The sequence below is a fragment of the Barbus barbus genome, assembly GCF_936440315.1.
Source record: "Barbus barbus genome assembly, chromosome: 35".
NCBI lineage: Eukaryota > Metazoa > Chordata > Actinopteri > Cypriniformes > Cyprinidae > Barbus > Barbus barbus.
The window spans coordinates 23,258,356-23,308,985 of record NC_136763.1 but is presented as its reverse complement, the minus strand read 5'-3'; the positions used below and the strand labels follow the sequence as shown (position 1 = coordinate 23,308,985).

General features: G+C 39.2%; 4 protein-coding genes across 5 annotated transcripts; 2 read left to right on the top strand and 2 right to left on the bottom strand.

Annotated features, from left to right (window-relative positions):
• Positions 1-8,555: 8,555 nt before the first annotated feature.
• On the top strand, positions 8,556-31,948 carry LOC306855293 (adenomatous polyposis coli protein 2-like; the record flags this gene model as incomplete). Its single annotated transcript, XM_079393871.1, has 14 exons — positions 8,556-8,699; positions 11,217-11,307; positions 13,301-13,565; positions 14,250-14,358; positions 14,810-14,923; positions 15,311-15,406; positions 21,565-21,654; positions 22,252-22,633; positions 22,942-23,040; positions 23,157-23,296; positions 23,612-23,689; positions 23,852-23,968; positions 24,115-24,329; positions 24,416-31,948. The coding sequence occupies 14 exons, from the start codon at positions 8,556-8,558 to the stop codon at positions 29,997-29,999; spliced, it is 7,524 nt and encodes a 2,507-aa protein (XP_079249997.1). The 3' UTR covers positions 30,000-31,948.
• Positions 30,916-34,724, bottom strand: LOC306855294 (UPF0449 protein C19orf25 homolog). The gene is made up of 2 exons (XM_079393872.1): positions 34,452-34,724; positions 30,916-32,778 (listed from the first exon to the last, which is right to left on the bottom strand). Exons 1-2 carry the CDS (start codon positions 34,576-34,578, stop codon positions 32,594-32,596), a joined length of 312 nt encoding a protein of 103 aa, XP_079249998.1. The 5' UTR covers positions 34,579-34,724; the 3' UTR covers positions 30,916-32,593.
• Positions 34,725-35,502: 778 nt separating this feature from the next.
• Positions 35,503-38,901, bottom strand: LOC306854704 (receptor expression-enhancing protein 6-like). Of its 2 annotated transcripts, XM_079392920.1 has the most exons (7): positions 38,662-38,901; positions 38,161-38,254; positions 37,899-38,037; positions 36,539-36,707; positions 36,108-36,184; positions 35,972-35,995; positions 35,503-35,886 (listed from the first exon to the last, which is right to left on the bottom strand). In XM_079392920.1, exons 1-6 carry the CDS (start codon positions 38,786-38,788, stop codon positions 35,975-35,977), a joined length of 627 nt encoding a protein of 208 aa, XP_079249046.1. In that variant the 5' UTR covers positions 38,789-38,901; the 3' UTR covers positions 35,503-35,886; positions 35,972-35,974. The 2 variants fall into 2 exon arrangements, with proteins under 2 accessions (XP_079249046.1, XP_079249045.1); XM_079392919.1 differs by having other exon boundaries at positions 35,972-36,184; positions 38,662-38,899.
• Positions 38,902-42,700: 3,799 nt separating this feature from the next.
• On the top strand, positions 42,701-48,377 carry LOC306855019 (tetraspanin-33-like). The gene is made up of 8 exons (XM_079393394.1): positions 42,701-43,052; positions 43,870-43,927; positions 44,137-44,261; positions 44,359-44,433; positions 44,535-44,630; positions 44,804-44,932; positions 46,692-46,853; positions 47,879-48,377. The coding sequence occupies exons 1-8, from the start codon at positions 42,981-42,983 to the stop codon at positions 47,984-47,986; spliced, it is 825 nt and encodes a 274-aa protein (XP_079249520.1). The 5' UTR covers positions 42,701-42,980; the 3' UTR covers positions 47,987-48,377.
• Positions 48,378-50,630: the final 2,253 nt, after the last annotated feature.

Genomic DNA, 50,630 nt, shown 5'->3' with positions numbered 1-50,630 from the left:
CTTTCAAATGATTTCATGGCCACAGACGTTAGAGCCACAGGTCTGTAGTCATTAAGTCTAGTAATTTTGGGTTTCTTTGGGACGGGGATGATGGTGGAGCATTTGAAGCATGAGGGGACTTCGCACAGCTCCAGTGATCTGTTGAAGATCTGTGTGAAGATGGGGGCCAGCTGATCAGCACAGGTTTTTAGGCAGGCTGGTGACACACCGTCTGGCCTGGTGCTTCCCTCTTTTGTTCTATCTGAAGACCTGGCGCGTGTCATCTTCACTGATCTGAATTGTAGGTGTGGGGGAGAGGGGGGTTGCTGGAGGTGTTAATGGTTGTGTGGAGAGGTGTTCAAGGCGGGTGTGGGGTGTTTTTTCAAACCTGCAGTAGAACTCATTCAGGTCGTCTGCCAGTTGTTGATTCTCCAGAGTGCTGGGGGATGGTGACTTGTAACTGGTGATATTCTTCATTCCTTTCCACACTGAAGCAGGATCACTGGAAGAGAATTTGTTCCTTAGCTTGCCAGAATAATTCCTCTTTGCCACTCTGATCTCCTTTTCCAGTGTGTATTTGGCCTGCTTATATAAGACTTTATCCCCCTTTCTGTAAGCATCTTCTTTGGCCTGACGGAGCTGTCTGAGTTTTGCAGTGAACCATCGTATGTCGTTGTTTAGGGTGTGTTAAGCTGTGTTGGGCAGCATTAGGCTGTCTGTAAAGCGTTTTTAGGCAACTGAAACTGCCAGGTGCTCTCTTTTGAAAACGGCCGGCTGTAGGCATTTGAAAGCTTGTTATTTAAGATGTGTTGTATAGTGCTAAATGTGTTAAGCTGTGTTTTTGATTATTGTATGTGACTGTTTTAGGGTTGGGTTAAGCTATGCTGAGTCATGTTCAGGTATGTTAAACTAAGACTGTTTTAAACTTGCCATAAGTGTTTGTTTGTTTTTCGGGGGTTCAGCAGTTGGAACAGTTTTTTTAACCGTTAGACAAAAATGGCTTATATTGTATGGAATATGTAATGTGAAATATGGGCCTCATATCTGAAGAAGAAAAACAGCTTAGTTTCATTCAGAGGCCCAAACTGAGCATATTTCCAAATTGGTACTGTTGCTATTTAGATGGCCAACAGTAACATTAAGTATGTAATGTATCAATGAGGTCTTTATAATAGTAAATCAGACTTCTTATATAAAGTGAATGTGAATATCAGTTGCTGCAGTCCAGTAAATGTTCATATAAAAGTTATTTGTATGTTTACTTTATAAAAAAAATAAAAAAATTATAGCAGAAAGACATGTGATCCATGACCTGAAGGGGAACGTTTTTTAGAATTATACTAAAAGCTCTTTTACTTGTAAACAAGAATCAGATGACAGACGGCACGTAGTAGATTGTGTTCAAGAAGTTCTGATCATGTTGACAATTTCAAATAGTCCATGTGACATCCGTCGTTCAACCGTAATTTTATGAAGCTACAAGAATACTTTTTGTGCACAAGGAAAACTCTTTAAAAACTTTAGGCTATGTTAGGGTCAGTTAAGATGTTGTGGACTGTTCTAAGGTTGTTTTAATATGTGTTAGGATCAGGGCCTCTTTAACCATTGGGCTAGGCAGGGCTGAAGCCCCGGGGCCCGAGCAAGGAGGGGGCCTCTGATTGGCTGTGGGGTAGATTGACTGGTGCGCTGATCGCCAAAACCACCACGCCCCCCCACTAATTAGCGCCGTAAATTCCATGCATTACCATTTGAGATTGAAGCGTAAAGTCTGAATTTGGTTTACCAATCAAATGCATTTATTCTATATTTGACTTTTGAACGATATGTGCACGTATCTATCAGGTGATCGCTGCCCAGTATGTCTCCATTCACCTTCACTCTTCACTTCGTTCTGGAATAATCTGGAAATGGTCGCGCAAAGAGCAATATTCGATAAGTAAAAACGTCAGCAATTCTGAGAGAGAGGGGCTCAAAAAATGAAAAACTCCAAATATAAAGAACAGGGGAAAAACACGTTAGTCAGTAAAATCCCCAGCTATCGGGTTATTTTACTAAAGCTGATGATGGTGTGGAAGTTATTGGAACAGCGAGTGGACCGCACACATGGAGCAGATTATTAACTGGATGTATATTGGTTTTGTGTTTGAACAAACTCTATATAGGCTATTCATTTAAGGGTTTGGACTTGGGAGATAATCCGGTAGAAATATATCAATCGTTTTGCACGTCAAGATGTAGGCTAACCTTATCATATAAATGCGTTTTAAGCAGGTTTTAAAACAAATGGTTGAAACTGTTAATGAACATTAAACAGTAGGGCAGAATTCATTATGGTAAATGCGTGCATTAAGACGGTTTCAGCCCAATTTCGCCCGGCACGCATCTGCTCGTATTGCGACTGATTAAACTTTTTGCTCCTTGTTGTGCTTAAACATTCAAATACACAGATATGTGTCAAAAATGCTAGTCTTTGCGAGAATCCTCATAAACACATTTATTGGTGTAGTGTTAGATATGAGATCCTGGATTAGCCTATATGATGAGATCTTAAAAGGATAGTTCACCCAAAAATTAAGATACTGTCATCATATACTTAAACTCAAATTGTTCTAAACCATTATGATTTTTTTTAAAGAATTTCTTTATTCTCCTCGAGATACTTTAAAAAATTATCGCAACCAGTTTCTGGTCCCCATTGACTATAATTATAGTGTACTTTTTTCATACTATGGAAGTCATGGGGGCCCAGCCTGTCTGATTACCAGTATTGTAACAAAAATATATTATTTTGCATTCAACAGCAGAAGGAATCTTATACAGGTTTAGAACAACAACAGAATTTTCATTTTTGGGTGAACTATTCCTCTAAAGCAGCCTATAGCTGCTGCTGCCATTTGTGTCAATAATGTAAATCAAACATCAGAAAGAAAATCACTTACTGTTCTTGACTGAATCACTTTTGTAAAATAAATAAGAATGAATGTACTGTATATTGAATATATACAGTGGACACCGTTCAGTCTATTTGTACATTTTCTTTATAATCATAATATTATTCAGTGCTTTAAGTATTTCAAGTATAGGTCGATTTCTCATGATCTTTGTTCTGTTGTAGTCTAATTTGTGACTGTTTTTGTTACCGGCTCCAGACCTAGGGAAATCTGTGCCGGCACAAGCCAATATATATATCATTATTGTGATGGGGAGCCCTGCAGTAAGTCATAGCTCCGGGGCCCAGTGCAGTTTAATGAGGCCCTGGTTAGGATATATGTTATAGCCTGTAGTGTGCTGGCCTGTGTTAGGGTGGGTAAAGCTGTGTTTGACTGTGTTTCAAACTGTGTTAATTTATGATGTGCAGTGCTAGGTTGTGCTGTGCTAAACTGTCTTATCAGCAGGTTAATATTATGACATTGGTGCTGTAGAGTAGACTCCACTGTTAAAACTGTTTGAGGTTGAAGCCTCCCCATCCCCCAGCTCTGTTTGAAGACAACATTTCACATGCACAAATACAGACATCCGTTTTGTTCCATACAGTAGATTTCAATTATAAACACGGCCTCAACTGATAAAAATGAAGGGCTTAGGAAGTGCTTAGGGTATGTTAGTATGGAGGGAAGGGAGCAGACGGTACAGACAGAAAGCAAGGGATAGTAGAAAAGGCAAGCGGCGTAGAGAAATGTTTAATGTCTTCCTGATCTGGACTATAGTGGGGGATGGTGAAAGAGGGTTGGAGGAGCTGCTGGCACCAGTCACAGGGAGAATTAACACAGCCTTGAATAATGCAAATCTGTCATATCAACCGCAAGGAGGCTCTGCTCATACAGACAGATGGCTCGGTGATCATTTTTTTTGGAACTTGATCATCCACAAGCATAAAGGCAGACTTTGCTTTCATTATGTATTCCAGACATGGCTGTGCATTTTCATATTTTTTGTAGATAAAAAAACACTGTATTTGTTTTTTGAGGTTTAATGTAAATTCAAGGCAAGTCAAATTTGTAGTGCTTTTCACAAAATATGTCTTTTCAATACAGTTTTACAGAAAATCAGTGTTAACATTCTTAATATCTCCATGCCTTGTCACATTCAGCAGATTAAACTCAGTTTACATTTTACGAAAAAAAACCAAAAAACAAGCAATCAAGCAGTTGAGATTTGCTGTATGGTATACACTCCCTATGCTAGTATACTATCTGCATACAGATAAAGTTGGACCTACTAAAGCTGGCTGCACACTAGACGATTTTAAGCCCAATTTGCATCCCTGAACGATCAGGGGTGTGGCCCGTTTCGAAGCTTGACGCAAAAGATTTGTTGTCCAAAAAATCTTCTATTGTGCGGTGTCATTGTGATTATTTATCTGCTCCCGATCAAGATGGAGCGTCGCCAAACTCAAATCATAAATATCAAACACTCTTGATCGGGCTTGACTCTGACGTGATAGCCAATGAGAGCAAGCAAGCTTCACCTACCGGATGTTGTGTGCTTCTATAGCTGTTTTTCATTGTGAAGCAGAACACACGCCAAGAGAGCCAGCTGACAACTTTGACTGTCCTCTATTTGTTTTTCTTTTTTCTTTTTTTGTTAACAACTGTTTATTGAGTTTTATTTTGTGGAACAGTTGTACAAAACAAAAATCAGCTGTACAAATTTACCTGTGAGAGTCCAAAAAGGTGAGAGAGAGGGGCACTTCCAAAATATATGCAAAAACGTGCCTAAAACTCCTTGGGAACAGAGATTACACTTAGGAGAAGACGACAGATTCATATAAAAACGTTTAATCGGAGTCAAGTAAACCCTATGCAGCAATTTCCAATGAATCATTTGGTGATTAGGGTTTTTAGAAGACAATTTAAACATACCCCATACCTGATCGGAAAATAAAACATGCACATCCTCATTAAGATCCTTAGTCCAAACAGTAGTAATAGATAAAGGTTTGTGTGAATGCTCAAGAAGAAAGAGATAGATGAGGGAGATTCCTCAGAAGGAAGGATTAGTTTGCACAAAGGGTGAACAGGCAGTTGAGAGTTCCAAGGCACCCCATATGCCCGTAGAGCCGATATAATGCGCAAATACATAAAAAGGAGGTGCCTGGCAGATTATATTGAATTTTAAGATTCTGGAAGGATTTTAAACCACTATCATCATAGATATCTCCCAGAGTCCATTGCGGACAATGAAATGGAGTACTGCCTGACAAAAGGTTATTATTGTGGAAAATATGCCATTTTGTAACTAGTTGTGAACGTCTTTCAACATCCCTCCATGTGGAGGGGAGATGGGTTACAGTGGGACCACACCGAGATTTACACTGCCTAAGCGGAACTCACGAAAAAACAAGATCTCTATTTGTCTTTCTTCTCAAGTTACGTTTGATCTCAAGTCTCCATGAGATTACGTGTCACTGTAAAACCGTTCCTACAATCATCAAGTGTGTGGTCTCTCGGTCTGGTCGAATCGTCTAGTGTGGGCGTTCAGAGAATTATAAGGCTAAAAATCGGTTGAACTGTCTTCATGTCTGTGGTCTCCTATGGTTGTAAAATCGTTGAAGTTTTTAAAAAATCGTCTAGTGTGTGCCCAGCCTTAAGAGTAACCCTAAAGTAGGCCTAAACTCTATTTACCCTGGATTAACTATTTTAGGTGTGAAAAGCCCTTTACACTGTCTATTCAACTTGATATAAAGAGCTTGGGCAATACTATTGAGATGATATAAATACTCAAGCAGTTGAGGTTTACTACAGTAATATGTAATGCTTTAAGCTTAACACTGTAGTATTTAATGTATATGAAAAATATATGATATACATTGTAACTTATCGCTGTTTGATAGTGTTGCTTTAGAAAAATTTGTACTTTACACACTATTTGATTACATATTTTGTAATATTTATTTAGTTTTGTTTTTGTATAGTTGGTTATTTCTCATCTGATTTTCCAGGAAGCACATTGGATTATAGTGTACATACTTTAAGTAATGTTTCATACTGTAACAGTCTTCATGTTTAAAAATGATTTTAGAGCATGATTTAAGTCGCCCTGTTGAGGATTAAAAAAAATAATAAATAAAAAATGATCTGCGTCCAATGTTACACATGCTCACTTGTTCTTTTGGGCTTTATATGAGTTTCCTCTTTACTAGTGGCCAATCTGACCTGAAGCCCCACAGAAAGTGCATTCAGGCCTGTTAAGTGTGAACACTAATGAAATATGCAATAGGCCTAAACTAAATTTGACAGCTGATTAATTCACCTTTGTAACATTTGCTGCCTGCAGTATGAAATATTCCTGAGAGGTCAAGAGCCCTGACAACACCCCAGGGTTGTTATCTGGTCCTAGCTGATCCAGTCTGGCTGACATGTTTCAGTATATCCACCTTATTCTTCAATACGGAAGTAAGCTGTTTTCTGTGAATGTGCGAGACTTCCAGTTCATAAGCCACCGTAGAGAAATAACCAGAGGAATAACAAAGTGCAGTAAATGATAAAACTGCTTGCACTACAACCAATGTGTTCATAATTAAGATAATACATTAAAATAATATGGTAAGACTCACCAATTTGCAATATCAAGCAGCAAAACGAGCGGTTTTGTACAGCTAAAAATAGCTGGAAGCGGATGATACCGGAAGCCAGAAACATTGAATTTACAAAACAGGAAAAATAAGGTGGATATATACAGTGCCCTCCAAAAGTATTGGAACAGTAAAGACAAAATTGATCTGTTGGCTGTGGAGTCAAGCCATTCAGATCAAGAATTCAAAAGAATTTTGATCAAAATCAAGAATTTTGTATCACCAGCAACCAACAACTACCTGATCGGCTGAGAAAACAACAGTAGTTGATGACAGACAAATCATAAAAGCTGTGAAAATTAATCCTAAAAGGTGTGTCTGTAAAATCAACAACTTCCAGAAAGCTGGGGTGATGCTCTGACAATCTACTGTCCTCAGGAGACTTTGACACAGAATTACAGATGCTACACAGCAAGATGCAAACCTCTGACCAGCACCAAAAATAGAAAGACAAGATTAGAGTTTGCAAAAAAGCACAAAGGTGAGGCAGAAGAGTTTTGGAACTGTGTTTATGGACCGATGAGACAAAGATTAACCTTCATCTAAGTGATGGGAAAGCAAAAATGTGGAGAAAAAAAAGGGAACTGCAATGATCCCAAGCAGACAGCCTCATCTGTAAAGCATGGTGGAGGTGGTGTCATGGCATGGGCATGCATGGCTGCCTCTGGAACAGGCCCTCTCAACTTTACTGATGACTTAATGTATGATGACAGTAGCAGAATGAATTTGGAAGGGTACAAAACCATCTTGCCTACCAATATTCAAGAAAATGCGATCAGATTCATTGGGAAGTGCTTCATATTGCATCAAGACAATGACCCAAAAGACCCTGCCAGTTCAGTCAAGTAATTTATAAGGGCAAAGAAATGGAAAGTCTTAGATTACCCAAGTCAATCTCCAGATTTAAATCTGATTGAACATGAATTTCACCAGCTGAAGAGGAGAGTAAAGGCAGAAACTCCCCAAAACAAGCAACAATTGGAATTGGCTGCATTAAAGGCTGGGAGAAGCATTTCAAAGGATGAGACCAAGAGTCTGGTGATGTCTATGGGTCACAGACTCACTGCTGTGATTGAGTGCAAGGGATCTGCAACTAAATAATAGCTTCTAATCTTTTATATCTGCCTTATGTTCAACTGTCCCAATACTTATGCTCTCATCAATGAGTGGGATGGACTCTAAAAGTGCTGTTCTTTTTATTTGGTAAAACATGTATGTGTTGAAACGGCTAATAATAAAATGTGACATTCTGTAGTTTTGTCTCATATTAATCTTTTAATCATATTTACAAATGTCTTGACTCCACAGCCAACCGAGCAATTTTGTCTTTACTGTTCCAATACTTATAGAGGGCACTGTATATATAAATATATATATATATATATATATATATATATATAGACAGAGAGAGAGAAAGCCAGTCATTTCACTTTTTTTGAGTGTAGAATAGTAATAGAAAGAATTGAAAATTCCTACACCCTGTCATAGCTTGAAAATCGTAAATCTTTTTTTTTTTTGTCAAATACTTTCTGCGGGTTTTTTTTTTTTTTTTTTTTTTTAAGAAAAGAATATATCTCGCTGATAGATTTAAAATATAAACTGACCAATCAGATAATAGGCAGATTTGGGGTAGTTTGTATAGTTCATCAATTTACTGCCTTAAAAAAAGGTGTTTAACGAAAACTTTATAACTGTGACAACATGTGGGACTGTTTCTATTATTTCTACTTTGAACCAGCAAAACAGCAGAGTTTTTGTTTCAGTGGGGTTCTCCAAGAAAGTACTGCTGACTGTACACTGTATACAGTAGTAAACATTTGAAGTGGATCAAAATAGTTAATCAAAGTTGTCCTAAGACAAGAACACATTTTGGTTTTAGGTTTTAGGTCCACTTTGATGAAAGGCTTCAAATGTTGACTACTGAATTCATAATGAACCTATAGGGACTTTATTGCATGCACCAACCCCCCCCCTCTGACCTTCTCAGGGATCCCATCGAGTGATGATGTCGTACCCAACGGCCTCCTATGACCAGCTGGTGCGGCAGGTGGAGGATCTCCGTAAGGAGAACTCTCACCTGCGCCGTGAGCTTCAGGACAACTCACACCACCTGTCCAAGCTGGAGAATGAAACCTCTGACATGAAGGTGAGTGAAGCTCAGATTATAACAAATTTATTAAAAGGACAGCCTTGGCTCCTCAAGGAGGCCTGGTCCACCCAATTATGAACATGGTCCATGAGTCAGGCCTGATAATAGATCTTTGACTTTGCTTGCATGTGTTGTATATGCTTCTAAAATAACAGAGCATAAAACCGAAGCTATTATTCAAGGTCAGGATAATCTTTGATTTATTTACTCACCCTCTAGCCATCCTAGGTGTATATGACTTTCTTCTTTCAGACGAATCCAATTGGAGTTATATAAATCCTGTCCTGGCTCTTCTAAGCTCTATCATTGCAGTCAGCGGGTTTTTCTGTAACACAGTCCAAAACAAGTCAAATAAAGTGCACGTATCCACAAAAAAACGTGCCTCACAAGGCTCCGGGGGGTGAATAAAGGTCTCCTAACCCTAATCCATGCATGTTTGTTAAAAAAATATCCATATTTCAAATGTAATAAACACATCTCTCTCACTTCATCTAACTGTCATGAGGGAAGGATGTCGGCGTTGCGTGATTAGTGACGGAGATAGAACAAAACAAAACGCCGGTCATGAATTAGAAGCACAAAACGAGGATTTGTAAACAAAAATGTCAGAGGATTTCGATATAAGCCAAGAGGAGACTGGTTTTCCTTTGGTAAAGTAAGGAAACTTTGCTTCCTTTGCTCCTATAAACAAACGTTGGATTTCGCAGTCACTCATGAACGCACGTACTATAGTCGGTGGAAGTTACACAAAACTGTTTATATCGTTTTAAAAATTTATTTTTTTTTTTTACAAAAACACATCGATTCACCCCCCCCCCCCCCCCCCCCCCCCCCCGGAGCTGTGTGAGGCACATTTTAATATGGATGGATGCGCTTTATTTGACTACTTTTGAGCACATATTTGACTATGTGTCTGAGCACATTTTAAATCAGTGTTACACAATACAGCTCTCAGTTGGGCAGAGAAGGCAACCATTAGACCATGGAGCTAATTTTGTTATTGACTCTGAGTCTTAAATTGCAGAATGTTTGATGTGTTACATGAGCTTGATATCGGTTCAGCTTTCAAATTCCAGTAAAATGGGAGTGTCTTTTTCCTGTTTATATTAAGCGATTCTGCGCATGAAATCACACCAACAAACCACATTAATTCACTGAAGATGGCACTGAAATTCATCAGATGAGGAAATACATTTAAAGGGCTGTGTGTAGTTTGAAAGAAGCAGATTCATGTGTATTTTTTTGTCAGTTTAACTGCTTGGAGACATTATAGGGAATAAAACCCCTGGAGAGCTCATCAGGAATCAGCAGCTTTGTTCTGTCAATTTTAGTTTGACTTAGAGAAAGCTATTAATTTCAAATGTTAACTGTTGCAACTACAAATGTGCATTGTATTTACAGTACCATTCAAAAGTTTGATGTCAGTATTTTAATTTCTTTTTTAGTAAATTAATACTTTTATTTGTCAAGGATGGATTAAATTGATCAAAAGTGTTAGTTAAAAATATTTATAATGTTTCTGTGTAATAAAATATTCAAATTCAAGAAAATTTCGAATTTCTATCACAAAATTCAGCCATCACAAAAATAAATGTATTTTTAAAATATGTTAATATTTTAAAATGGCAATAAAATATTACATAACAATAAATATTATATGTAATATTTCACAATATTATTGTTTTTACTGTAGTTTGTATTCATATAAATGCAGCCTTGGTGAGCATTAAACATGAAAGAACATTTTAAAAATCGTACCAAACCTAAACTAGTGTGTTGTAGTGTATATAATAACTAAAATGTGTTGGATATCTCCATTCTGCATTAAGCCATTTATTTATTGTATTCAACACAAAGGAACATCAACGTTTTGAAGAATGCTGCAGGAGTCCAAACAAAATTGGACTCCATTGACTTTCATGGTAAAGTATTAACAAAGAAACATTGAAACATTTTTTTTTTTTTTTTAAATATCATATTTTGTGTTCCTTCAGAAGAAAGAAATGCATACAGATTTAAAACAACATTAGGGTGAGTAAAAGAAAGAAGATTTTTCATTTTGGGTGAATTAACCTTTACCGATCCATTTAAAATAATACAGCTCTATTAATAAATAAATAAGGTTTATTTATTTATGCATTGGAAATGCTCTAATCCGTTCGCAACACAAAATCATTGATTGAAACTGATTCAGCAAATGCTTTCATGAGATTATAGGTGATACATGGGTCATTTTCAGTATCCCATGATTCCACTGTGGCCCACATGCCCAGATGTTGAGTGTAATCCCTGCCAAATCTGTTCACTCTCGCAGTCAGTTCTCCCCTCAAACAGAGTGATGCATGCATTATAAAGATGAGGTCATCTGCTTTCTCAATATGAGAGAAGCGTCTATGAGAATGTATCTTTTTACTTTGAAATACAAGAGTTTGATTTTTGTACAACTGGACTCCACTTGCAAACAAAAGACTGTCGGCTGCTTATATTTTTGTTTGTGTTTTTTTGCTGTAATAGGAGGTTCTAAGGCAGCTGCAGACTAAACTGGAGCAGGAGGCCGGAACTCTTGCCTCTTCAGGCAGAACTGATGTGCTGGACCAGCTCAAAGGTACTGCAGGAAATCTATTCACTTCTCTACATAGCCGTCATAATTCATTCAACCATAGAATTTATCTTAACTGTATAGTTATGTCTTACACTTTAGTTATTTATTGATGTTTATGATAAATGAACATGATATGATACATACAATTTATATGATTAACTACCATAAAAATATCACAGAATTATACAGTTATTGAATTAACCCGGATTTTTGCATACGTTGTTCATAGAATTCGATAAAATTTAATTAGCAGTTAAACAGTCTGTTTAAACAAATCATACAAAAAAAAAAAATATCTAAAGCTACATGTCTTTGTTGCACACAATGGATTTAATAACCAATTTTTAGTGGAATTCACCAAATGTGTCCTGTAATTGCGGATCAGAAATGTACAACAGTCAAGAGAAATTTAGCAAAACTGTTTAAGTTTAACACTCAACGCTGTATTGAGGACATGACACAGCATCTCAGTTAATGTGAATTTTCTTTTATCGAAGCCATTGTATTGTTGGGTCTTTGAGGGTGCATACATTTTTGCATCAATCAATTCACATACTTTTCCTGGCAAATATATGTGTAACAAACATTAGAAAGACATACTGGGATGGATAACTGGTTCTCATTCAGTTTTAAAAAAAATCCTGAAACTGAATCATTTTTAGGACATTGAGTACTATTAATGGTTCTTGGTTGACTTGGCTATTGACAAAGAGTTCATGGTTCAATTCGATTTCAGTTCACAAGCTCAGTATATCCAAATGATTCAATATAATTTGGATATACTGTATATTAGGTACATTACACGTTCATTTTGTTAAGGAAAACAATCATTCAACTAATAAAGTTAAAGTTGTGACGTATTGTCAAGTATGGTGACCCATACTCGAAATTGGTGCTCTGCGTTTAACCCACAAGCAACACCGTGAACACACACCCGGAGCAGTGGGCAGCCATGCTGCGGCGCCCGGGGAGCAGTTGGGGGTTCGGTGTCTTGCTCAAGAGCACCTCAGTCGTGGTATTGAGGGTGGAGAGAGCGCTGGACATTCACTCCCCCCACCTACAATCCCTGCCGGCCCGAGACTCGAACCCGCAACCTTTGGATTACGAGTCCGACTCTCTAACCATTAGGCCACGACTTCCCCTCTTCCCCCTTATTTTTAATGCTGTAAATCATACAAGGAACCCTGTCAGTTAGTACATTAATACAATATTAAAGGTTAAGTTCAAACTATTAAATTATATTGCTATTTTATTTTTAGATATAATAATCAACAAACCATAATTTTGTATAAATACATTCAAACTACACGAGGCATTTTTATATTATTGTTTTAATCAAATAATTTGGTTTTGCATTCTACAGTGTACAACATTTAAACTGTGGCTGTCATAAAAACATGTTTTAATATTTAACATACATTAAATAGCGAAGAAATCACTAAGTGAAGGTGAAGTGAAAATAATATAATGACATTGTTCACAGGCTGTTTTAAAGGCATCTTTCCACAGGTAAAACAGTGACTGAGTAATACTGTTTCTTTCAACAAACCTTCTGATGCTTATTTTGTGCTATAACTAGTAGTAAAGAGAAATAGATGATTGCTTCATGTGACCTTCATGCTGCCATTTGAACTGAGGCTGCATTTATTGTTTGAATTGTTTATTAGAAAATTGACAGAATTTGAAAGTAACAAAGCACAAACCTTATTGCAATTACTTCAAACTACTACAAACAGGTTTGGGAAATTATGTTCACCCATCACCAGAAAACAGCATAGCCTTAAAGATTAATCTTGGAATTGATATCGGTTAATCAAAATTAAGAAAGGTCAATTAATCAGTATTGTCAACCCAGCCCTAATTCTAAGTAGGCTACTATAAAATAAGCACTACAGCAAAATAAATGTTTCTTAGCTGATTGTACACATCCTGAATACTTAAAGAATCTATAAAAGATCAAAAATAATAAAATCTTTCACTTTTCTCGTTTTTCTAGAACTGCATATGGACTTGACCAACTACTACGAGCTCAAGTACCAGCCTCACAACCTGCGTGTGTTTCCAGAGACAATGGCTAGTCAGTTTGGAGAAGGCGAGGAGAGACTGAGCATCAGCAGGGCCAGGAGTCCTGCCTGTCCACCGTCTCGCCAGTCCTCATCTGCATCTGGAGAGGGCACAGCCGTGCACCCCGGGCACCCTCATCAGGCCACTGCAGAAGGCCGTGTCACTACCCAGCACTTAGAGGATCTCTGTAAAGAGAGGTGAGATCATCACATCCAAACACTCTCATCATGTGTCTCATTTTTTTTAAGGGAAATGTTATTTCCCTTAGAGGGTTTGTCCACTTTAATAACCAGTGTCCTTTAGTTTAGGTCACATCTATGAACCATAATTACTTGCTATTTCTAGTCAAAAGTAGGTTAACAGGAAATAAGCACTCTCATTTTAAAGAGCAGGACAACAGTTCAACTTTAAATTTCAAATTCATATAACTTATAAAAAGTTATTTTATTATATGCATGAACATTAGTGACTTCTTTCAAAACATTACTAAATCTATTCATAAACAATAAATGAATAATTAATACATCTATTAAGAATTAATAAATCAAAAGCAGGCCCCAAACTTTTGAATAGTAGTGTGTATATTGTATATGTCTAATCAGTTGAGGGAAAAAAAAAAATCTACATGTAAAGGATACATTTGCATAATTGGTGATTATTCAAAACTTGTCACAAGAAAGGAGTAATTCAACTCCTAAGTAATAAAATTAATATAAAATGTAATACAAATTGAAGTTTATTTTAATATCCTGTGGTCTGTGGCAAATTCAATTTAATTTCACGCTCACAAAACTGATTCAGTTCTTAAATTCTGAATTCTGCCCAACGCTGCTGGAGTACAGTAATTTCAGGTTTCAGGAGTGTGTGTTTGTGTGTTTTAGGTCCATGTTGCTGAGTGAGATAGAGAAAGAGGAGGGAGAGCAGCGGTGGTATTACTCACAGCTGCAAGGTTTGTCTAAGAGACTGGCCGAACTGCCATGGCTTGATACGGTAAGCAGCTTAAACAACTTCCACCCCAAATTACTCACTGATGGGACTGTGTGCATCAGTGGCCAAAAATTAGATCACCTGGTTTTGCTGCTAATGACCACAGATTGTCCTAAACCTAGATTTGTTTTGAGTCAGGTGTCCCTTGTCTAGTTTAAAGTAACGGCATTGATTCTTAAAGAGATATTTTGGCCATAAAGCAACTATTTGTAATTATTTATGAACTAACATGTTGTTCCAAACCTCTATAATTTGTTTTACCTTTAAACATAAAAGGAGAAGAATTTTTGTGCAGATCTTTTCCATACAATAAAAGCATGTTGTTTAAATGTTTTTATAGAATAGTTTGTTCAGTCTGTAATTCTCTTTCCTGTCTCTAGAGGTTTGATCATGGTAAAAAGAATAGCATGCATGCAGTACAAATGATACATGTGCATTCTTCTGTGCTTCACAGTTCTCCATGCAGGTGGATTTTATTCGTCAGCAGCTGGAGTTTGAAGCTCAACAACTGCGCTCCGTGATGGAGGAACGTTTCGGCACCAGCGATGAGATGGTTCAAAGAACACAAGTAAGAACAGATTATAGATTTAATGCCACGTTTTCATCAACAAAGGTCCAGCTGTAAATCCAGCTTAAATGTCACGTGTCTGTCACAAACACGTCATGCTTTTATCAACACTTGACCTGAACCACAATACTGACACTCAAACATCCAGCACAGTTTATATTGTGTTTTGGATGCTGATGTAACCAACCAGGCTTCTTAACTACCATGGTCAGTCAGCTAAGGTTTGATGAAACATGTTGAACTGCATTGCTAAGCTGGGCTTTTTAGCAAAGATAATAGTGGTGTATCATAAAATGGTATATGATAATGTTCTGTCAATGTATCATTAACAAAGCATTAAAATGTTCACTGTATATGAATAATTACTGTATATGTTTCTGCATACAGATCCGTGTTGCTCGATTGGAGCAGCTGGAGAAAGAGCTTCAGGAGGCCCACAGCTCGCGTGGTCCTCAAGAGAAGAGTGCTCTACCAGAGACTCAGGTGACGTATACACCCCTGTCCTCCATTTGAGCCTGAATCATAAAACGCCTAAATTTGAGTCTGAATCATAAAATGCAACTGTGATGCTCAGTTGATTGTCAAGGCAAATGACAATAAAGGGACCTCTTATTCATTTTGATTTTGTTTTTTTTTATATTATTGTAGGCAATATGTACAAAAATTGTACCAGTGATTACAATAAAAATATAAAAAATAATACATAATAATAACAAATAATAAAAGGTCTTATTTTAAATATATAAATTACTGGGAAAATATATTTCTTGAAAAGTTTAAATAAGTGAAGCAGTTTTGTGTAATATTTAAAAAACTTTTTTTTTTTACTAAATCAAAGTTGAGTATATGAATTATAACCGACTTCAGCCATAAAATAGTGTCCAAGGTTAAAATATCAGACTAGTTGATTAAATATTAGTTTTGAGAAATTTATATAAAATGTTTCATATTGATAATGTTTAATATATATATATATATATATATATATATATATATATATATATATGTATAATGTTTTATTTGATTGAGTTACACCACCTGACACTGACCTATTTCATTGTTTTAATACTACTACTATTTCTAAGAATGATTTGTAGTAAACACCGGAAACTTTCAGAGTCAAACTTGTTATTGACAGAAAAACTCTTAATTCTAATATGTTCTCGGCACTTTAATGATTTCATTCCGGTGAATTATTTAGTAACATCAAAATGCTACAAAGTAAGTTTCTCTGCTGTTATTTATCTCTCAGTAGTAGCGTTTTCTCAGCACAATTTATAGATGCTGTAAACTACTGGGGTTTGCATTGCCAGAGGCAAGGAAGGAGGGAACGGAGACGTAACGTCAGAGTGACTGATGTAATGGGATCTCGCCCGAGAGCCCAATCACCTTCGAGTGTTATGAAAACAAGCCAATGACATTTGGCGTGCGTGTTTCGCCACGAGCACCCCACAAGGCTGCGTGGGTATAAATGGAGAGCGCGTGCAAACGCACATCAGTTTTTTGCTGAGGAGCCGAGACTGTGTGCCCCGGCCGTACAGCGATGGTACAGTAACTATGGTGATGGGACGTTGCGTCTCCGTTCCCTCCTTCAGGGAACAAGGGTTACATAACCGAGACGTTCCCTTTCATTCAGTCACGTTCGACGTTACATCAGAGTGACTGACGTAATGGGATCCCTATGAAAACGCCACTATTGCTGACCCTCCCCAGTGCCCTGCGGAAGCCGGCAAGTCCCCCCACACCAATTGGGACGGAAGATAGGACAGGGCTTAGGCAGAGATGACAGCCACTGCTGTTCCGTACAGTGGATATGGATAACACTGGGAAAGCGTACTCCAAGTAGGGGAACGCTACGGAAGCCACATCCTGCGTAAAGGAGGTACCATGTGGAGATTACACATATGGACTGGCCAGGGGCTAGCCTGGGGTTGAGATAACTACACAGCAGAGACGGCAGAAGGTCTCTGCCAGAGAAAGACACGGGCTCACTGTGAGGGGAGCCGTACCGTGGAAGAATACAGCTGGCAAGTCTGGTGCTCCGCCACGCTTGACTGCCGAGGGTGCGGGAGGAATTTCAACAGGGTTTGCCATGGAGAACTGAACTGAGAAGCAATAAAAGCGCACATATCCAGTCCGCAGAGGGGAATGGCGCAGCAAAATTGACACCGAGCAGGTTCCAGTGTTACTGGCCATCTGAGGCAAGTACACGGGAGGACACGGGCTCTACACGGAGATTATAAAATCTCGCAAACGTGTTAGGTGTCGCCCAGCCGGCAGCTCTACTATCTCTAATGTCTGCTATTGAGGCGCCCCGCGCCAATGCCCAAGAGGGAGCAAGTTGCCCGGTCCAAATTCCAGGCACGAATTGTCGACGGAAAATGCCTGCAGGTCCACTACTGTCTTCATTGATATAAACTTAAGCTCTACTGACTGCAGAGGCTCGAAGGGCTCCTCCCTCAAGGCCGTCAGGACTGAGGGGAGATCCCAAGTGGGTACCAGATGAGGGCGCGGAGGATTTAACCTCCTCGCCCCTCTGAGGAACCTGATGACCAAGTCGTGCTTCCCCACGATGGTCTGTGTCGAGGGGGGATCGAGACATGAAAGTAGGCATCCTTCAGGTTGATCGCTGTGAACCAATCGAAGGGACGGATGCATTGAAAGATGCGTTTCTGCGTCAACATCCTGAACGGGAACTTGCGAAGGACCCGGTTCAGAACGAGCAGGTCGAAGATTGGTCGTAACCCACCGCCTTTCTTGGGTACGATGAAGTAGGGGCTGTAGAACCCTGACTTCATCTCTGCTGGAGGGACCGGCTCTATCGTGTCCTTTGCCAGCAGGACCGTGATTTCTGCACGCAAGACAGGAGCATCTTTGTTCAACACAGAGGTGAACTGAACGCCCCTGAACTTGGGAGGACACCGGGCGAACTGAATCATGTAGCCGAGTCTGATGGTTCTCAGAAGCCAGCGAAATGGCCTGGGGAGTGCTAGCCAGGCCCCCAGAGACCGTACAAGCGGGACCAGGGGAGCCACTGGCGTACCCGTGGTGGGGCAGCGAAGTGGAGCTCAGGGACCCAACTCGGAAGGCAACGCATCCTGAAGTGGGGTCTGAGTGCGCGGTGCGACACTTACCTGGCTCCACGGCTGGGCAGGGGGCACAGGAAAAGCCATCACGTCCTCAGACAGGACCATGCTGCCCACTGGCGAAAGAAGAAGGGGACAGGGGTGTCGAGACTGTGTCCCGTGCACTGCCGTCCTCGCCCCCTTGGGAACCGGAGATATAAGAAACTGCTCTGAAAGTTTGGGTACCACTGGCCGGAGATCCAGTGGCGGAACAACCCAAAAAGGGAAAAAAGGATTTTCCACCCGGACCTCCACCGTGGGAAGGAGCGGACTCCGGGGCAGCAGGAGGGCTCCTTCGGCAACGAGCGAGCGAAGGGACTGCGACCGGCAGCGGGGTGATTACAGCAGCGGGCCGCCGGGGCAGGCGGCGGCGTCCCGCGGGCAAAGCTGCATCGCAATAGCCACATACCCCTTAGCCGCCCCGCCATCGAGGGCAGTGAGGATGGAAGAAGTACTAGATCTGTTTCGGGCAGAAAAAGGTGCCCTCCAAGAGCTAGTCAGTTCCTCATGCACTTCCGGGAAGAATGGAACCTAAGGTGACTGCCGATGATCGGCCTGCGCCCCCAGGAACCAGTCGTCCAGCCTTGAGCATTCGGGAGAAGGAGGAGGCCTCCAGTGCAGCACGACGCTCTCAGTGGCCTGGGAAAACATAGCAGTCAGCCCTGGATCTCACTCGGGCAATGCCACTCTTCCTGACAGAGGCAGCACAGCCGAATCGTCACCTCCAGCCTAGCTCATCCTCTGAAGCAGCGATCGACATCCTGTCATCCGCTGATGCTTCGGAAGAGATGCTGAGCCCAGCCCTGTCCGAGGAACCAGCGAACTCGTCTGGAAACACCAGATGGTGCGATGTGCTGGAGGAATGAGAGGCCCGCGGAGACACACTCGACGGGGAAGCTCCTCAGATCACCCTGACCATGAGCCGAAGTAGCCCCCCCGCTGCTGAGAGATGGAGGAACTAGAACGGGGCATGGCGAGGGGGATACCCCCTTGTTTGACGAGGAGGTATCTGGACCGCAACATCACGATTGTCATGTTCCCGCAATGAGAACATGACTCATCCACTAGCGCTGCTTCAGTGTGCTGATAGCCCAAGCACGAGACACAGCATTTGTGACTGTCAGATGAAGCCAGGAAATGATCACATCCAGAAACACACGAGCGGGAAGCCATCTTTAAAAAGACGCTCGTGGAGCTCTTTTAGATATTGCTCTTTTAGACATTGCTCTTTTAGAATAGGAAAAAGTGTTGAAGCACCCAGGAGAGGTCGCAGTACGACCGCAGAATGAGAGCTGCAGCACGCTCAGATGAAGCAGCAGCACTGGACAGCAACCTCCGCTGACACGCCGTCACACCAACACTCGTCAAAATGCTGTCTTGCAGACACTCTCGGAGATTCACAGAAGGCTCGGCTCCGAAGCGAAAAGCTGATGTGCATTTGCCAACTGTCACTGGCTTGTTTTGATAACACTCGAAGGTGATTGGGCTCTCGGGCGAGATCCCATTACATCAGTCACTCTGACGTTACGTCGAATGTGACTGACTGAAAGGGAACATTGTTTACTGAACCAGCCTGCTGGAATAGTCACATTAAAAATGTGACATTTATGGCTCAGGTAATAGATGGAGGTTGTAAACAAAATTTATAAATAAATAAAAACATACACACACACACAAAAAAAAAAATTAATTACTGTAGATGTTTTATAACAAAGCTAAAAGTAAATGTTCCTTTTGCATCACTAGCAGTTGCTAATTTTAATTACAAACATGATAAATTATAATCATCATGAATTAGTCTTAAGAAATAAATTAGAGGTGTGGTTTCCACTATAGTGTAGCATAACTGCTCTGTTACATAAAAACTGTACATTAAGTGAAAGTGAAAAAAATTAAAAGTGAAGTGACATGTGGCCAAGTATGGTGACCCATACTCGGAATTTGTGCTCTGCATTTAACCCATCCAAGTGCACACACACACACGGAGCAGTGGGCAGCCAATGCTGCGGCGTCCGGGGAGCAGTTGGAGGTTCGGTGCCTTGCTCTCACCTCACTCGGGGTATTGAAGGTAGAGAGAGCGCTGGTTATTCACTCCCCCCACCGACAATTCCCGCCGGACCTGAAACTCGAACCCGCAACCTTCAGTTTACAAGTCCGACTCTCTATCCATTAGGCCACGACTGCCCCATGACTTAAATATTTATTGTAATTTAATAAAACTTGTTATTCAGTGTTTTGCTAATGGAACATGATGCAGTATTTGTAGTACCATAAGATATTTCTGCAGTGGCTACTCCGCTTCAGAAGAGTTATTCGTCTAGGATTTTCTTTGCGCAGCTTCACATCCACCCAATTTCACCTGGCGCTGTCTCACAACACATGCTGGCACTCAGTGTTGCCATGCAGAAAACAGGGTATGCCCTCCGCAAGCTGCCTCCTATTGGCTGCTCAGTGACTGGGATGCTTGGCAAGGGTGAAGTTGTAATTTTAAAGCATAGTTCTCTGAGACTAAGGGATTCCCACCGCAGCACAGTTATCTGTCTGCTTGACTCTGCACCAGACTGTCCATGAGCTCTTGAGGCATACTGTTTAATAAGGCTTATAATATCTGAAATGATGAAACCTGCAGTACAAGGTCGCCATTTAAATTGTATGCAGCGAGTAAAGCTTTAAATTTGTCACTGTTTTGGGATCTTCACTGGACTCTTCAACTCATTTTGGAATAGTCATCAAAACTATGAAAATAAGTGGAAGTATTCAGTAACCAAAATAGTTTAGCAAATCAAACTTATATGCCAACAACAATATTAATAATAATGTTTTATATTCTTTAAAGTAGGCACTCACTGTCTAGATTACACCTCTGGACTTTCTCTCAACCAACTTCATAAGGTGGATCCTATGATACTTTTTAAATTGGATAGTGCTTATTGAGCAAGACTCTAGAATACCATTCAAGACATGTCTGTGTCCTTTCTTGTAATCTGGTTGTCTAGAGATCATATTGTAGCTGGTGCCAAACGCTGCCATAGTGATGGGTTTGAGCATGAAAGAACAAAACAGGTCTTTGGCACTGGTGCTGATTCAATATCCATATGCAAATGTTGTGCACATGCTCAAACAGTTTTTAAACAGAAAAAAAAATTGTCTGGCTTCAAAGGGTATTTGGGCAGTAAGTCAGAATTAAAATGTATGAATATCATAGCACTGGTTACAAAATATTAGACCATGCTATGAAAATTATTAAGATGACGATTTTTTCAGTTGGTTTTAACTGGTATTAAGGCGATGTTATTAAGTTTCCCTTCATGTTTGACAGCCATTTTTTCTTTATTTTGAAACATATATACCCTCTCAATATGTATCAGTCTTCATACAGCACAGATTTTCAGTACTTCCCTGATACTTTGCTGCTTTAATAAATATTTATGTATTAGGTAAGACATACAAACCAAATTCCCAAGTATCTTCTGTACTAAATAGAAACAAATAATAAACCATATCCTCTGTCCACAGAGCACCGAGTGCCTCTCAAAAGCATCTGTGTCTGACATGGAGACCGGAAATGCTGGTACTTTGGAGGCCCCTGGAGAAGCAGGGAGCAAAGTAAGACCATTGTGTTGTTGTTGTTGGTATTTTTTCGTCAGTATTTCTAAATGTAATCTGGTTACATACAATGATATTTCGAGATTAAAAAAATCACAGAAGAATCACTTGGAAGCTTACAGATCAGGTTAGAATTTAACTATACACTAAAGGGCAATATTAGCCTTTCTATAAACACAGCAGTCTATCTGTTTGTACTTCATACTATATTTTAACAAATGCATTAAAATAAATATGAACATTTATGGTTGCCTGTACAGCACTGTGTCTTGTGATGAACTGACCATCTGTCCAGGATATTTCCTTCTTTTGGCCCGAGATGCTGAAATAGGCTCAGCATCTCTGCAACCCCACATAAAACAAGCAGTTTGGAGAACAGACGGATGGTTTCCTTTAAAATCAACATCAGATAAAAAAAACAAAAAAGCTGTAAATAATCCACAAAATATCATAACTGTCTAGCCAATGCCATTTATTTCTGATCTTATATGCAGCATTCATATAGTTTTAGTTAAAATATACTTTAATCAAAACAGTAGTGTAATGAACTCTAAGACAGCATAGGTCAGCTATAGTTAAATTGTGTTTTGGTTGCAGGTGGAAATGGTGTTTTGGCTGTTGTCCATGCTGGCCTCTAGAGATCGAGAGGAGATGTCCCGTACCCTTCTGGCAATGTCAAGCTCGCAGGAAAGCTGCATTGCTATGCGCAAGTCTGGTTGCGTCCCACTGCTTTTGCAAATACTACATGAGGGTGGCACTGGGGAGGCAGCTGGGACAGGAGGCTATAGTCGAGAAGCCCGTTCCAGAGCCAGTGCTGCCCTGCACAACATTGTGTACTCACAGCCAGATGAGGGCCAAGCACGTCGCGAGATGAGAGTTCTTCATGTGCTAGAGCAGATCCGCTCACACTGCGAGAATGGTTGGGAATGGATTGAGAACCATTTAAGTACCCCCTCTCCTGGTGGTGGCAAAACAACAGGTGAGCCCTGGTTAAGTTATAGTCAATGTGTTATATCATTATTCTTTGGTTTGTGTATATCAAATTCCAAACAAAAAGACAAAGCTTATACATATAAGTACTGTAAGTACCCTATAAGTTTAAGATTACTTTTTTATAAGTACTTACTTTAAGCATCAGATTAGAGTGGTTGAGTATGGTGATTTAGTTTAGTTTTTATATATTAATTAAAACATATTTTGTTGATTTTCTGAAAAATGTTGTCACACATGCTGTTAGCACAATATAAATATATTCATACAAGTATACATTTACTTTGATATCCACAGAAATACCTGAGCCAGTGGATCCCCAAATGTGCCAGGCCTTGTGTGCAATAATGAAGTTATCTTTTGAGGAAGAGTACCGTAGGGCGATGAATGAACTAGGTGCGTGAATACATTTTCTCTAAATAGACCTAAGAGCAATAGAGGGTATGCTGGGTAAGTTGTAAATACAGTGAGGTGAAAACACACTGAAAAGCATTTATTTATGCATCTTTTAGGGGGACTGCAAGCCATTGCAGAGCTAATACAGCTGGAGCAAGAACTGTATGGCATGCAAAATGAGCCAATCAATATGGCCCTCCGGCGTTATGCAGGAATGGCACTCACGAATCTTACATATGGAGATGTTGTAAATAAGGTACATTTTGAAATGATTGCATACAAGTGTGGAATCGTGTAAAAATTAAAGACTTTCATCATAAATCATCTCATTAATTTACAATAATGTAATCAGTGTCCAAACTGGCCACAAATATTTTTACTGAAATATATAAAATATAAATATTGTCATATAATTAAACAAAACACGTATTTTATCTTTGGTAACCATTAATTTTGCACTCTAAATATAATATTAATTATACATACAGTACCAGGCAAATGTAAATGCAAATAAATGCAATATTTTGCCTTCTTGTGATGTTGACAAAATGCTCTTTATTAACTTTATCAGGCTACTCTTTGCTCAAAGAAAAACTGTCTTCAAGCCATTGTTGCACAGCTTGCATCTGATAGCGAGGAATTGCAGCAGGTACATAACCTACTTTTCCATACAGCAAACCATCACTTCTTTATTAACTTTTAGGATGACAAATATTATGCAACAGCACATTTTAATAATTTTAATTTTTTTTTGCTTCTCTCATTTGTAATTATTTGGCCAATACAACATTGTCATTGTCATTGCTTTTAGGTAGTGTCAAGTATATTGAGAAACTTGTCATGGCGTGCTGATATGAACAGCAAGAGGGCTTTGAGAGATGTCGGCAGTGTGCCAGCACTTATGACTTGTGCACTGCAGGCTACAAAGGTACAGTCAAAAATTTCTATGTCATCCATTGCTTACATTCTGTAAAACTGAACATGAGTGATTTACCCATTAAATTGGTGATATCTGTGCTTCAATACCACTCAGAAAGTGATGAGTAATTTTACATGGTCTGGTCTTCCCCACAGGAATCCACTTTAAAGAGTGTGCTCAGTGCACTGTGGAATCTGTCAGCACACAGCACTGAGAATAAGGTGGCAATTTGCTCTGTTGATGGTGCTCTCGGCTTTTTGGTTAGCACTTTGACTTATCGATGCCAAACCAACTCGCTCGCCATTATTGAGAGTGGTGGAGGTATCCTGCGTAATGTGTCCAGCCTTATTGCTACCCGAGATGATTACAGGTATCATGTTTATTCACATTCACAAATTAAGCAGAGATCAAAGTTTCCATGACATCACTTAAATTATTTCTGTTTTCCTAATTCAGGCAAATCCTCAGGGATCATAACTGCCTTCAGACTCTGCTGCAGCACTTGCGATCTCACAGTTTGACTATTGTGAGTAATGCATGTGGAACCCTCTGGAACCTGTCTGCACGAAGTCCAAAGGACCAGGAATTGCTGTGGGATCTGGGAGCTGTAAGCATGCTGCGCAATCTCATCCATTCAAAGCACAAAATGATAGCCATGGGAAGTGCTGCAGCTCTGCGAAACCTCCTCACAAATCGTCCACTCAAATATAAAAATACTGCTGTTATATCACCAGGATCATGCATGCCATCCCTCCACATGAGGAAGCAGAAAGCATTAGAGGCTGAGTTAGATGCGAAGCATCTGGCAGAAACATTTGATTCAATCGAGAAGCAAAGTTTCAAGCATCAAAGTATAAACAAACCTTTGAGGCACATTGAGAGCCTAGCAAAAGACTATGCCTCAGATTCTGGTTGTTTTGATGATGATGAGGCACCTAATGTATCAACCAGCTTGGATACTGGAACCTTCTCCATGCTCTCCATGTTCTTGAACAATTCTAACTTCCTAAATACCCAGCCCCGTAAGCGAGAGGGGGAGCCTGAACAAGATGTAGAAACCTTTCAAACTGAAAATAAAAGGTCACAACCCCCTGATGATGAAGTGACTGTGGCAGCTGAGAAATTAGCCAAGAAGATCACTAACACTGTGGCTAAAATTGACAAACTGGTGGAAGATATTACCATGCATACATCCACAGAGGACAGCTTCAGCCTCAGCTCAGAAGATCATTTTGTGGATTGGAATTATGGGCCAGATGAGCTTCACGAGGCACGAGCCATTTCCTGTTCCCCTTGTCATCTTTCTGACACCAGCTCTTTTTCACCGAAAGAGTGTCTCAGCAGAGCACATGCATTCTTGCATCTTAAAACAGCCAACTCAAGTTTATCCAATGACAGCCTAAACAGTGGCAGCACCAGCGATGGATATTGTGGCAGTCAGGACCAGACTCATACCTCGGCAAAACCAACAGAACAACGACGTCCTAATAAGCTTGACCTTAAGGTAACTCACGAAGAACCAGTGAACAGTGGTGTACATATTTCAAGAGTCATGTGTCAAAATGAAATCCCTGAAAGAGATTTTGAGACAAACAAGGATGCAATTTTGCTTGATTCAGGTTCCACCGATACAGAGAAAAGCCAAGAACCTTTTATATCCACACCTGCAACAGTATCAACCAAGGTGTCTTCAGATTATAGTATACCAACTGTCAAGTTGTCTCCCTCCTATCAGCATGTTCCACTGATCCAGAGTGTTGCCAAATTTGGCATTGCAAAAACTGCAATTAACGTTCAGGCAGCTCAAGCAATGCGCAGGCAAGCTTGGGTTCCAACAGTGATGACTGGAGGTAGTATAAGCAAGTTTTCCCCAATATGCCCTGCAAGAAGCCCCACAATAGGACAGCTGGAGACCCCTCAGAAGTATTCTGTAGAGAACACTCCAATATGCTTCTCTCGCTGCAGTTCTCTGTCTTCTCTGTCTTCTGGAGATGGAGCTCTTGATGGACAGAGTCAGACGGAAAATGAACTAGAGAGTGACTCCTCCTTAGAAATCATAGAGGTGGAAGATGTGAATGTTGAAAGAAAAGATGAAGAGGATGAGACACTTGATGACTTGAGTGACAGTCAGTTATTATTAACTGATCAGAAAATCAGCAGCTCTGATCCAACTGAGATCCCTAGTACAATCAAAAATGAGAAGAGGTTCCTTAGAGGAGTGTCTCCAGTAATTCTTGAGGACAGGACACCATCCAGCTCTTCAGAAAACTACATTCACGAAACACCTCTTGTAATGAGCCGTTGTAGTTCAGTAAGCTCACTTGGCAGCTTTGAATCTCCTTCAATTGCCAGCTCTATTCAGAGTGATCCATGTAGTGAAATGATAAGTGGTACTGTTAGCCCCAGTGACTTACCAGACAGCCCAGGACAAACAATGCCACCGAGTCGCAGCAAAACTCCATGCTGTGCAGAATCAAGTGGACCAGAAACACAGATTCTTAGTGGTGTAGGAAGCCAGTGGGAAAACAGTTTGCGCAAATTCATGGAAATCGCAGACTTTAAAGAAAGGTTTAACCTACCTCCAGATTTGGACACAATGATCTATTTCACTGTGGAAAAACCAATTGAGAATTTCTCATGTGCCTCTAGTCTGAGTGCCCTCCCTCTGCATGAACACTATGTCCAGAAAGATGTGGAGCTCAAACTTACTCCTTTACTAAACCAGCAAGACAATGATCCAGAGGATTCTGAAAAGGAAGAGGACATAGACGACCAAGACCAGTATAGTGAAGGCAACTCAGATGATGACATAGAAATTCTGAAAGAGTGCATTAATTCTGCCATGCCTTCCAGGTTTAAGAAGGTAAGGCCAACTGTGATGCCCAACCTCTCAAACCAAGTTCTCAACATGCAAAGTCGAAAATCTGCAAATCTGCAAATACCAGTGTATATGGTGCTGCAGAACAAAAACAATCAAATGTGTACTGGACAAAAGCTTGGAATGTCTTCAAAAGAAATCTATAATGATGATTCCTCTTACACTGACTCTGCTGAAGGTACGCCCATCAATTTCTCAAGCACCACTTCCTTGAGCGATGAAACTCTCCAGTATCCACTCAAAACTAAAGGAATAAAAGACTGGCGAAGAAACAAAGAGACCCAAGAGCTTATTGACATTGAGACAAAGAGAATTGAAGACCTACGCATGTTCTCCCGCTTCCACAAACCAACTAAAATGACATGTCAGTCTCACATAGTCACAAACCAATTGAAAAAGACAATCAGACACATGGTACCCACTCAGAGACTACTTATACAGAGTAAAGAGATGGCAGCAAAAATGACCCAGCAAAGGATTCAAAGCCAGTCTCCAGTTCGACAAATTCAAAAGCAAGGACAGAATCTGTCAAAAAGCATGCCACAGTTAGATATTCCTATAAGAAAACAAAACACAGAGGTGTACCAAAATCAGAAAACCTGCTCTCTGAGTCATACACAGGAAAACACTTTAGCCTTTCAGTCTAGGCATCACTCAACAACTACGGAAGTAGCCATCTGCCATAAAATGGACAGACAGGATGGACTGATAAATAGGACGGGACAAAAACCACATTATGAATCAAGCAAGACTAATGTAATACGCAACGCTAATATACAAGATCATGTCAACAGTTACCAGTCCCGCCAAAAGGGTTTTCATAGAATCAAGCAAAATCTAATTTTAGAAGAAGCACCTCCATGTTACTCTTTGAGTTCCTCCCTTAGCTCATTGAGTGATGCAGAATTTGAGGAACATCATGAAAAACCTCAACATACGTGGATACGGAATAAACATAATATTACGTACAAACCCCAGTGCACTCCAAAATCACAGCAAGAACGTAACCAGTTTGAAGAGAACAGCTCACCAAGCTCAGTCAGCATGGATTCAGAAGATGATCTTTTGATAAAATGCATAACATCTGCAATGCCTCAACACAAGAAAAAGCAGGCTGCCAGAAAAAAGAAAGCTGAGAAAAAGCACAAACAGAAAGCTACTCTTCAGAAAGCAACAGAGTGGAGCCCTGAAAATGACCTAGATTCTGATGAAATGGCTTCAGACAAAGACTCTGATCTCAACAGTGTTGAATGGAGAGCAATACAAGAAGGAGCTAATACAATCATTACCACGTTACAAGCTTCAAAGTCCCAGGAACCCTCATCAGAGTCTGAATCAGTTCTGTCATTTATGTCTGGATCAAGCTTTACTCCTAAAGAGAAGAAGGTATACAAAGATGACAAAAAGGCTAATAAACCACTTGATTTTGCCCCTCGTAAACCTGTTCCAAACTTGCCTATGGTCTTCAGGGGTAGAACAGTGATATACACGCCCAAGAAGGAGACAACCCTCTCTCAAATACCACCACCTAAAAAACTGACACAGAAAGCGGATGCCCCTAAAAACCCAGATCTAGCTCAACACAGGTCAAGAAGCCTTCACAGACTGGGCCACCCCATGGACTCCATGCAGTTGTCACTGCCCAAAAGAAGTTCAACGCCACCTGCCAGGATACCAAAGAGCTCATCTTCAGGATCATCTCAAAGTTCAACACCTTCAAGGCATCCTCAGAAAAAAGTAACCTCCCCAACCCAAACAATTAAACAAAGTCCAGAGAAGGTGGCATCAGCACCATGCAGTCCACCGGACAAAAGAGGAAGCACTTCAAACACTAATCAGAACTCAAAGTCTCCCATAGACAGGAAAACACAGAAATCCCCTGTCAGAATACCATTCATGCAGAACCCATCAAGGCCATCGAGAAACATTTCACCTTTAGTAACCAACCAGCCCATTAGCATCAGCAGACAAAATACGCAGATGTCAGGGAAAAGAATCCTACCAGCAAATCGATTGGATTTGGTTCGCATGACATCTACTCATTCAAGTAGTGGTGAATCAGATCGTAATGGCTTTCTCAGACAACTGACATTCATCAAAGAGTCGTCAAAAGTCTCAAGACGTGATGCTTCTTCACGTTCTGTCCCAACATCACAGCATGCCTCACCCCGAAGAGCAGTTCCAGGGGCCCCAGCAGTTTTCTTATGTTCTTCTCGTTGTCAAGAGCTGAAGGAAGCAGTTCAAGGTCCAAGAAGAATGCCTGTGACTCATGGACAAAGACAAGTGCAGGAACAGGGGGTACTCAGACAGGGCATGGCTCCATCAAGAGCCACTTCCATTGATAGGGACGTCACAGTGAAACGCTCAGCTAGACGTACAAGCTCGGAAAGTCCTTGCAGGGCCTCACAGAGAAATACGCCCGGCCCAAAGCCAAGAGAAAAGAGGGAGGATACCTTCAAAAGATACTCCTCCTCACCAAGCATAAATGTCTTGAGTCGTGTCACCAGCCGCTCATCTCTTCGCTCTTCATCCTCTGACTCAAGCGAACGAGCTAAAAGTGAAAGGAACACAAATCAGAGGCAGAGAGCTGGATCACGTAACTCTGACAAAGTGACCTGGCGAAGGATTCGCGATGAGGACATTCCCCAGATATTAAAGAGCACCCTTCCACCCACTGCACTGCCCCTGTTGCCTTCACCTGGGAGCGCCAAACAGATGCCACCACCGCTACCAGGAAAACGGCCTACTATTACTCTAGCATCACGGAAAACAAGTGATGCAACTGTTCAAACTGAGGACTACTCAGCCAACAAAACAAATTCAAGCACCTCTCCCACGATTGAAAAAGTTCTTGGCATTACAGAGGAGGCCACAAAGTTGGCCCTCCCCTGGAAAATAAGCATGGCCTTTGGAAATACCCTCCAAGATGGGGATTCGGATGGATCTCTAAAAACCTACAGCACAGCATCAACCTCCACCTTTCAGTCAGTGGAAAGTACCCACAGTGGTGGGGTTGGCCATTTCCGACAGAGCTCACCCAGTAAAGCTGTCAGAGTTACTCCTTTCAACTACATCCCCAGCCCCATGGTCTGCTGCTCTCCACAGACACATGGTCAAGCACAGACAATGCCAGAGAAGACAGAGGAAAAACATGAAGCATAATCAGTCCACTCTTCCAAGGCTGACAAAGTACTATGCTCCTGATGCTGTAAAAAACTCAGGTGGTAATGGACATGGTTCTTTTTACCTCGCATATTTAATGAGTCTTGTGCTTGCCAGTGCATCAGAAGTTTTACCTATTCGAAAAAAATACAATCTGGATGTGAACAATTACCTATGTAGTATAGAATCTCACTGGATTCACAACATGAACCTATCCCCACCACAAATGAGGGTATACCCATTTTTTTTTATACTTTTGTACAGTGATATTAATCATTGCTTGTGCTACTTGGACAGTTAATCACACTTGACAAAGACTGTCTCAGAAGTGTGTAATCCACAGATAAAAATGACGGCCTACATTTAGAACAATATGCAAACTATTCTTCGAACAACAGCGACAAATACTTTAAAAGACCATGTGCCACCTGCAAACCGGAAAAGACTGTTGTACGCTCACATGAGAACCATGTATGCACATGCCTTTATGTCCCACAGACAGGATAAACAGCCTCTTGCCTTCACTTATTATTACTGCAGGAAAATATAGCTACGATAGGTAAAATCTGCACAAAATGTCTGTGTAATCGTCATGGATATTTAGTGGTAATGTTGTAAATACTGATATACAACTGTAGTCAAATGCTTCCCAGAAGGCAAAATGTAATCCTGCCATTGCTACAAATAGCATGCTAAATACTCACTTATCCACTGTAAACACGTGATGTTGACTTTTCAGTTTCTTTTTTCATTGAAAATGACAGACCATGAATCTCTACCCACACATTTGCATTTTTGAATATAAGATTGTTGTAACTGTTGAGTGTTCAGCAAATGTATGTAATACAATTAAGTGGCTGTACATACTCTTGCTTACTGAATGCTTTCATAATGTCATTTTGTGTAGAGTCACGTTATGCTTTAAGTATTTAAAAGCACGCTAATGAGTAGCAACTCTGTGGATTGAGATAAGTACTTGCTGTAGAATGTTTAAAATGGCTTCCATTCAGCCAAAGCCTATTGCCAAAACTGCAGCTACACAAGCACATATTGTAGACATATGATCAATGTAGGTTTCACTATGGCCAATTAGCCAGCACAAAAAGTGTTTGTCTTATTTGGTGAGGTGCAGTATTTACATGGGCTTAGTTTTAACTGTAATATAGCAGCTTCACTCAATTTATCTCTTTTAGGCAGAAAACATGCATTGATCCCACAAATCCATTGATGCATTGATTCCACAAAGTAAAGTCATGGTTCCCACAAATTCTGAGAATGATACAGAGAACTACAGTGTATTTCAGATGTGCTGTGAGTGCCGATACCAACTGGTGTTCCCACATTAAAGACTTTCTCTGAAGATATTGAAACTGACCAGTAACAGAGCTCAGTGTAATGTTGTAAGGACCCTTACCAGTGGTGGTCAGGATAAAGCAATATGATGCAATGCTAAATTCAAATTGACATAAAGGGAACATTTTATGCATATTTGAGAGGTTTTGTCAAAGCATGAATTGGGTTCAGAATGTTGTTTGAAAGAATGTGGTGTTGGCCAAGGGTTCGGGGGTCCTCAAATAAACGTTCTCATAAAACCTGTGCCCTTATTATATCTGAGTGGAAGTCATTTATTTAAGGTAGATGCCTTCATACAGTCTTCAGGGTTGCCAACAACACGATCCCAATGGCCAATCAAAACTAGTCTAATGACACTATCACAACTAACAAAACTAAAAATATGGCAGTTTAACTCTTGAGTTCTTGTCATATTTTATTACCTTAAACTATAGCGAATAAACTGTGATAATGTGAGAAATGTTGAAGGTGTCTGAATAAATTTTGGTTTGACTGTATCTATTTGATAAATGAAGTTAACCCATTAACATTATATCCTCTTTTGGTTTCTGTACCCAATATTTAAAAAATGGACAAATGCAATAAAAATATCAGCAAGTATCAAAAATAAAAGTATCGGTATCGGGTGAGTACTGAAAAAAGTGGTATCGGTGCATCTCTATTGAGAACCAATGCAGGAAAGCCACAGAAATCACAAGCTGTGAGATCTTTACATTTAAAAATTAAGGCGTTTTGTATGGATAATTAGTCCCTTAGCAGGCTATTAATCTCCACTTTAACACCTATGAAAATGTCACTGTGATGATTATATATATATATATATATATATATATATACACACACAGTCTACCCTGAACAATTCCATTCATCAGTTAACTCAAGAAAACTTGGATTGTGAAAATTAGATGTAAATTACATTAAATAAAGAAAAATACATTAAGGCTGCACAATTTATTAAATGGACTGCACTTATACAGTACTGAACACACACAACACATTAACATTGACCAAGTAGATTTAATATATATATAAAAAAATCAGCCAGAAATATCACAAACATAAATTGAAAATGTCAAAAGTGTCCAAGCAGCACATTTAGAGCGTTATTATGATGACACTGAACCTAAATGCTAACAGCAGTTTAGCAAGAGGAAAGGCTCTTCTGTGGAAATTAAGTGCCATGCTCGAATCATCAGCTACTTAATGAGCAAATCTCAAGTTCAAAAGCTACAGGCGAGTGGTCACAGCGCGCTCCCCTTCACCTCCATCACGCTGTGCTCCAAAGACTCCCCAGCCGCACGCAGCTCGTCTCTCCGCCGTGCAAGATTGCCACGTTCCTCTTGCAATCGCTCATGCAGCTCTACGTAGCGTCTGCTCTGCAGGTATCTCACCTCCACTTCACTGCCGCTGGAACTGGCTTTCAGATCTGAAAAGTCAAAGCCAAATATTATATTACGCACGCAAAGGTGCAGCTGCACTAGCTAACATCCATGTCCAACACTGCTAGCAGTAGGCCTACAAGATTCAATAATACATGTAATCACTAATTACTCCACTGTAATTAAAAAATAAATGTAAAATTGCCATTTGAAACAAGTAACAAAGACACGAAGGCTTTAAAAAACAACTTCAGGATTTTAATATCGTTCTGTCTGTATGAGACTAACATGACCAGCTGAACAAACACAACACAAAAGAACAGAACTTCAAGTTACCGATGAAATGATGAATTGGATTAACTTTACCAGGTGAACAAACACTAGAAAAAGGACAAAAATGTGTTTGTATATAGGAAAAACATTCTCTATATGCTCCTCGTTATATATTAGAGACTGACATTACTTAAAGTAATGAGAACTTGCCGTTATGTAATGGCTGAAATACATTGCACCCAGTGTTAAGTGTAACTAATTACTAAGTAATTTAATTACTTTTCCCTTGAAAAAGTACAGGGATTACTCTTCTTTTTTCTGTAATTTAAATACAGTTACTTCTTATGTAATTGAACTTAATACTGTGTATAGCTTGTATTTATATACAATACAATAGTGGATTTAATATCAAAATTGAAAGTAAAAAAAATAATAATAATAATAATAAAAGTGAAGTGTATGATTGGCACAGATTCAGTTGGCACAGCTGTTTTTCTTTTTTCCCTCAAACTGTGATTCCATTGGAGGATATCAATCATGATGGATATTATGAGCTGATTTTAGAGCATATTCTTTTAATTTGGCTCATGTTCCTGCTTGAGTTTGTTGTGTTCGGACAGACTTGAACGGATGGGAGTGTGTTGCCCTCAATCATTTAGTATCAGAACCAGTTTGTTAAACACTGTTTTGGCACAAACTGTATTGTATAATTAAAGATTAGTTAAAGATTAATGAATGAATGAATGCTACATACAAAAAAATTAAAACAAATATATAAATTATGTGTGACCCTGGACCACAAAACCAGTCTTAAGTCTCTGGGGTATATTTGTAGCAATAGCCAAAAATACATTGTATGTGTCAAAATGATTGATTTTAATTTTATGCCAAAAATCATTAGGATATTAAGTAAAGCTCATGCTCCATGAAGATATTTTGTAAATTTCTTACTGTAAATATATCAAAACCTAATTTTTTATCAGTAACATGCATTGCTAAGAACTTCATTTGGTCAACTTTAAAGGCGATTTTCTCAATATTTTGATTTTTTTTGCACCCTCAGATTCCAGATTATTGTATCTCAGCCAAATATTGTCCTCTCATAACAAACCATACATCAATGGAAAGCTTATTTATGCAGCTTTCGTATGATGTATAAATCTCAATTTCGAAAAATTGACCCTTATGACTGGTTTTGTGGTCCAGGGTCACTTGCTAAACTTATATCTGAAAATATGTTTCAATGTAATAAAAGCACATTGTTGTTAAGGGAGGCATCTTTCCCCATTTTACCCCATGTTAAGTATTATTATGTCAATTGTTGATCTACATTCGCGACATTACTTTGGCATGTTAACTGTCTTAAAATGAAGAGCATTGTTTTTCAGATTATACTGTATTGCTGTATTGGGGTGTTTAGCTATCCTCGTCTGTCCGGTATCGGTACCTTCAGCGGTGAACACCGGGTCGCTGGGACAGGCTCGGTTCACGTCCTCCAGGATCTGCTCCACGGTCGGCGGGTCCGGTCTGGACGGCAGCACCATCCGCTTCTTGCTTTTGGAGCCAAAATTCATCCTGACTGGAGACGCACCAGCTCCGATTTTAAACAACAAGGATGTGACATTTAGAAAGCATTATGTTGATGGCCACTGAAACAAACTCAACCAGTTAAAGACTGAACATATTTCACACGTAAACAGGCTGATTCTTCGATTTGAACGGAGATCTTTGTGAAGACTGTCGCCATCTTTCGACTCGGAGTAAAACCGCAAACACGTGTCTCACTACAGAAAGCGACGACTGTTACAAGAACACAAGCTGAGATCAATTTCCAGCAACACAGACTTACATATTAAACCATAGTGATGTCACAACAAGAAATACATTTTAAAAGAGTATAGCTATATGATCTACAATCTAGTGTGATTGTATGCAGTATCATTTATTTTTCCATACTGAGACGCTTCAGTTTGATAAGCTTTTATAAATCAGATATTTTATAGCCTAAATAACGTTTTTATTTCCATTATTAATTCTAAATAAATAAATAAAAAAAATATCTCCTTTCTTAATTGTAAATAAATTAATAAATAACTTTTTTTTATTTCCATTATTAATTCTAAATAAATAACTTTTTATTTCCATTATTAATTCTAAATAAATAACTTTTTATTTCCATTATTAATTCTGAATAAATAACTTTATTTCCATTAATTATAAATAACCTTTTATTTCCATTATTAATTCTACATAAATAATTATTTCCTTTATTAATTAAAAATTTCACAATATGTGTTATCTACTATTATTTCACAATAATATAGTAATTATTTATAGAATAAATATTTGTATCTTAATAAACAAAAACAATGAGCATGGTGAGAGTGAAAATGGTTTCTATTGCACATTTTCATCCGAAAAACTCAACAGTTGGATATATTCCATTCAGTTTTAGGACTGATCATGTATGAGAAAAAAAATACAAGAAATTCTCTTTTGAAATGTAGAATACAAAAATTTATTGAAGACGTACATTTTTTATCATACTATTACAAAATCCCTGACAGATGCCATGAATACAAGAAAATTACTACCCATAAATAATGAGAAATACAATGTTTAATGTCTGTTGAATTTCCTACTGTACATTTCTGTATTGCTATGTTTGCTGAAGACGACATTTAACAATCTGAACAAATTTATATCAACAGTGAAAATAACTATAAAGTCCAAAACGGCTGTGTGAAAATCAAGCATCGATCCACTCATTGAGGTCTTTACAATGAGACCATATGATACTGCTGTCAGAATTCATCGTCAACATGATGCTGCATCTCTTGCATTGTGTAGTCATCCTCAGATCACTTTAGCCACCTGTATTTCTGCATGTAGAAAGACGTTTTAAAAGATTTTCTTTCCTTAAGACAAATAGCTCCCACCTCATACACACACTGAAAAAAAACTTACCGTTTAATCAACAGTGGGTTCAGCCTGCGGTCAGACACATGCAAGAAGAGACAGCACAGAGATAGATTAATATGGAGAATATCAGAAAACTGTACGACTTGTCAAATGTGGGTTTATTAGCATTATGACGACATACAGGAGCAGAACTGGGTAGTCGTCTGGCTTCAGGCTCAGCTGGACCAATAGTCCGGTTTCTCGCCAGAGTATGAAGAACTGCAACAGAGAGAATGATGAATACTTGAACAGTTAAAATTCTGACAATGATTAAAACATTTATACTCATATACAAATAATGAGCTGACATCAGTCTATTTATTTTACATTTAAATTGAATGTTATTGAATATTTTTTTTACATGCAAATTTGACTAAAGCTTTTATTAGGTGTGAATCTGAAAATGCAGATGTTTCACAATTATTTCATGGCCGATTGTGTCAGTTCCAAATTTTCCATCTTAACATTTTCTTATCTTCAGACTATGTAGTTGATTATCAGGTGTACTGGCAAATAAGATAATAAAAATTCTGTAAAAGAGTGGTGTTTTGAATCAGCTCTTATGTTGCATACCCTCTCTCGTAGCGTTCTCAGCTGCTGACATGGCTTTCTCGCCTATATTGCTGACCATCTCATCTACTTTGGCTTCGTGCTTCAGGAAAGATGGCCGCACCACACGCCTGTACAGAATCTGAGAACCATTCCAGGAGACTGGAGCCATGCACCACAACAGGAACAAGCACTAAACACCAGAAGAAGAAGAAAAATGCACACTCACACACAAAAAAGGCAAGACAGTGAAAAACGGGCTAATCTAGTGTGAGAATTCATCACTAACAGAGCAATGCAGAGCTGTCCCTACTAAAAAGACTAAAGCGGCAGATAGTAGTAAAAGTTTGTCAAACCTTACAATTACTATTTGTGTTTTGTATCAGGTACTCTCACTTTCCTATATGCATATTGTAGTAGCCTCACCTGTGACGCAACATGCACAGACAAAAGATAAAAGTATACGGTTTCCCAGGAAACCTGTCCAGAGAACTCTAAAATATTAATTTTACTTATTTTATTTTGGTTAGTTCTGTAGTTTCCATTAACAAAAATACATTTTCAGTTTTATTTTTTCAGTTTCTTTATTTGATTTCTTTTAGTTTTAGGTTGGAACACTATGGAAGGCCGTTTCTGCCACCGAATAAAAAAAATTAAAAAAAAAGGGGAAATTGTGACTCTCACACTATTCTGACTTTTGTTTCTCAGAATTGTGAGGTACAAACTCGCACTTGCGAATTATAAAGCCAGAATTCGGAGAAAAATATCTTTAGATCTCGAAAATGTGACTCTCAGAATTGCAAGTTTAGTCTCGCAGTTTTAATTTTATAAGATGCAATTGTGAGTTAAAGCTGCAGTCCGTAACTTTTTTTGGTTAAAAATGATCCAAAATCAATATTTGAGCAAGTACATAACCAGCCAGTGTTCAAAACTATCGCCTTACTTTAGCCCGATTCACAATGTTTAGCTTATAATAATGTTTTCTAATTTGAGTGATACGGGTAGGTTTTCGCGGGAGATTCGATCACTGCACTGCGTCACGTCTGTACGGCATACAACACAACACACAAAAAAATAAGATAAAAATAAAAACATTGTGCATCTGTATAGCGTGATTGATTTTAAAATTATGTTAAAACTACCAATGCTTAAACCACACATATGCCCATGACCACTAATATAGACAAACTGGCAGATGTCTAAAGACCAACAACAGAGCTGTCCTAAATTAAACAGCTCGCCAAACAACCAATTAACCTCTCAGATGGAGTATGACAAAGGGAAGCAGAATCTTTGTGCCAATTAGCAGAAAGAAGCTGGTAATAATCTGATCCTCTTAAATCAGACATTAGCCAGAGAAAGCATCTGGCCTTGTTCTACCTACCTTACACACATAGTAGAAAGGAAACCAGTGAAGAAAAATGTCCGAGAAGAATTCCCCCACGCTGAAGAAGCCGTAGATTACCCAGTATGTCAGCCATTGTGTGTCATCCTCCTTATCAGGACTTTCTATTGCTTTGATACTAAAAATATAAACACAAGATACCTCAGTTAAGACAAGTTAATGCAACAAAAAAATAAAGACTCATTGTAGGTTAGGACAACTGCTGATTTGTAAAATAAAAAATTAAAAGCATATAACTCACGAGTAATATGCAGGATAAACAAAACCAATCAGATTACAGAGCAGAGAAGCACCATATCCAAATAATAAATACGCTCCAGTCACACCAGCAGCACCTGTTGGAAGGAAATCATCAAATATCTTTCTATAAAAACTGCTGAGCAATGTCTTTATAGTGCAAACGGCAAAATCACATGTGAAATAATGGGTAACTGTTTGTTGGATGAAGCCTCAAATGTAATCTTTGGCACTGTTTGTTGAGGGATGAAGGCGAATTTGGGTTGGTTACGTCAGACAAAACCTCCCTTTGAGGAACTTCATTATTCAGAAATTGATCCACTTTTCAGCTATTTTTCGGAATTAATTAATGATGTAATGATATATTTCACATGCCAATAATACTGTGTGTGTCAAAGCACTTGAGGACCTTGCATCAAAATTTAGGAAAACAACATGAATAGCCACGGGTATTAAATATATAGCGGAACATGAAATATGTTCTTTATATAAAAGCAGGACTTACCGAGAGCTAAATATCGTTTCTTGATGCCCGTTTTTTCTTCGATTTTATTGAGAAAGTCAGTGACTATATTCTTCTCGTTCAAAAAAGCCTCGACGCGGTCTTTTATCTTTGCAAATATGGTAAACATCGTGGCTTAAAGGAAAGTGTAACGTTATGCAGTTAAACACAGGTGCATGAATGATAACGTGTCTCTAGGATAGTTTCGCTGACTGGACAGACTCAATCCGCTTACTGTCAGACTGACGCGTCTGTGGGAGGATCAGGACCTAGACTGACCGCTATAGCCTCCTTCATTCAAACCAAGTGCCAAAGATGAGGGAAACACTATCGTCTACCTTTAATTGCATTTTAAATATAACCTAAATGCATTGTTACGTTAGCTTGGTTATCGCCCTATTGGCTTACAACGGATTACGGAATTAATATCAATAAATTTGAAATGGAGGTCGGACCCAGCCAGATAGATATATATATATATATATATATATATATATACTTGATAAATTTCAGTAACCACTAGAGGACTCTGCTCACCTGACATTACATCAGTCTAGTTATTTCTGTAGAACAGGAATCTCTTAACGGTGTCAAATAAATTTAATAATAGAATTTGATTTTAAAATCATCCATTATTATTAACCTTGTATTAAGCCAATTTAATCATACCATTTCTCCACTCTGCTCTTTCTGCCAAGAGGAAAAATAAATCCATTTCACATTTATTCTATTTCTGTTCTCTTCAAACATCAGCTTCCCTACTTCTTGTGTTCCACCAGCTCTGTGTAATATTTCCATCAAAAAGTTTTCCTTTCTGATATTTCTGACAATGCATGATGGATAAATACCATATCCACAAAGCTAGATACCTTAAATTTAAACCCAGTTGCAAAATATTAGCTTCTGATTTACTTTTAATTGTTATCACTTCAAAAAGTCTCCTGCAACAAAATAATAATAAAAAAAAAAAAAAAAAAAAAAAGCTCTGATGACATCTCGTTGTCACGTTTGGCTGCTTTGAAGAGCACGACGCAGGAGCAGGATAAGGAAAACATTTATTTTTAACTCTAATACAGAAACTCAGAGAACTGGGAAACAACCAATAACATGGATGACACCGAACACTAGACAAAGGAAACACTGGGCTTAATGAGAACTAAAGAGGATAATTACTAGGACACTGGGGAACAGAATGACAATCAAACAGGAGGGAAAACTAGGTCACAGGGAGCACATGGGGAGAAAAAACACAAAACACAAGTCTGACATTACCCCCTCTTCCCAGAAGGCGCATCCTCAACACTTAACTTCCAGAGTGGAGGGGGAGGGGAGCCTCTGCCTCTAGGGTGGTACTGGTTCCAGGAACCATGGCGGAGCAGGCAGTACAGGGAACCATGGCGGAGCAGATCGTTCAGGGGGCCATGGCTGGATGGCCTCCGTGGCTTTGGCACTCAGCCCGGCCACTACAGCTGGAGTCAGGAGTCCACTCCGGGCTGCACTTGGGAACCACAGCCCTCCTTGGGCTGCATTTGGGAACAGAAGCCCACTCTGGGCTATACTCAGGAACAGGAGCCCTCTCTCGACTCTGGTCAGGGACTAGATCCATCTCTCGACTCTGGTCAGGGGCTAGAGCCATCAGTCTTCCCCTCCTCATTCTCCTCTTCTGGGCGTGAAGGAGATAGCTTTGGTCATCATCGGGCTGGGGAGTGAATCGGATGGCGGGCTTGAGAGTGAAGCGGCCGACGGCCTTGACGGTGGAGTGGCTGTTGTATCTGGACTGGACTCTGGAGTTGGCGTGGCCTCCATTTCACCAACTTTGTATGAGGATCCTGCAATCCATAATGCAAAGGTCATGTATTTTGTTAGTAATGACCAGCTGGGATCTCCTCGTGGCATCACAAATTGGATTTTCTCATCCAACCCAGAATCCCTCCATCAAAGTGAGGGCACTGCAAGTGGCTTGGTGGCAGGTGTCTATAAACTCCTCCACATTGTCCTCTAGACACCTGCCACCCTGGAAGATAAAAACAGTAACTCATCCAGAGAGTTCATCCTCCTTCCAGGCGCCCACATTAATGGAGGCTAACTTCATCCTTGGTTTAGGTGTTCGGTCACGTTTGGCTGCTGTGAAGAGCACGACGCAGGAGCAGGATAAGGAAACCACATTTATTTTTAACTCTATACAGCAACTCAGAGAACTGGGAAAACACAATCACTAACATTGACGACACCGCACATTGGAAAAGGAAACACTGGGCTTAAGTAAGGAGAACTAAAGAGGATAATTAATAGAACACAGGTGAACAGAATGACAATTAAACAGGAGGGAAAATTAGGCCATGGGGAGCACATGGGAAGAAAAACACAACAAAACAGGAACATAAGTCTGACACTCATACGGTCTTTACAGTTTTTCTCAGTCGCTTTGGTGCATTTCTAGAATCATTCTTAATATTTGCAAAGAAGTATGTGCATTTCTCAAAACAATTCATACAAATAGCACCACATGGATTACTTGCAAAAGCCTGTAACTTGCTCAAAATCTGTAGCTCATCTCTCAAAAGTAAGTATTTATCTCAATGAACATATCAGTGCCATCAGAATTAGAAGTCCTTGTGTCATTGTTTACAAACAAGATGGTCAAAATGCTTAGTCATGTTGTCAATATAACAGTGCACTCTGTTAGTATTACCTGATGTAAACTATGGCAACAGTTTGGATGACAGTTACAGTATTGAAATGCAGAAGGCTGCACTTATGTATGCCATATATCCATTTGAAAAGTACAAATGTACACATTACTGTATGTGGGCCATTTATTGAAAGAGACTGGATAGGATTCACAGTTACACTTTTACTAGTGGTCTGACAAAAAAAACAACATCAACAACAAAAAAAACACACATTACAATGTCATTGTGATATAGAAAAGAAAAAGAATATGGGCACAAAGGCAAAAATACAAAATTAGAAAGGCAAACACAGGACACACCCCTTAGGCATTGCTTTTGCATTCAGCACTTCATGAGGAATTGCAGTGCTGTCTACACCACCTGACATGCCAGTCTGTCGGGCCACAGATTCTCATCAACATCACAACGAATATCTTCCCTTGAAATGAAACATGGAAAAAATGCTTGTGAGATGGTTCACTTGACTCCAATTCCATTATACACTATATCCCAAAACACACAACATTTGTTTCATGAATGTCTTATCCAGCCTCTGCAGGCGTCTACAGTGATGTCCTCACAGGCTACATCCATGGTAGCCAGCAGGGTCATCTGAGTATGTGGCTGGTGATCATAGACCTTCCACCTCCATGCTGAGTAGAACTCCTCAATTGGGTTAAAGCATGGGGAATAAGGTGGGAGGAATTCCATCAGCATCCTATAGTGGGTCGCAAACCATTGCCTGATGGTGTGTGAGTGATGTAATCTCACATTATCCCAAATTACCACATACTTTGGTAAAACATCTAGAAATGGACCCCTCTCATCATCAGGGATGAGAGTCCTGTAGAGGGTCTCTAGATGGTGAGGAGATGCTGTGTGTTGTATGGTCCCATACGGGGACTATGAGTTAGCATGCCGTTCTCTGAAATAGCAGCAAACATGCTGATATTTCCTCCCCGTTGGCCCAGCAAATCAACAGTACATCTGTGGCCGATGACATTTCGACCACGCATTCTGCTTTTGGTCAGGTTGAAGCCAGCATTATCCACATGAAGTTGTGAGATGGTTCACTTGCCTCCAATTCCATTATACACTGTATCCAAAACACACAAAATCAGTTTCATGAATTGCATACATTTTAATTTTGGACAACATACAGTTACCTCAAATGTATACATATTGCATGCATTTTTTTCTTCTACAGCCATAGGAAATGTGTACAGGTCATGCTTACTGTACTACATATCACTGCATGATAGCTTACTGCAGGGGTGTCAAACTCCACAGCCCTGCAGAGTTTAGATGCCACCCTAATTAAACACCTGATCCAGCTAATCAAGACAATCAGGCTTATTTGAAAACTACATGATATGTGTGTTGGAACAAAACTCTGCAGGGCTGTGGCCCTCCAGGAACTGAGTTTGACACCGCTGCAGTAAGCTATCAAATAGATTCTTTCTTTTTTTTAGTTTGACACCCCTGGTTTACTGGAAATGCACAGACAGACAGGTATGCGAATACCTTGAGCAGGCAAGCGCGTACACGTCGTTATGGCGAAACGGGGGGAAATAACCTGAAGCACTAATGTCACATTACCTCGGAAGAATAAAAAGCTGCCTTTGTTTTTTTTAAGGAAACGGAGATAAGATGAAAACCAGGAGAAAGAAATCATTCAGAGCCATAAAGTACACATTATTTGTGTTTTGCTACATTTTCTGGGTAAGAGCATGCCTTGTAATCAACGTAGCCTATGTCTGCTCATTTATGGAGCAGCAATGTGTTTTAAATGTGTGTGTGTGTGTGTGTGTTTTGCATAGGGTGAATTCAGGTAAATTGGGTAGTTTAAGCTTGATTATACTGTGTTTTATAGTAAAGCTATAAAACACAATTACATTTCATTTAAAGTTTTACAACAGTGCACTTTAAATGCTCCTTTTATTCATTTAAGCCTATTTGTTGCTGCACGTGTTATAGTCACATTTTAGTGTTGTTCTGTTCATTTGCATCAAAATTGCATTAGATGTAATAACATTTTATCAGTTGTTTTGAATTTTACACATGAATTGAGTGAATTTATGAACTTTTACTCATAGCCCATGCTATATATTTTCATGTCAGGTTTGTTGATAATATATGTTAAATACGTTTTTGTCATTTCTAATTAAGATACAGGGTCTTTTTTTTTTTTTTTTTTTGATAAATCAAAGATGGCCCACTTTACCTGAAAAGACATTTATCTGGAGTGCATGATCTCAAAATATTTATTAATATATACCTTCAAAATAACACCTTTATATGAACTAAAGAAAATGTTATAGGACCTTAAAATTAACAAAGGTGATAAAGATGGGGTAATACCTGAAGTATCTATCTAAAAAAAGTATCCCACCCTACCAGAAGAATTCACCCTATTTACATGTGAAATATATGCATATTAAATTATATTTACTGTTGTGCCTACTGTATGTTGTTGAGAGAATTTGAATGGAATTTAAGTGTTGAAGACATTTTAGACAAATGACTGTTGTTGTTAAAGGTGTTCAGTGCTGTTCTAATTGCTGTTGGAATCTATGCCAAAGTTGCCAAAGAGTCAGGTATGTAAACTTTTACCATATTCTTTCATCTTTTGTAATGAAAAAAGTTTGCAAACACTTAAGAATGACAAAATGTGTGCATATTACATTAGACTGTATTATGCTTACCAGATCAGAATCAGTATGTTGTTAATGAAGATATGTCAACTACCCATGTACATTTTGCACTATTTTTTATTTTATTTTTTTTCTTCGCTAATGCTTTCCAGATGTAGTGGACGCGCTGATGGCAGATCCAGCGCTGCTGTTACTCATTGTGGGTTCTCTCATGTTCACAATCACGTTTTTTGGCTGTTTTGGAGCTCTGCGCAACATCTCCTTGCTGCTCAACATGGTCAGATTTGCTTACCCTTATACTGTGACAAGCCGATTTTAGTCATGTGTATGATTTTAGTTTTTTATATATTTACAAAGAAATCATATCTGTCCAGTTTGTAGGAATTTTGTTGGCCATTCTGCTTCTTCAAATAACGGCCGCTGTGCTGGGCCTTCTGTTCTCTGAAAAGGTGAAGAATTCACAGAAGTACAAGCACAAACTTTGGACCAGATCCAATCTTGGAGAAATTATGTGACGTTAAAAATGACTACTTTCAATATTTGTTGGTAGGTTCAAGAGAGGACAGAGCAGCTGATGATGAAGGCCATTGTACGCTATCGTGATGATCAGGACCTGGAAAATGTGATCGATTTTGTACAGAAAAAGGTGAATGAACTTTATACACACTGTATACAAAAATACAGTAAAAACATAATAATGTGAAATTGTTGCAACTTAACGTTTTCAATTTTATGAAACTGATGAATGGCCGATGCATGCAATGGCAGAGGTCAAAGATTACACTGCTGCTCTTTCTATAATCTTACTATATCCTGTAGTTCAAGTGCTGTGGCGTGGATTCCTATTTAGACTGGTCTAAAAACATTTACTTCAACGCATCTGACCAGAACCCCAGTCTGGAGGCCTATGGAGTGCCCTTCTCCTGCTGCATACGGCTGAAAAATGAGGTCAGATAGTCAAAATCAAATATTACTGTTAGTATTCTTCTGAGTATTACTGCAATTAATTCATGAAACATTTAACGTCTTTTATACTTTTTTTATTAGTGTTGGGTAATGATTAATCGCGATTAATCGCTTCCAAAATAAAAGTTTGTGTACGTGTGTGTGTGCTGCAAATATTTATTATGTGCAATACACACATGCATGTATATATTTAACAAAAATTTTATGTTTATATATTAAATATATTTATATACAATATAAATGAAATGAATATAAATATATACATGTAAATATTTTCAAAATATATACTGTGTGTGTATATGTACATAAGTATACAAAGTACACACTCGTATATTATTTATATATATATATATATATATATAAACTTTTTTATTTTGGAAGCGATTAATTGTGATTAATCGTTGCCCAGCACTATTTTTTTTAAGAATTTTAAAATGCTAGTTTGAAAATGCCACTTGGACTGGTAGAATTTTCTGTATTAAAAATAACACGAACAGCTATGGTATGTGAAAATTTGCATACTGAATTATGATTGGTCTTTTATTGTATTTACACTCACCTGCCACTTTATTACGTACACCTGTTCAATTGCTTGGTAACACAATATGATATTCAGGCAATCACATGGCAGCAACTCAATGCATCTAGATGTGGTGAAGACGACTTGAAGTTCAAACCGAGCATCAGAATGGGGAAGAAAGGGGATTTAAGTGACTTTGAACGTGGAATGGTTGTTGGTGCCAGACGGGCTGGTCTGAGTATTTTAAAAACTGCTGATCTACTGGGATTTTCACGCACAACCATCTCTAGGGTTTACAGAGAATGGTCCGAAAAAGAGAAAATATCCAGTGAGCAGCAGTTGTGTGGACGAAAATGCCTTTATGTCAGAGGAGAATGGGCAGACTGGTTAGAGATGATAGAGAGGCAACAGTAACTCAAATAAACACTCGTTACAACCAAGGTATGCAGAATACCATCTCTGAACACACAACACGTCGAACCCTGAAGCAGATGGGCTACAGCAGCAGAAGACCACACCGGGTGCTTCTCCTGTCAGCTAAGAACAGGAAACGGAGGCTACAATTCGCACAGGCTCACCAAAATTGGACAGTAGTAGATTGGAAAAACGTTGCCTGGTCTGATGAGTCTTGATTTCTGCTGCAACATTCAGATGGTAGGATCAGAATTTGCCGTAAAGAACATGAAAGCATGGATCCATCCTGCTTTCTCTCAACGGTTCAGGCTGGTGGTGGTGGTGTAATGGTGTGGGGGATATTTTCTTGGCACACTTTGGGCCCCTTAGTACCAATTGAGCATCGTTTAAACGCTACAGCCTACCTGACAGTCACCAGATCTCAATCCAATAGAGCACCTTTGGGATGTGGTGGAACGGGAGATTCGCATCATGGATGTGCAGCCGACAAATCTGCAGCAACTGCGTGATGCTATCATGTCAATATGGACCAAAATCTCTGAGGAATGTTTCCAGCACCTTGTTGAATCTATGCCAACCCGGTACTAGCAAGGTGTACCTAATAAAGTTGCCAGTGAGTGTATATTTGCATACTGAATTATTAGTAGCAGTCAATTAAAACATGTTTTACATTTCATATACTGTTACATAGACCAGGACCAATGAGATATCATGGTGGACATAATACAAATGTATTTAAATTTTTAATAAATGAGACAAATAACTTCAAAATTTCGTCTGCTTCAGAAACTGTTTATTTATGTGTAGACTGTGTTCAACTCTATGTGTGGCTATGAGACCCAGAAGATGAAGAAGAGTGCGGTGAGTCAGCTCATCTACACCACTGGATGTCTGGACGAGATCGTCTGGTGGGGAAAACAGAATCTTCTGCTGGTGGGAGGGATGACCCTCGCCCTACTTTGCATTGAGGTTAGGCACTCATTATGTCATTTTATTTTCTCCAAGCGTACATAATCAACACATACTTTATTGCTAAAGATTCTTCAAATCAATTGAATATATAAGTAAAAGTGTGTCAAACTGAGAGAATGGAGGATGGAGTTTTTCCACATGTAGGTGAGTACATGGGCGATCTCCATTGATTTATTAAAGTGTATACTGCTCATAGTACACGGCATTGTGTAATATGTTCCATTTATTTCTTTAACGGACTGAATTGCTAAATTATAGCTCCTCAATAATTTTCAAGATATATTAGAGAGAGATTGTCTGTATGTGGGACAATGAATTTCAGAAAAACGAATAGATGACAGTCTTAAATCTACAAATCTACTGTTGTTTATTACACTACAAGAATAAAAAAAAAAATTTTTGGGGGGGGGGGGGGGGTCACACACACACACACATATATATATATATATATATATATATATATATATATATATATATATATATATATAAAATGTGTCTATATATAATATAATAAGTCAATAAGCATGCAAATGGTACAAAAGGTTAGAATTGTGCTTATATTAATGCTTCACAGAACATTTTCAAATTTCGGATAACATGGATCATCAGGTTTTGCTCCGAATGTGGAGTACATACAGCAAATTCATTTAAGGGTTTCTACTCAATTGTTATTTTTAGTGAAAAAAAAAAAAAAAAAAAAAAAAAATTCAAAATATAATTATTTCACTAGCTGTCTTTTGGATCCCACTGTATGTAAATATAAAAATTTTAACAAGTCTCACTTGCTTTTATGGTACAACGCGATCTCTTCATACAGGACTCCTTTTCTTACACTCATTACAATTAATTAAACATGGACAGCCACCCAAAGTACATAGACCACAGTAAAACGCATACTGAGCCACTAGAAATATTATCTCAAACCTGATATGTAGGACACATGAAACTTGCATGCAAAAAGTCAAAACATAAACGTAAATCTCTTTGTGTTGAGGCTGATAAGCGATTTGTCTGTTCTTTAGATATGCATGATGTCACTGGCTTCAGTACAGCTCCGTCAAATCCGAAGCGTTCAAGAGAAGAGGAAACGTAACCGAAGCGAAAACCTTTGCTGCAACAGAAAGTCTTGAATGGTTTTATACGCTTACCTTTCACCAAGTGCAGGCATTGGAATTCAATGATGCGTTGCACTTGAAATACCAAGTTATAACATGTTACAAATTAGAAGCTAATAATGTGATTATTATTCTATATTATACTGTGAGTTATTAAGCCAAAAGCTGTGATTGAATTCAGTGCTAAGATAAAAAAAACAGTTTTTCCTGTGCTTGTGCCCATTTACACTGTTTTATTAAAATATATTTTACATCATGCTGTCTTTTACTTTGAACACTTGCAATGTTGATTTAATTACTATAAAATGACTAAAGAGTAAATGGTTTGATAATTCTTATTTTATGTAATTACATAGTTATTATTTTGTAATTACAAATATGTATTAAAACAGATGAGATCGTAGTGTAAACCTAATTCTATACACAGGTGAGCTGCTGAATCTAGAAGGTATTTAAAAGAGAACACGTGTTGGATGTTTTGCTTTTCATCAAACCGATGCCGATAAAATTGAACTGAGCAGGGTTATAATCTGGGAGCTCGTTGAACACAGTGAGTGGAGCGCTCAGGTTTTTCTCCCGAGAGGTGACTCGGTAATGTGCTCTGAAGTTACGGAGGGGGTTGTATCCAGGTTTAAGGGTGTCTGGACAGCGGAAACCTTCCTTGATGAAAGAGCCATGCTGAGACATGGCAACATATCCATCCTTATGTGGCATCATCTTTATGACTGTGAAGATGTGTTTATCACTTATTGAGAAGACAGCACAGAGGACGCCTTCAAAATAAAAACCCTTAAGAATGGAACAAGACAACACATGCCTTATTAATCTCACACAGCGGTTGTTTGTTGGCAACATTATACGTCATGATAGGCTTGCTCCAAATGCAGAGCACATCGAAAAATAACTTGTTACTTAGTCCTTGTTCACTTCTTTTCAAGTAAAACTAGCACAAGTTTTAAAAAAATTTTATCCATAATTTAAGTGCAAACCCAGCCCCGAAGAAAAGAACAACTACAGGAACAACAAAAGAAGGCCTCTGAATGGATTTAAAAATGGGACTGGACCTAACATAAAAAGGGATCTTAGGGAGGACAGCTGAAACGGTCAGACTTTTTAAGCCAGTGTGGGAAACAGAGAGAAGTTGGCTGCACGTGATGAGTGATCCAAAGTTACTTAATACAGGAATCCACACACATATATACTGGGGTAACAAGACCAAGAAGGGCCTCACTCCACCATGACCAGGGGAATTAGCTCTCGAGGTGAGCGCACGCTGCGCAAAGGAAGGGGCCCAATCTTTGCACTCCCGCACGCAAGCGAAAAAGACACAGAAAACGGAAGTGCGCGACATATTTCCCCTGCAACAATATTCGAGCTATATTATTATATATTATTGTGCATTATGGAGGAGTTTTAGTTACACATGAAACAAGTCACCCTCCGCGGGCCGGATTCGAACCCTTGGTCTGCGCGACTGAGTCGTTTCTGAATCAAATGATTCGCGATCCGATTGGAGCGCTTCGAAACAGTGTCGGAATCATCACGTGGAACGTTTCTATCGTAGCTGCGTATCGGCCACAGCAATTGGGTCAGGTGGAGTCAGTCCCTGAGCGAGGACACTCATTTCCTGATTCTTCTGCCGCCGTTGAAACCTGAAAAATAAATTACTTGTATTATATATGTTTAGAAGTATTCAATTAATTTGAAGCAAATAATGTGCCTTGCTTACCACTGAATGAGCGTCTTCTGGTTTAGCTCAAACAGCTGGATCATTGTTTCATCCATCAGCCTGCGACTGTTAAGCACCAGCTCTCGGATGTGGTGGTAATCTGAGAGGATTTTAGATCACCTGGGGGTGCAAACTCCAGCCTTCTTGGTCGGCGACTTGTGTAAAGCACAAAGCTGGATACAAATGGCCTCAACCAAGCGGCTGGTGCTGGGCCACTGCGCTGGACCCCCAGGATGTCCAATCAGACACCGTTTCACACTCTCCACACCCGGTGTGACTCCGGACCGCTTCGGTGCTTTAAAGCGCCCATGTGTGAGCTGAGGCTGATGTCGAGGCTGATAGTTGACCCGCTTTTTGTCAGTATCTGGGAGAGCTGTCCACAGCTGGATGGCCTCTGTCTTCCTCCTCTGGGTTCTGGAGCACTGGAGTCAGTGTTTTGCCAGTCTGGCTGTAAAGGTACTCCATTCCCAGCAATTCACCTACAAGAATAAAATGGGGAAAAAAAAGAAAGTGTTCTTAATATTTTGTCTAGTACATCAAGACATTTAATCCCCACAATAGTGAATGTAAAAAAGGTTTTCACTTACAAAGCTCTAAAAACCTTACTGACTGAAGTTTTAGTGCATTTCCTGCAAATATGGAAAAAATAAAGGGTCTCAATTAAATATGTGCAGTTTCACATGGTTACTGCAAATTGTGACATGACCAGAGCAGTTTATTTCCTGTTTTCACCTTGAGAAGATGATGACTGCATCAAAGCTCCAAAACAAAACTGCACCAGCTAAACACACCAGTTAAAGTGTGTTAACATACAACAGATTTTTGGTCCACATTATCTTTAAGGTGTCTAGTATTAATATATGAATTCACAATTAGTCAGTTTTGTTGAGTGTGGTCAAAGAATGAGTAAACATTCCGGTGGGATAACAG

Excerpts from the sequence above, each read along its gene's own strand:
- LOC306855019 (XM_079393394.1), top strand. The coding sequence starts at position 42,981 with ATGAAAACCAGGAGAAAGAAATCATTCAGAGCCATAAAGTACACATTA. Across the intron at positions 44,434-44,534 it reads GCCTTCTGTTCTCTGAAAAG|GTTCAAGAGAGGACAGAGCA; the intron begins GTGAAGAATTCA and ends ATTTGTTGGTAG. Across the intron at positions 46,854-47,878 it reads TCGCCCTACTTTGCATTGAG|ATATGCATGATGTCACTGGC; the intron begins GTTAGGCACTCA and ends TCTGTTCTTTAG.
- LOC306854704 (XM_079392919.1), bottom strand. The coding sequence starts at position 38,788 with ATGTTTACCATATTTGCAAAGATAAAAGACCGCGTCGAGGCTTTTTTG. Across the intron at positions 38,038-38,160 it reads GTTTATCCTGCATATTACTC|TATCAAAGCAATAGAAAGTC; the intron begins GTGAGTTATATG and ends TTATATTTTTAG. Across the intron at positions 36,185-36,538 it reads TGAGAACGCTACGAGAGAGG|TTCTTCATACTCTGGCGAGA; the intron begins GTATGCAACATA and ends TCTCTGTTGCAG.
- LOC306855294 (XM_079393872.1), bottom strand. The coding sequence starts at position 34,578 with ATGAATTTTGGCTCCAAAAGCAAGAAGCGGATGGTGCTGCCGTCCAGA. Across the intron at positions 32,779-34,451 it reads CCCGGTGTTCACCGCTGAAG|ATCTGAAAGCCAGTTCCAGC; the intron begins GTACCGATACCG and ends TTGACTTTTCAG.